Genomic DNA, 72,089 nt, shown 5'->3' with positions numbered 1-72,089 from the left:
AAAGAATTCTTTAAAAAAATATATATATTTTTGGCCCATTGGCCCATTCTCAATAAATTATGTTGCCCTACCCAATAAAAATTTTTGCCCTATTCACTAAATTTTTTTGGCCTTATACCTAATGAATTTTTTTGCCTTACCCAATTAAACCTTAAAAAAGCCCTATGGCCAAATTACAATGTACAGAACCACAAGCAAAAAAAATTAGAGAACAAAATTTCAAAAAAATTGACCTTACTCACAAGTCACGAACTCCTCACCTAGCTACAGGAAAAGTTGGAAATAGAACTTAACCATCATAAGCATAATGGAGTTCAACATTCAAGTTTCCAAGCACTGTCAAATAATTTTGAATTGTGCCAATGGTTGGTTAATACCGGAAAATTAACTATCTATTAACTTGTTTTTTGAGCTATTGTACTTGTGCTTACTTTTCTCGTTTCTACCTTAACTACAGAACAAACATTTTCAACCATAAATATTGTTAAAACTAGGCTTTGCAACAAAATTGAAGATGAGTTTTTGAAGGATTCTCTAATGGTGTACATCGAAAGAGAAGTTGCTGCAACAATTAGCATAGATTCAAACATAGATGATTTTTGGGATTCAAAAAAACGACGGGTTCTATTTTGATAGGTGTTTTAACTGAAATTTCATGTATTATGAAACACTTATTTTGTATATTTTCTTTTGTTTAATTTTTTTTGTTGTCAAAACTAAATTGATGCTAATTTCATTTTTATATATTTATTTCATCTTCAATCTTAATATATTTCTTATTCATGCTTTAACCCCTACCCTTATTTTGATTTATTTGTAATTCACGCCTCGGCAGCTTGGCCCCTGTTCAAAATACTTTCTAGCTCTGTCCCTGACTACAACTATATAATAGTCTTCAACTGTGATTACATAATAGACTTCAACTATAGCTAGGTCACACTTTTCAACTGTGACTAGATAATAATCTCAAACTGTAGTTAGGTTACCATCTTCAATTGTGATAGTCTTTAAGTGTAACTTAGATTCTGAAACTCGTAATATACTCTAACATGTTCCATAGCCAGTGGTAGATTTTCTATCATATGGACTTCCTACCCAATTAGAATCACAAAAGGAATTTAATTGTAAGGAACCTTTAGAATAATACAAACTACCAAAGTGCCCTTGAGGTAGCCCAGCACAGGTTTAGCAGCAGTGAGATGAAGTACCTATTATATAACCAGTGATGGATTTAACCCCCCCAACCCCCCCCCCCCCCCCCCCCCCCCCCCCCCCCCCAAAAAAAAAAAAAAGAGGGAAAACTACAAAAAAAAAAAAAAAAATTCCCCCTAAACTAATAGTCGTTTTTAAAGTTGCCTTATGAACTACCAAATGTAGCACTATGACCCTCCCTCCAAACTATCAAAGAGGGCTAAAAAAAAATTTATTCAAAATATTCGTATAATACCCTTGCCACGTGTCATATATTCAAATTAAAACCATTTAGAAAATTAAAACATTCTAAAAATTAAACTTAAAAATCAAAGAAATATTAAAAAAAAAAATTAAAAAAAAAAAAAAAAAAAAAATTAAAAAATGGCCAATGGGGGTTGTCGGCCACCCCCCATTTTGGCCAAGGGAACCACCTCCTTGGGCCACGAGGGTGGTTCGGCCACCCCCAAACTAGCTGGTCTGGGTTGGTTTCGGCCACCCCCATTTTCGAAACCACCCCCACAAAGCCAAAAAAATTAAAAATTAAAAATTAAATAAAATAAATTAGAGTTTTGCCCTTGGGGTGGCCAAACTACCCACAAGTCCAACGAGGGTGGCCAAGCCACCCCCAAAGCTCTTGGGAGTGGTTTTAGCCACCCCTATTTTGCTCTTTGGGGGTGGCTGAACCACCTTCAAAGGCCATGTGGGTGGTTCACCCACCCCCAAGCTGGCCATGGGGGTGTTCAACCCACCCCCAAAACGGCCATTGGAGTGGCTGAGCCACCCTTCATTTTTTTTTTTTTTTCAATTTTTTTAATCCTTTTTTTTAATATTTTTAATATTTCTTTGATTTTTATATTTTTTAAATTTTATTATTTTTTTAATCTAATATATGGCACATGGCAAGGGTATTATAGGAATATTTTGACAAAATAGGTATTTTTGGCACTCTTTGGTAGTTTGTGGGGTCATAGTGCTACACTTGGTAGTTCAGGTGGCTACTTTAATAATGGTTGATAGTTTGGAGGTTTTTTTATAGTTTTCTTTAAAAAATGAAAAATAGCCTACTCGCCCCTAGCAACAAAATTGTTTTGCCTCTAGCCCTTACCCATAATATTTTCTGGCTCCGTCCTTATATATGACAACAGCAACATGGTCGTCTAAGGGGTCACCAACAAATTTTGATTACTTCCCAGTAGGGGCACACGAGGTTGATGCTGGTTTAGCACCAGCCATTTTGGTGAGATGTAATAGATTAGTGACATATTTTTGCTGATTAAGATGAAGCCCATGCTGATTTCGAAAGGCTTGAATGCCCAAGAAAAATGAAAGAAACAAAAGGTCTTTCATAGCAAACTCCAAAGTGGTGACAATAATATCATCCAGGTGAACAAGAACAAATACAATCACTGATTGCTTATGAAAATAGAACAGGGAAATGTCTATGATTGATCCCAAGAATCCTAACTCTAGTAATGCTTGAGAAAAATGCAGAAACTAAGTCCGTAGAGCTTGTTTCAATCCTTAAATAGATTTATGGAGCTTACAGACATAGTCAAGATGAGTACGTAGTGTTTTCTTTGTGGCTTCTTCCTAGTCTCCAAGTAGCCATGAAGAAACACACTAAAGATATCTAATTGACGTATCTCCCACTTATAGTGATCAGCCAAGGTGAGTACCAACCGAATTGTAGCAGGTTTTATGACTGGGCTAAATGTTTCTATAAAAGTAATGCCATCAACTTGATCAAACCCCTTTGCCAAAAGTTTCGCCTTATATTATCTGTCAATAGCTCCATCAGATTTTTGCTTAAGCCAGAAAACCCATTTATTACAAACAATTATCTTATGAGGAGGTCATGGACATAAGGACCATGTAGCATTAGCCATGAGGGCATCATACTGAGACTGCATTGCATCATGTCAATACTGATTACTTATGGCTTGTTTGTAAGTTGTGGGTTCCACATAAAGAATCACTTGTGCATAATGAAAAATAAATAATTGAGTCTTTTAGTTTTATTTAGGTTATTAGTATTTAATTCTATATTTAAGTTCTTTTATAATTCAATAATGGGCTTGGTCTAAAGTCAGTCAAAGTATGGTTAGGGTTTTTGTCAGTCTATTTAAGTGTTCTTTTGTAACAGTTTAGAAATGAATGAAGAATTATATATATATATATATATATATATATATATATATATATATTAGTAAGATACTCTTGTTAGAAATGAAATTTCTCTGTTTGAGGTGTCATTCCTCTCCCTTTTGGTGGTGAGAGTTTGCCAAGAAATGATTTTTTTTACACCTTCCATACACCCAATGCGTTTTTGGATTTTCTTTTTTTAGAAAAAAGAGAGAGAGAGAGAGAGAGAGAGAGAGAGAGAGAGAATCAAATGGGAGGTGTATGGTAGGTGTGTAAAAGAATCACTCCTCCTCTGCCAAACTCCATTTTTGGCCAATGAAACTTTGTTTAACATGGAATTTATCTTTATTTTTTGTTTTGTGAGAAAACTTTTATTATAATAAAGAAGACAGAGAAGAAAAGGCTTTGGAAGTTCGTTTTTTGTATATTGATATGAACTAATTGACAAAGAACACAGGAATTAGATAGGTTGGCTGTTTCGAATGAGTCATGAACTCCCAAAACATAGTAAACTGTATTTATCAAATAATAATTCAACTTCACTTTACATTATTTGCTTGTTCCTTAAATAAATAAAAGATAATACAGCTTACGTAGAACTGTAATTCTGCAAGTTGCTATAACTAGAGACCTAAAGCTACTTATTAACCGTCTACTCTTAAGATAAGAGATAAGACTTCTTATTTAAATATTGTTCTACTTAGATAATATTCCTCTAAGATAAATATAAGATAAAATAATAAGATAAAGATAAAAGAGAAAGAGATGTAACCCAAACATATTAGGATTACATCATATGCCTATATATATATGGGCTTTATAAGGTGTTTTGATATGAGAAAGTGAAGAAGAATTCCTCCACTCTTGCCTAAGTCAAATTTTGTCTTTTAGTAATAAAAGAGAGATAGAAAGGTGACTAGTTAGTAAACTAGTTTGTCTTTCAAATTGGTATCGGAGCCAATTCCTTTTCTTTCTTTTTTCGCCCCTTCTAGAAATGGGATCCAACAATGTCCAGCAACAAATCCCTAAATTATCAAAAGATAACTATAGGTCGTGGTCTATTCAAATGAAAGCCCTATTTGGGTTTCAAGATCTGTGGGAACTCATAATCGACAGATTTACGGAACCCACTAAGGAGGAAGAAGTTGAATACACAACAGCTAAGAAGAAAGCTTTTATGGAGTAGAGGAAGAAGGATAAAAAGGCATTGTTTCTACTCAATCAAGGGTTGGACGAGTCTACTTTCGAGAAAGTTGTTGAAGCAATGACAAGTAAACAAGCATGGGAGATTCTAGCTTTCATCTTCAAATTATACGAACGGGTGAGACGGGTCCGTCTCCAAACATTACAAGGCGAGTTCAAGGCTTTTCACATGAAGAACGGAGAATCGGTGTCTGATTATTTTTCATGATTGTTGGTAATCGTGATTGGTTTGAAAAGAAACAATGAGAAGCTCGATGACATCCAAGTCGTTGAAAAAGCACTTCAATCCCTTTCCTCTAAATTTGAGCATGTAGTTGTAACTATCGAAGAGTCTAAGGACTTGGAGAAGCTTACAATTGAGGAGTTGTTGGGTTCACTATAAGTACATGAGCAAAGGATGTAGAAGAATGCTAATTCTGTTGTATTGGAACACGCACTAAAGTCAAAACTGACTCTAAATGATCAAAGAAAATCCAGCTCCAATCGTTGTCATGGTAGAGGCCAGGGACGTGGTACTTACCAAAGACCTGGCCAAAGTCAATAGGAGAATCAAAGCTTCAGAGGTCGGGAAGGAGGAGGCAACTGAGGCAGAGGAATATCCACACATGGACGTGGAAACACCAAGAATATCTAATGCTACAACTGCAAGAAGTTTGAACATTATGCCTCGGATTGTTGGCACAAAGACAATGAGCAAGCCAATGTTGTAGAAGCAACAAATGATGTTTGTGGTGAGTCTACCCTACTTCTCGCTCATGATGATTCAGATTCACAATATGAGTCTTGGTACCTTGATTCTGGCGCAAGCAATCATATGTGTGGGAGGAGATCTGTTTGTAGAACTCATAAAGGGAGTTCACGGAAATGTGAACTTGGGAGAACCCTCCAAACTCCCAGTTGAAGGCAAAGGGAAGATAAAAATCTATCAAAAGAATGGTGAGAAAGAGTATATTTATGATGTTTATTATGTGCCTGACATGAAAAGCAACATTCTTAGCATCGGGCAGCTACTCGAGAAGGGGTATAACATATATATGAAGGACTACTCTCTCACTTTGAGAGATACATGTGGAAGGATTCTGGCTAATGTTTCAATGACCAATAATTGCATGTTCTATGGATTCAAGGAAAGTGAGTCCTTGAAGTGGCATCTTCGTTTTGGCTATCTACATTTCAGCAGCCTAAAGCTACTATCTTCATCTAGCATGGTGCATGGGTTACTAATAATCAAGCCATCGAGCAACTTTTGTGAATGATGTATAATTGACAAGCAGGCACGACTTCCTTTTCCCAGTGGCAAATCTTGGAGAGCATCGTCACTATTACAATTGATTCATACTGACATATGTGGACCAATAGAGCCCATGTCCTTAGGAGGTAATAGATACTTTATTACCTTTATTGATGACTTTAGTAGAAAACTTTAGGTTTATTTTCTTAAAGAAAAGTCAACTACCTTTATTTTATTCAAGAACTTTAAAGCTCTTGTTGAAAATCAAAGTGGTCACAAGCTCATAACTCTCCGCTCTGACGAGGTGGTGAATATACCTCAAAAGAATTTGATAAGTATTGTAGGGAACAAGGAATAAAGCATCAGTTTACTACTGCTTACACACCACAGCAAAACGGGATTGCCGAAAGAAAGAATCATACCATTCTTAATATGACCATAATCACGTTCAAGGAGAAAGGACTGCCAAAACAATTCTGGGCAGGAGTTGTGGCATGCTCAACTTATCTACTCAATCGATGTCCTACCAAAAGTGTCAAGAATATGACACCTCAAGAGGCGTGGAGCGGTTACAAGCCAAGTGTTGCACACCTAAGAATCTTTGGGTGTGTTGCATATTCTCAAGTTTTCAAATCCAAGAGGAAGAAGCTTGATAATTATGGTGAGAAATGTATCTTCCTCAAATATAGCAAAGAGTTAAAGGCATACAAGTTCTACAACCCTATTGTTAGTATTTTGGCCTTATTCTGTGTTTGGACAAAATCACTTATGTGTAAATGATGTGGCAAACAGGGATTCCACTTTTCAGAGTGAAGTAAAAAGAATTTCAAAGTTCCATGTCAGTCGTCCGGACGATGTGTCATCCCGTCCGGACGCCTATCTGACTACTGTTTCATCCGTCCGGACGACGTGTCACTCCGTCCGGACATCAGACAGATAAGCATCACCTGTCCGGACGACGTGCTTCTTTCGTCCGAACACCTACATCGTATCGAGAAGCTTCTGTGCAAACTTGCTCCATCCGGATGTTTCAGCAGCACGTCCGGACGCCTGTCAGTTCTCGAACGGATCACTGATTCTTTCCAAAGTTTCAAGAAAGGGAAGATCAATCAACCGTCCAGACGATGTGGTATCCCGTCCAGACGCGTATCTCTGTAAGGCAAGAATCGCAGTTCAAAATGAACCATCCGGACATCTGACAGCTGTGGTCCGGACGCTGGTGCATCATATATGGTAACTGCCGATTCGACTTCAACCATCCGGACGTATCCCCCTCAAGGTCCGGACGCACGCGTATTAGATATGGAAATTGCGTGTTGAAGTTTAGCCTTCCGGACACTCCTGCCCCATGGTCCAGACGCTCAAAGCCTGTTATGGAAATTCTTTCAGCGGATGTGCGTCCGTCCGGACGATTGAGCCATCCCGTCCGGACGATGTTCTTATACAGGAAAGATTTCTCCGCAAAAATTTCAAAAAATCATGTCGCACAGTTGTCCGTCCGGACAGCCATGATCCACCGTCCAGACGGCCATGATCCACCGTCCAGACGGCTCCCAGGCAAATTTTGCCTAATGCCCATTCTGACCCCCAGCCTATAAATAAGGGTCCTTGGGCACTTAGAGCTGCAAGAATTCGGTGTGAATTCCATTAGAACTCAGATACGTGATATCTCCTCTGAAGCCGTTTTTCAAGTGTGCTGTGCTACAAACCGAAGTCTATCTTAGAGATCGGCTCTAAGGTAAGGAGTTCCATTGAAGACCCCTTCAGGTAGGTGAACCTGGTTGGGAAGTGTTCGTGTTGGGTTACACGTCAGAGATCAAGGTACGACCACTGCATCGGTACATGTGAGTGTTACTGTCTTGTATCTAGCTTTGTCTTCTAAATAGTGGAATTCCTGGGTTTGACTGCCCCGGAGTGGTTTTTTCTCTTAACTGAGTTTCCACTTCGTCAACAAAAATATCTGTGTCATTTACTTTCCGCTGTCATTTCAATTTTTCACTTGGTATCAAAGCTTGGTACACTCTAAGAAGATTAAATTCTTGAGTGTTATATTTTCTTTGACTTTTACCATGTCTAAATTGAGTATGGACAAAGTTGCTTCTATTTCTCATGATATGTATGTGCATAGAACCATGTTTACTAAGCCTGTCATATCTCATAATCATACTCATTCTGTCAGTAAGGATAAAGGGGCAAATCAATCTATACCTACGTGTCATCATTGTGGTATTAGTGGTCATATTCGCCCAAATTGTTTCCAAATTAGGTCTCAACAACCTTGGAACAAAAGTCTTATCCCTAGAAAAGAAAAACCAGGTCTTGAAGAGCAAGTCAGCATGTTAAGTAATCAGGTTAGTCTCATTAGTGAGAATTTAGCATACCTCACCCCTAATGAGCAAAAGTCTGTCCTGGTTAGAAAACATAGGAAAACTTCCAAACAAGTCTGGGTCAAAAAGGAAGATAATCTGTGCTTAGTTTCTCATACTGCACTAAAAACTCTTGATACTTGTTTGTGGTATTTGGATAGTGGCTCTTCTAAACACATGACAGGTGATAAGACTCTGCTCAAAGAAGTTCAGATGGGCAAAGGAGGGCGAATCACCTATGGAGATGGGAGCCAATCCAGAGTCATCGGTAAAGGGATCATCGACATCCCAGGCCTCGGAGCATCTCAAGAAGCCTTGTATGTTGAAGGGCTCAAGGCGAATCTCCTCAGCATCAGCCAGTTCTGTGATAATGACTTGGTGGTGCAATTCTCCAAGAAGGAATGTAATATATTTGACAGCAGTGGCAGATGGCTCATGGGAGGAGAGAGAACTGCTGACAATTGCTACGGCCTTGCTAGTTTAACTGAAGACCCTCATATCTTCTGCAACAAAGCAATCATAGATGACAGTGAGCTATGGCACCAGAGGTTAGGGCATCTCAATTTCTCTGATATGTTGAAAATTGCAGGCAAAGATGTTGTTAAAGGCCTGCCCAAAATGGAGAAGACTGAAAAAGGAGTCTGTGGGGCTTGTCAGCTAGGGAAACAGACTCGAGCTGCTCATAAGAAGACCTCAGGTATTCGTACTTCCAAAAATCTAGAATTACTGCACATGGATCTCATGGGTCCCACTAGGACTGCTAGTTTAGGTGGGAAAAGATATATTCTGGTTGTTGTAGATGATTTCTCTCGATTTACTTGGGCCATTCCTATTCGAGAAAAATCTGATGCTTTTGATGTAGCTCAACATTTGTTCAAGAAAATTCAGGTAGAGCAAAATTGCCAGATTATGAGAATCCGCAGTGATCATGGAAGAGAGTTCAAAAATTCCAAGTTTGAAGAATTCTGTCTCTCTTATGGAATCAAGCAGGAATTTCCCTCACCTATTACTCCTCAGCAAAATGGAGTTGTTGAAAGGAAGAACAAGATAATTCAGGAGATGGCTCGTGTGATGATCCACTCAAAGAATCTTGCTCAACACTTCTAGGGAGAAGCTGTAAACACTGCCTGTCATATCATCAACAGGATCTGCCTTAGGCCTGAAACAAACAAGACTCCCTATGAAATTTGGCGAGGTAAGAAACCCACAGTGAAGTATTTTAAAACTTTTGGGAGTAAATGTTATATACTTCGTGACAGGGAAAATCTGGGCAAATTTGATACCAAGAGTGATGAAGGTGTTGTGCAAATATCTACCTAAATAAATAGGCAAATACTTGTACGTTTTACTCGCAAGTATACAAGATCAAAACAATAGTATAGCAGGCAAATACGAGATCATTCCCACGAGGATTGGTATAAATTGTCTTTAAAGAGAAATTCCTAAAAGCGATATGTTGAATAAGACAGGATAAAAGATTGAATTAAAAATACTATGAAGAAAAGGTAGGGCTTTGATATCCACCGCTAATCATACTCAAATAAGATTCGCAATATGCACAATACTACAATCATAACATGATGCTTAATGCTTACCAGCCACAAGGGAATGGTATCTTCTCCTAAAGCTATTGATTTCCCTAAACAACGAGTTAGGCATGGTATCTACTCTAACTCTTTTCTTCCTTGAAGGATTTAGCATGGTATCTACTAAGTTGTTCTTCAAGGAAGCATAAATCTATGGAAATCGGTAAACACACTCAGATTAGAATATGGTATCTATTCTAGTTGTCTTTATGTTGATTAATCCAAGAACCTGTGTCGGGGTTCTTCCGTTACTCTATTATGCCCAGGACTCGGTCATCCAAATTGACATAAATAACAAATCCATACCACATGCATATGATGGCCAAACATAAACATATGAGGAATTCAAGAAACTAGAATTAATCAAGTTAAGCATCAATATATAAATTGTAGCAAAGCAAATTGAAAAACTTAAAGAGACATGATTAGGGCTTCAATCGAGCCCTAACTAAAGTATTAGTTACACATAATTTGGATGGAAATCATCCTCATAAGAAATTAATAAAGGAAAAGAAAGAAAATAAAAACTATAAAAAAACCTCCTTCTTGATGTAGCCTTTGATTCTTCCTCCAAGTTTGTGTGTCTTTCTTCAAAGGCTAGAGGCCTATTTATAGGGATTAGAGAAGCTTTAGAAGCTCTAGAATTCCTATTACAATTCTAAGTAGGTTTTCTAGTCCAAAAAGAATAATTACAAGTCTTCTCCTTTTTCTGAAATTTCTATCCAAGTAGGAAAAGGATTCCAAAATTCGTACAGATTTGCGGTCTTTTATTACGGGGCGATTTTGGCATGGAAAACGTCCGAATTAGGAAAAACCTATTTCTGACATATTTGTTGCATTTATTATTAGCTTTCCAACGCCATAAATTTTGTTGCAATCTGATACTTGAGCAGAAAGTTATGATTAAATTACTGTGACGTGCTCATTCTGGATTCTTTCCAAAGATAACGAATTTTTGCCAACTTCTCTTTCCTTAAATTCAAAATTGATTTGGAGTTTGAATCTATCCAAAAGTGAGTTTTCTGACTTCATTATAATCTTGGAATTTGATTGGTTTTTCTTCTAAAACCTGTAAAATATAAGAAAACACAAAAACAACACAAAACATCAAATTATAACAAAACTAAGAGCATAACATATGTAAATTAAGGGGCTTGAATGTGTAACATTCAGCACTTATCAGCATCTTCTTGGGATATTCCACAAATAGTCGGGCTTACCGGGTCTTCAACAAAAGAACAGAGACTATGATGGAATCAATAAATGTGATTGTTGATGATGGAGTGCAGAGATCTATCAGCGGGGAAGAAAAACAGATTGATTCAGTTGATTCTTCAGCAGCTCCAACTGATATTATTGAGCCCTCTTCAAAAGAATCTCTAGATGAATCTTCTCCTACCACTTTGGGTTCCACTCCCATTACTTCCGAAGATGAGGATATTCCAGCTAATCCTCCTAGGCAATCACGAGTGAGGCATAATCATCCTCCTCAGCAGCTTCTTGGAAATTTAGATGAAGGGCGCAAATTGAGAAGCAGAGTCATTCAGCCTGCCAATGAAGTAGCTAATCAAGTTTCCTACAGCTGCTATCTTACTTAGACAGAACCCAAGAAAGTAGATGAAGCCCTACAAGATGAAGGATGGGTATCTGCAATGCATGATGAGCTCCATCAGTTTACCAGGAATGATGTCTGGACCTTGGTTCCCCGTCCTGCATAACAGAATATCATAGGAACCAAGTGGATCTTCAAAAATAAAACTGATGAGCATGGTACTGTGGTTAGAAATAAAGCCCGTCTTGTTGCACAGGGATATACTCAGATAGAGGGAGTAGATTTTGATGAAATGTTTGCCCCAGTCGCCAGGTTAGAATCCATTCGAATTCTTCTTTCTGTTACCTGTCACCTTGATTTCAAGCTATACCAGATGGATGTAAAGAGTGCATTTCTGAACGGTGTTCTTCAAGAAGAAGTCTATGTAGAACAGTCGAAGGGTTTTCAAGATCCTCATCATCCCCATCATGTGTACAAGCTGAAGAAGGCTCTCTATGGGCTTAAACAAGCGCCTCGAGCATGGTATGAGCATCTCACTACTTATCTCTTAAGCAAAGGTTTTGCAAGAGGGCAAGCTGATCAAACCTTGTTCATCAAAATCAAGGTACTCAAAAACTGATTGCTCAAATATATGTTGATGACATCATTTTTGGAGCTACTTTAGACTCTCTTGCACATGAGTTCTCTGAAGAAATGAAGCAGGAGTTTGAAATGAGCATGATTGGTGAGCTGAACTACTTTCTTGGCCTTCAAGTCAAGCAAACTGCTGAGAGCATCTTCATCTCTCAATCTAAGTATGCCAAGGATCTGGTCAAATGGTTTGGATTGGATGGAAAGAGTCGTGCTCGCACACCCATGAGCACCAGTGTCAAGATTAGCAGTGATCTTGCAGGAAAATCAGTTGACCCATCACTTCACAGAAGCATGATAGGGAGCCTCCTGTATCTTACAGCCAGCCGACCAGACATTGCCTTCAGTGTAGGAGTTTGTGCTCGCTTTCAAGCCAATCCTAAGGAATCTCACCTCACTGCAGTAAAGCGTATCATCAGGTATGTAAATGATACCCTTTCTTATGGCATTTGGTATTCTAGAGAAACAAATCTTGTTGTTGCAGGATACTCTGATGCAGATTGGGCTGGAAATGTTGTTGATCGAAAAAGCACATCAGGAGGATGTTTCTATGTAGGGAACAATCTTGTAGCTTGGATGAGCAAGAAACAAGCCTCCATATCTCTCTCCACTACTGAGGCTAAGTATATTGATGCGGGTAGCTGCTGTACCCAATTATTGTGGATGAAGACATTGCTAGGGGACTACGGATTCTCTCAAGATACTATGATTATCAACTATGATAATACTAGTACTATTAATATTTCTAAGAACCCCGTTCAGCATTCTCGGACCAAGCACATCGACATCAGGCATCACTTCTTATGTGATCTTGTGGAATCCGAGGTAGTATCTCTCTCATTCATCCCCACTGAAAATCAATTGGCTAACATTCTTACCAAACCTCTAGATGGTAGCAAGTTTGAGTCTCTTTGGAAAGCCATTGGTGTTTATGCCATGTCCTAGACATGATGTTTCCATGCTAGGAGGAACTCTTTGTCCTCTGATAGAATGATGTTGTATTAAAAAAAAAAAAAAAAAAAAAAAAAAAAAAAAGGAAAGGGGGGGAGTTTTCGCAGCAGGTTAAGTTTTTCACAAGGTATGTCAGCTATTTCGTGTATTCTCTCTGTTTTACTAGTTTGTTGAGCATTGATATATTATGCTTGCGTGTGGGTGAGACCATTAGTCTGACATGTGCAACAGTTTTTCCTGCTCATTGTTCTATTTGATAGTAGCTTGTCTCATGTGATGACCTCATGCACTATCCTAGACTCCCCGAAGGTGCGTATTTTTCCTTCTCTGACTCGTTGCTCCTCGAATTTTTGATAAGAGAAGAGATTTTTGCTTGGATGGCCAAAATTGACCTCAGGCTAGTTGAACCTAACACCTATAAATTCTGGCACTCCCTACAGTTTGCAGTTCTATAAGATTCGAGCAGTATTTCATAAAAAGTTTTGTGCTTTAAATCTGTTTAATTACTGCTTATGTGCTTAAATTCACCTTGCTTTCTATGAGCAAGTAAAATTTTATCTTGTCCTTTATGGTACAAGTAAAACAAAATATGTGCTGCATCTTAGGGGGATTGTATCAAATGAGGGTGTCTAGGCCCTAGCAAGTTATAAGGTTTGACTTTTGGCTAAATCTGTCTTTGACTTTCTCTCATGTCTCGAAAATCTGGAGGTTTCTTCTCATTTTTGTAAAATGCAAATCTTATGGATACGAGTCTTCACACACACACGCTTTACATGAGTTGAGCAGGCTATCTTCATTTTTTTGGCAGGGTAAATTTTGTCTGTGTTATACTTGTCTATCACCTCCGTGCTCTCATAATACTGACTTGCTCTATGACTAGATTTTCAGATAGAAATACATGTGTGTGCTACTTTCCATGTGAAGGCCCTAACTTTGCTGATTTCTCTCTCTCAAAGAAGGTTTCGTCAACATTTTTGTTCGGTCTTTGTTTTTGATAAACTGTTGAACTTATATTACTCTATTTCCCGGGTCCTTCTGAGACCATTAGGAGGAGTAATTTTTATTTCAGTTGGTTGTTTTATTACTCTGTTTACCCTTTTTCCCTTTGTGACAAAAAGGGGGGAGTAATTTTTATTTTGGACCGGGAATGTATTTCCAAACCGGTCAAGTGATTTTTGTCCCAGAATGGCCAAAGGGGGAGTTTGTTAGTATTTTGGCCTTATTCTGTGTTTGGACAAAATCACTTATGTTTAAATGATGTGGCAAACAGGGATTCCACTTTTCAAAGTGAAGTAAGAAGAATTTCAAAGTTCCCTGTCAGCCGTCCGGACGATGTGTCATCCCGTCCGGACGCCCATCTGTCTACTGTTCCATCCGTCCGGACTACGTGTCACTCCGTCCGGACATCAGACAGATAAGCATCACCTGTCCGGACGACGTGCTTCTTCCGTCCGGACACCTACATCTTATCGAGAAGCTTCTGTGCAAACTTGCTCTGTCCGGACGTTTCACCAGCACGTCCGAACGCCTATCAGTTCTCGAATGGATCATTGATTCTTTCCAAAGTTTCAAGAAAAGGAAGATCAATCAACCGTCTGGACGATGTGGTATCCCGTCCGGAAGCGTATCTCCGTAAGGCAAGAATCGCAGTTCAAAATGAACCATCCGGACATCTGACAGCTGTGGTCCGGATGCTGGTGCATCGTATATGGTAACTGCCGATTCGACTTCAACCGTCCGGACATATCCCCCTCATGGTCCGGACGCACGCACATCAGATATGGAAATTGCGTGTTGAAGTTTAGCCGTCCGGACACTCCTGCCCCATGGTCCGGACGCACGAAGCCTATTATGGAAATTACTTGCAATAGACGTGCGTCTGTCCAGACGATCGAGCCATCCCGTCCGGACGATGTTCTTATACGGGAAAGATTTCTCCGCGAAAATTTCAGAAAATCCTGTCGCACAGTCGTCCGTCCGGACGGCCATGATCCACCATCCAGACGGCTCCCGGGCAAATTTTGCCTGACGCCCATTCTGACCCCCAGCCTATAAATAAGGGTCCTTGGGCACTTAGAGCTGCAAGAATTCGGTGTAAATTCCATTAAAACTCAGAGACGTGATATCTCCTCTGAAGCCGTTTTTCAAGTGTGTTGTGCTGCAAACCAAAGTCTATCTTAGAGGTCGGCTCTAAGGTAAGGAGTTCCATTGAAGACCCCTTCAGGTAGGTGAACCTGGTTGGAAAGCGTTCGTGTTGGGTTACACGTCAGAGATCAAGGTACGACCACTGCATCGATACATGTGAGTGTTACTGTCTTGTATCTAGCTTTGTCTTCTGAATAGTGGAATTCCTGGGTTTGGCTGCCCCGGAGTGGTTTTTTCTCTTAATTGAGTTTCCACTTCGTCAACAAAAATATCTGTGTCATTTACTTTCCACTGTGCTTTAATTTTTGTTGACACTTATCCACACACTTTTCTTTTAGAAGTCATTTCAATTTTTCACCTATAACAAAAAAATTAGTGGTTAGTAGAAACATTATCTTTGATGAAGAAAGTGTGTGGAGTTGGAGCGATGAAGACAAGGCCAACACTAGGTTCCACTTTCTTAGAGACCATGTGAAAAGGAAGACAATAGATCTCTAATATTGCCACACCACTGAACAAGTAGCAGCTATATTTACTAAGCCATTATCAGGTGAAATTTTCACGAGGCTAAGAGACATGCTTGGCAATTGGCATGAGGACAGTTTTGATTTGAGGGGGCGTGTTGGAAGCTCAACAAATCCAAAACGTAAGAAGGTTATTTAATAGAGAAGTTAAAAGTTCTTTTAATAAATAATGACCTTTGGTTTTTTAAATTAATGTCTTTTGGTTTCTTATACTGATGTCTTAACTTAGAGGAGTTATTGGTGTTTATTGTAATAAAGAGGGAGAAGAAAAGGCTTTGGAAGTTTGTTTTTTGTATGCCTATGTATATGGCCTTTGTAACGTGTTTTGATATGAGAAAGTGAAGAAGAATTCCTCCACTCTTCCCTGAGTCATATTTTGTCTTTTAGTAATAAAAGATAGAAAGAGTGAAAGAAAGATAGAAAGGTGACTAGTTAGTAAACTAGTTTGTCTTTCACTTCAAACTCAACTATCTTCCAAAGCAATCAACGATCTATCCGACACAGCAATGCAAAACCTCCATCATAGTTGCTCTTTTTTCCCTAGCCAGCCAAAAAACATGACAACGAGACTTAACCCGCACCACTGGTGGGTTAGACATTGCTTGTGAGTTTTCTTTGGTTTGAAAGTTTTTAGCTAGTGTGACTTTGTCTACAAATGTTGGCATCTTAATAGGATATGAGGGGATTTTAGAATCAATAGAGACACAGCTAGCAGATATTGACGCCTAAATAGGAAAGGATGGGATTTGAGAATCAGTAGACAAATGGCTAACAAATGTTGACACACTGGTAAGAGGAGATAAAATTGGAGAATCAATCACCACGTAAGATATCAGGAATGAAATTAAATGTAGAAAAAGAATTGTTACCTGGAAATAAAAGACTTGGAGTTCTAGTAGAATTCCCTTTGGCAAGTGACGAAGTAGTAGGCTTATCTCCTGCAGGAAAGACATTCTTATAAAATACAACATGCCTAGATATGTATACCTAATGAGATATGATACATTTACAACTCTTGTACAACTCTAACAACATTTTTTAAGATCAACCATTGGATATTTAGGACCCACATGTAGGAAAACAAATCCAATGGTTAGTTTGAAAAAATAAAAAAATAAAAAAATTGTTTGAGTTGTATAAGAGTTGTGTCAAGAGTTATATAACAATCATTTCTCATACCCAATTGGTCTCTGGATCTATACATTTGTAGCCTTTCTGATTAGCACTATGGCCTAAGAAGATACACTTCTTGCTACGAAATGCTAATTTATAAGGTGTATATGGAGGAAAACAAGCACACCCAAAAGTCTTTAAAATGGAGTAATTTGAAGATTAAAAACACAAAAGAAAGGTGATTGAAACTATAGAACTAATGTTGGCATTTGATTGATTAAGTAAACAGTTGTAAAAAAACACATCTACCCAATAAGTGGAAGACATTTTTGACTCAATAAGAAGAGTTAGCCCAGTTTTTGTGATGTGTTTGTGTTTTCGTTCTAAAATTCCATTTTGTTCAGATGTGTGTGGGCAAGTTAATCAATGTAGAATTCCATGTGCTTCTAGAAAATTCTTGAAAGGAGTGAAAATATATTCCCTGCCATTATCAGTTTGAATTTGCTTGATTTTACAAGAAGCAAGTTTTCAACTAATTAAGTTCTTGAATTTAATGAACCACATGAATACATTAGATTTTTGCCAACATCCAAGAAAATCTGGAATAACCATCAATATAAACAACATAAAACTTACATCCACTAATTGAAATAACAAGAAAGGTCCACACATCTGAATGGATCAACTCCAATGGAGTTGTGGACACTCTATTAGAAGCAAAAAAAGGGAAATTTTGACTCTTGGTTAACTGACATGAATCACACAATTTATTTAACTTGATAGAACTCAAGATAGATAACTGAGATTGTTGTAATAATCTCTAAATTACTGACTCAGATGGATGACCTAAATGTGAATGCCAAACACTTAAGGGTGATGTGACTCCAAGAAAAGCAATAAAGGAGGAATGAGTTGCAAAAGAAAAAAATTTCTTGTGTGGTTGAAGTTGCTACAATTAGATGTGATATAAGCCAGCATTACCTGGTCCTTAAAGAAGGATTTCTTTGTTTTGCATGTCCTTCTTAATAACAAAATAAGAGGCAATGAGTTTAAAATATCAATTATTATCTCTACAAAAATTTTGAATTGAAAGGAGCTAGGTTGGAAAAAGCATTAGGGCAGTGCAAGATATCTTTTAAAATAAGATGATTTTCGAGAGTGAGAAGTAAGGAAGAACCAGTATTGGCTATTTGCAAGTAAAATCTATTGCCTACAGTCACACTTTCATTTCCCTAATAATGTTGTTGTAATGATATATTTTCAAGTTTTGAGTGATATGGTTGTTGGCACCATAGTCTAAATACTACGATTGCTCTGTTTCAATGGAAACTTGGGTGTGTGCAGCCATGGTAGCCAATTGTATTGGTGAGTGTCTACCTTGATATGAGAAGTTCATCCAATGATAGCAAATTAGCAATCGAGTGCTTGATGATTCATTTTTCCACAAATCTGACACGGGGTTTTGTTAGTAGTAACAATTGTGAAGTAGAAAATTTTTTACCAACAGTATTTTGTGTCAAATGAGGTGCTCCAAAATTAGTATTATTGAATAGTGGACTAGTATTAAAATGTGGAGATGTTGCATGTTTTGGTGGAAACCTCATCTATTGTGAAAAAATCTTCTTATGATTGAATGATTGTTTCGACTTTTGAGAAGAAAAAAAATGCAACATTCCCTCACTCAAGTTGTACTAACTTGATGTGAGCATCAAGTAATTGTTCGAAATTGATGAGCTCCGTTTGGAAATCATCAAACGAGATTGAGGATTCCATGGTGGTAAAGCTAAATGACATGATAAATGGATGAAAAATGAATTGATCTTTCTTTCGCTAGATAATATAGTCTAGGTTAAGAATTGATGCAGCCTTGCCTTCATTATCAACAAAAAACTTAGAAGGGCAAATTTCTGAGCCATGAACAATGCTTAGAAGTTCATGGCTATACAAATCGGGAACAATCTACGTTGTCCAATTTAAATAATTGTGTCCATCTAGCTTAGTAAAAGTTAGTGGAGAAATATTTGAAAGAACATATTGAGTAGAGGAAGACATGATAAAAACTAAAAAAAGATGAAACATAATAACTAAGAGTTGTGAGCTAGATGTCTCTGATGCAGGTAAAATTTGATATACAAAGGAAAACTTTTATTCGATACTTTTCATTGTAATGCTTGTAGCGTAATATACAACTTGTTAGGTTCTTAGTGTTAGCTAATTCAATGTCAAAATATTTTTTGTTGTAAATCTCAACTGTCAGCTTAGTATGAAGATTCTGCTAAAAGAAGACATATCAACAGTATGAACATTGAGATGATAAAAAGACTCAAGCAGCCAGTTGTGTCTAGACAGCTAGAAGCCGTGTCCGGACTGAACTCCCATAGACTTTCAAAGATTCTTCATGTCTAGACAGCTAGAAGCTGTGTCCGGACAGACCTTCCAGAGACATTCAAAAATACTTCCTGTCCAAACTGCCAGAAGTCGTGTCTGGACAGGACTTCCCGGGAGTTCCTTTTCCTTTGTGTGTCCAGACAGATGGTAATCCTGCCCTGACAGATCTTACAAAAATATCCTCAGCATTATTGCATCTGGACACGTTAGTACCCTGTCCGGACGCTGCCACCTAGGAATCCATTATTGACTTGTATTAAGGTTTCTAAAGCCTATTTAAAGAGGTTTCTAGACAGTAGTTGAAAAGGAATTATACTCTTGAATTCTAAGTGCTAAGAGAGTGTTTTAAACATATATTGTTAATGTTATATCTCTCTTGGATTTTTGTTTCAACCTTCAATCTTGAACAATTAAAGCCAATCAGAGTTCCGGTTAAGGAGATCAAGAACAAGAACTCTCCCAAGGTTTTGGGAGAGAAGCAGACAAGTGAGTCACTTGTTATAATTTAAGAGTGTGACGATTGTAAAGGTTTTGTGAGTATTAACATCTTGTAATTTGCGGATTCTTCGTTATTGGATTGATTTCTTAGGTTAGCTACCCCAGAGTGGTTTTTCTCTTTGAATTCAAAAAGTATCAACTTCTTCATCAAATATTTGTGTCAATTGCTTTATTACTTTTCATATTTTAGTGTTTTTTTTTTGTGGTTGCTTTTTTATATATATTTTAATAACTCTTTTATTTGTATACACCTATTCCTTCATTTTTAGGTGTGTTTGGAGTCTGTTTGTATTTTTCACAACTAGTCCAACGTTAATTTACATAATAAAAGGATTTTACAATAATGAGCTAGCTCAGCACTTTCCCTTAGGAAATAAGTTTCCTATTGGAGTCAAATATTTCCTTACAAGATTGGCGAAGAATCATTCTCTTACTGAATTGGCCAAGACTTTCCTACTATAGTTTAATTATGTAGTTGTCCTATTGCATGATTTTCGTGATCTCCATAATCTGCATGATTTTCGTGATCTCCACAATCTGCATGATTCTCGTGATCTCCACAATCTGTAGTGTTAGTTTTGTATTCTGCAGCTCTAGCCCTGTTTGGAATGCCAACTACAGAATATTGTTTACCATCTGATTGAGGTTGTAGAATAGTAATGTTAGCATCCTTCAGTTTCATATTATGGAAGAACACGATATGTTTAATTTGCTTGACGGTAATAGCAAGGGGTGTAAACGAGCCGATCTTAAGCGAGTACTCCTTGTTCGAGCTAGGTTTGTTTTGAGAGGCAGTGAGATTTGCTTTTTTAGTAATATTATTTAAAAAATAAAAAATAAATAAATAATAATAATAAACTCTCAAATATCTTTCAATGCCACCCATGAAAAAGAGAAAGCATTTGTAGAAATACCGACAGGTGAGATAGCAGCTTTTGAGAGACCACGGTTGTGACGCCCCGCCTTTAATTAACAAAGCCTAAGTGGAAATATTTAATTCTGCACACGATGTTATGACATTGGTGATAATAAATCTTGCAGCATAATTTTTTTTTTTTTTTAAAAGGTAACCTTCACATAAAACTTTAAAGCTATTGAATAGACCTCAATTAAATAAATATAAATATTATGTTCTTACATGTTATATACACACTAGTGCATTAATTAAATATTAGTGCAACATGTGGCACATTAGCAAATATAAGCAAAAGTACTTATGCAACTCAAATAGATAAAGACAAAGCAAACACACACACACACACACACACACACACACATATATATATATATATATATGTATATATTACAAAAGGGAATAGACTAAACTTGGTAGTCTATTACAAAAAAAAAAAAAAAAAAAAAGGCAAACGTTAGACTCAACCAAAATAATTCATAAAGGAATACGGGTCCTGATTCTCTACCTCAACAGCTAGATCAACATCTACGTAATTGTGAGGTTTCCACATTTAAATAGGTGGATAAGTAAGTCCATCGTCCCAATAAATATAAAATCAATAAGTTTATAAAAAGGTATCCTTAACATATGTTTACAGTAACAACTATGTTAGATTTTCGAAAAAGGGATTTATAATATGAAAGCACAATTGATAAGATAAACACTGAAATGATGTTTGATAGCATTTCTTCCATATATATATATATAACTTTCATTTCTATTCATGCAATACATCACTCTAGATGACTCAAACCCCTCGGCTTTTTAGAGGACTCTAACCTCATGTTTACGGCTATTAGGGGACTTCAACCCCACGTTCTCACTTTACTAACAACACTTGGGGACCTTAACCACCAGTCTAGGGACTTTAACCCACATACTATTACCTTTCAGAACTAGGAAATTTAACCACCAGTCTGGAGACTTTAAACCACTTATTATTATCAGTTAGCACTGAGGACTTTAACCACCAATATGGAGACTTTAACCCAAATGAATTAGTATCTTTTATTAACAAAAAGCAAAAATAATCAAAATTTGACATATGCAATATCATGTTTCGTTCTTAAAACATAACAAACTTACTTGTACACATTTTAAGCATTTGCAAAATGACTTTGTAAACATTATATTTACTAATTATTTAAAAGTAGTGTCATTCTCAGTAAGTAATTATACTTACTATAAGGTAATCAAGTTCATATAACACATAAATATGATACTTTTAAAAACTAGTGTCATTCTCAATAAGTAGGTATACTTACAAACTTCGCAATTAAGTAGAAAATGATTTTTCCCACCAATGTTCACTACAATTAAATCATATTTACATGTGGTAATGTATCTATCCATTTTAAAGGTCAATTCTTTGACTCTAGTCGTTTGGGCCCTCAGCATTATATTTTAAAGTGTCACAACATCACTTGAACTTTATGACGACATTAATTTAGTTAAGTCATTTATATATATATATATAAAGCATAGAAATATGAATAGTGACATTAGTATCTTCAATAAGCGACAAGGTATTGTAAGTGGCAGAGTGACCTTGCTACCATGATCCACTGAGATTCAGTCCTATGTCACTTCGATTCGTCCCTCCTCCTCCTCCCATTTCCATCTATCCCCCCCCCCCCCCCCCCCCAACAAACATCTGGAGGTTAGGCAAGGGCCGAAGGGAGGGGAACTATCGCGAGCTTAAAATATAAAACTTAGACTTCTAAGCTTTCTATCAGTTACACCATTGGGACAATACAAGGACCATTGGGATCGTCGGGATGGTCTATATTATTATGGTTTTGTGATGCTATTAGATTAAGATTTCGAATTGTTTCTTTGATTGTTGGAATTTTTTTTTTTTCTTCTAATTTGATAAGTTTGATTTGATTTTTTTTTTTTTTTTTGTTCTTGTTCTTGTTAGTGCTAATATATAAGAATTATACTGAGTAAAAATTTATAACAAAGATCGTATACTTCTAGGTACTTTTCAGGTTAATTATTGATTCATGAATTTTTCTCAAAGCTTGGAAAAAATATGGGCAAACCAAAAACAATTGATTCATTCTTTAAGAAAAAATATGCTAGTAAATGCCATTAACTACAAAATTATTTATTCAAAAGTTGAGAGATAAAGAGTGGGAGCCTTTGCTTGATACTGTTAAATCATTTTGTGAAAAATGTGAAATTGATGTTCCTGATATGAATGCTCATTATACAAAAGCTGCAGGTGGATCCCGTCACCAAGATGAAGAATATTCGATAACAATGAAGCATTATTTTAGAATTGATGTAAGTTGCAATAGACTTCCAATTACAATAACTAAATAATAGATTTTGTGAGCATACAGTAGAACTTATTCTTAGCATTGCTTTAAGCCTAAATGATGCATATAAATCATTTAAGAATTGCCATGAGTCAAGGCTCGCACAATCCTCACATACAAGACATAACGGTATGTATAGGCCTAAGTAAAGAAAGAAGAAAAAGAGTTTTAAGAAAAAAATTATAAGCTATTTTTTTCAAGTGAAATTTTTCGAAAGTGGTTTCTTTTCAAAGCAAAAGAATGTCTACAAAGGAAAATATTTTCCAAAGAGAAAATGTTTTACTTAACTGCTTTTCAAATTTTTTGGGTGTCATTACTTACTATGTTTTTGCTCATCAATTTTTTTTTTTTTTTTTTTCAAGTCACGAAGATACACAATAGGTGGATAAAATAGTAGAGTAGCATAGTTGGAATTAGAATATGTCACCATAACAATATTTTTGAAAAGTCCCATTATTTTCTTTAATAAGTGTATTGTGCACAAAAGAAGAGAAATTACTCTTTTCAGCCTCAATTTATTTTTGTTAAACTTTTTACCTTTCGTTTCCGCACCTTGAATTTCTAATACATGTTTTGATTAATTACTTATGCATATTATCTTATAGTTAGATGTACTATGTACGTTCTAATCTATGACATTTGCACCTCTAAGGCTTCAGTAGTTAACAATTCGACTACCTTATCGACCGCATCACTCTGGTCAACCTATCTTTATTCGAGACTTTTACCAATAGTCTCTGACCACTTGGATACCTTGTGTTAGCTTCCTTAAAATCTTCTTTCACTACCAATATTTTCACACTTTATTTACTGCAAAACAAGGGGCCGACTTTATATATATAATAGTAATTATCAAACCATTTCAAGTACGCAGAAAAAATGCTCATAATTTTTTTCTAATAGCACCAAAATGGGGAAATATGTTCAACTTGGTAAGTCACTTTTTAGAAAATTAAAATATTCAAAAGTATGCTAAATCCACATGTTAGATTGTATTTAGGTAAAGATATACCGAGATCATTATTGTGTATCCTATCCAATGATGGATTTAATAACCTAGCCAAAACCTTTAAAAAAGTAAGATTTTTTGGATTTTCTTAAATCTCAATGTATTTACTAAAAAGGGAAACAATCCAACCGAGTAGATTACATCTTTGGCGTCTTCTTAACTTTTCTCTCTCATCCTGCTAAGAAATCAAACCTAAAGGTAAGTGACAATGTAGTTATCTTCCTACAAGCATCTACCCTTATACTAAAGCACGCCTTCTTAAATGCAGGTTGAGAGAAGTTTTATCTTTCATTGCTTATATAAACAACCCAAGCTGAAGATACAAGCATTGCATAGCATACTATCCTTCTAGAGGTCCCCATCCTAACCAGTAAGTAGTGAAAGTATTTAAATTTGCAAATAATTTTGTATCCTTTTAGTGTTTGTTAAAGATATCATCATATATATTTTATTCTATCATACACACATAATTTCATCGCCCTTCATAAACGATGTGAATCAATTCATATCATTTTTTTCACTATTCACTTTGTTTTCTTAAATGACGTGAATTGGAGATTTTTTTTGTAGTCATGGGTTATTAAATATTAATATTATAAGTTTGAGTTAATTTTAGTTACATTGTACACCACTTTTATTTACATGTGTACTATATAGAGATATGATGGTGTCTGCATAATATTATTGTTTCAGAAAACAACTTAATCGTAGGTTTTGAATTTGTTCCCTATAAGCTCTATATATAGTTACTAAGGAACGAGCTAGCTAGTGTTTGCATGTTTACTGGAGAAAGAAAATTAAGCACCAAAAAATGAGTAACTTGTTTCTTTTATATATGTGTGCACTCTATAACTTCAACTGCTTACTAATATTGCTAAGAGAAATTGATCATACAATTTTATTGCCCACAGAAATACTGAAGCAAGGAAAAATGGCATTCGAAAAGGGAGCATCTAGTTTGAAGAGCGTGAAAATCATTGAAACTGGAAATGGGGATGGAACTAACAATTTGGCTACTGAAAAGAAGTATTATGTGCTTGTTGTGGACGATGATGCTGTCATTAGAAAAATCCATAGCATGATCCTGAGCAAATTTCCAGTGGAAATTCAAGTGGCTAAAAATGGAAAAGAAGCAGTTGATCTTTTTTGCTCTGGGGCTTTCTTTGATCTTGTTCTTATGGATTTCGAAATGCCCATCATGAATGGATTTGAGGTATGTGTTACAAAGTAGAAACTTACACATTCTTAATATATAAGAATATAAGAAATTGAGATAAACAGTTCGAATGCATCCTAGCTCTCCATTTTAAGTGAAATGGAGGAGAATTATTTCATCATCCAAATTAAATATATAAAATTTTAAATAACATAGCACCATGTACATCATTAGACGCAACAAAATAAAATCTTGATCATAAAATGATTCATCTCCATTCACTTGAAATGAAAAAGATCCTATTCAATAATCTTCAAAGTTTTTTTTTTCCAACAATAATCTTTCAAAGTTGTGCATACATATAGGTGTTTTTTTTTTCGGTATATAGATTAATAAAATTAATTCACAACTAGCCATAAGTTGAAGTAATTCATAATCTTCATATATAGTCAGAGTCACAAACGACGCGTATGCAAATCGTATTTTTATTTATTTATTATTATTGTTTGAGTAATGCTAAAAACTACATTTTTATCTCACAATGTTGATGTGGCAGTTTCAACCAACCTTTAGATCAGTCATTGTTAAAAAAAACAATAATTTAAAAAAAAATAAAAAAAATAAATAAAGATTGTAGAATACATACATATATATATATATATATATATATATATATATATATATATATATATATATATATATATATATATATATATATATATATATATATATAAACAATAAAATAAATAAACTCACAATTCACCAAGTATTTGTTCAATAGCCCTGTCAAAAAAACTATACACACATCAAGCAAATTCTCTCTCAAATTATTCTTTAATTAATTGATAACTTGTTATAAGAATTATGAGGACATGTAAAAAAATGCAGTCCATTATGTGAATATATGATCAAATTAATTAATTAATTATTTTGGCAGGCAACAAAGGAGCTTCGAGCTATGGGGGTCAATAGCATGATTGCTGGAGTCACTTCACGTGCTTCAGACTCTGAAAAGAAAGCTTTCATGGAGGCAGGTCTAACTCACTGCTATGCAAAGCCATTAACAGTTGAAATAATCAAAACTCTCCTCCAGGAGCTCAACGAGAACAACTAATATAGTAATGGAGAGCGCTAATGAGGGGTCGACTATCAAGGAGAAGTTATTCTCTATGAGTTGCTTTTATAATCAGTAGAATTACAAACTCTAGAGATTCGAATAATGTTATAGCTGTTGCTACAAATAAAATGGATGCTTTTATTTATTTAATAAGTATGTGAGTATCAGCTTAATTAATTAGTCTTTGCAACAAATATTCAGAATTGATGATAATATATACATATAGTAAATAGAAGGGGAAACATTAAAATCCCTTCTTGGCTGTGGATGGCTCCATGGCTGTCGAAAGATCAGGATCGTCAACAATTATTTGTTCCAATTTTTATATCAAATTCAAATCTCTCCATCTTCCAATATTGCAAACTCTTAGGGCGTCATGATTTTGTTTCGTTTGACCAAAAAAAAACCTATATCAACCAATTTATTGACGCCCGAACACAAATTATTTGGTCAAGTGGGTCTCATAACTGTTCTCTCACAATCATCTGTCTGAATTCTTTACAATTCAGTCAAATAATTATAGAAGATCCTAATCTGCCGTCAAAGGCCCGTGGAACTGTGGAAGTGAGGTTGGACCTCTATGGATCTTTTCATAGTCATCATTGTTATTGATTTTTTATGATCTGTTTTATATTTTCTAAGGGTATAATATATGTTTACAATTTATAATTAAAAAGAAATTAATAAAATATGTGAAGAAAGCTATAGATCTGATAAATTTTTTTAATTAAAATGATCTATTTGAAAAAGTTGAAAACACATCATTAAAATGAGCTCTAGAAAATCGCACCGTAGATATACAATGCTCTATCCAATCCCTCAATTTCTCCCCAAATCGGCATCTTTTTAACAAATAAGGCAAGAATTCCCAACTTACGTGATCATACGTACGCCTTTTTCAAATCTAGCTTGCAAAACACCTTGGATTTTCCTAATCTAATATAATAATCTAAATGTTCACTAGTGATTAGCACTGAATCTAATATTTGTGTACCTCCAATGAAAGCATTATGTGAGTTAAAGATAATCTTTTTCAACACCAACTTTAGCATGTTTGCTAAAACTTTGGGAAGAAATTTATACACCCCACCCACTAAGCTAATTGGTCGCAAATCCTTAACATCCACAGTTCCTACCTTCTTTGGAATAAGAGAAAAAATAGTTGCATTAATACTCTTCTCCAACTTCCGTCGACTATGAAACTCCATAAAAACTATCATGATATCCTCTTTCACTACATCCCAACAGTTCTAGAGAAAAGCCATAATGAACCCATTCGGCCCCGGCACCTTATCACCATTCAAATACCTCACCACCTCCCACACTTCCTACTCCTCAAAATCTCTTTCCAACCAAATACTATGGTCCACATCAATGGATAGGAACGAAAGACCATTCACCCTTGGTCACCAAGAAATCTGCTCAGAATACAATTGCATTATATGCTCTTTTATCTCAGTTGAGTTAGAAGACATGAATTCGTTGATGATTAAAGATTCCATTTGGTTATTTCTTCAATGGGAATTAGCCACCTTGTGAAAAAAAAAAATTGTGTTTTTTATTTTCCTCCCTCAACCACAAGGCCTAAGATTTCAATCTCCAACTCACTTCCTCCAAAAGAATAGTTTTCTCCAATTCTTTAGACATATCTTCCTTCCTTATATATATCCTTTCCTCCTCCGCTAAACCATGACCCTCTGTAATTATATCTGGATCCCGAATACCCTCCAAAAGCTCCCTTTTCTACCCGACGTCACCAAATATCTCTTCATTCCATTTTTTTAGATCTGCCTTCAACATTTTCAACTTACTACCCAATATATAACTTGGTAAACCGTGAAAGTTATAGGATAACTACCAAGTTTTTACCTATTCAACAAATCCCTATGATGTCAACCACATGTTTTCAAACTTGAAATACTCGGTTCCTTTCTTGGCACCCTATAGTCCAACATCAAAGGAAAATGATCTGACAAAAGTCTTAGCAATCACATCTGCGAAACATCAGGAAAATATTCTTCTCATTCCAGAGATAGAAGAAAACTATCAATTTTAGACCACGCCTGCAATATCCAATTATTTGGCCAAGTAAAAATGTAAAATGCCCCCTACAAGTGGGATGTAATACCCCAAATAATTAATAACATTTTTTTATATATATAAGTTTCAAATATGTCAAATTCCCTAATAAGTGAAATGCTTTTCAAAAATAAAAAACAATGTATTTTCAAACCCCGCAAATTATGAACGTTCGAAGTTTCCTTAGAACGATCAATAGAGAATGTTTGAAGTGTCCTTCAAACGATCGCTGGAGAATGTTTTAAGTTTCCTTTGAATGATCGAACACTCGTACGCATGCAGCTTTTTTAAAAGAGAAAGGGAACCATTTTTGGCCTTATAAGCGAATGTTACTCTATAAGAAGGCCTAGGATCAACCCTAGATCATTCTCATTTGTTTTTCAGCCACCTTAGACCTAATGTGTGTGTGTGTGTGAGAGAGAGAGAGAGAGAGAGAGAGAGAGAGAGGCTACTCTTGAAGGTTTTGGTCTCTCTAAGCTTGGAGGATTCCTATAAGAGGGTAACCTAGCCTTCAATCTATTCTCTCTTCACATGCGTTTTACTATTTAAATACATGCCTTACCATGCTTAGTTTTTTGTTTAAATATAACATGTGGTTTTGATAAAAAAAAAAAAATAAATAAAAAAAAAAAAAAAAAAAAAAAAAGACTTTCTTTATTAAGGAACATGAAGGTTTAATACTATAATGTACATTTCCTTAAGAATAGTAGAAATCTCTTCACAATATATTTTTCCTAGACTACCTTTAATGATGTTTTCACAAAATGTGTTAGTTTTAAAATAAAAATAAAAATATAGATATCACCTTTATTTTTTTTTCGACTCACTTGATGTGTGAAATATTTCGTTTACACTATGTTCAAACCTCTATGTTCTGATGAGTTGGATTATTGCATGAATATAGGTGTTTACGTTTATTTTATATTGCTTAACCCAAGTGAATGAACATGAGAAATTCACTAAGATGAAAATGTTGAGCGAATGGCTCGCATTGTCAAGTTTGCGTAGAGTAATGTTTATTTGGAAACTCTGAGTCTATATTGATGATATATGTTGTGGTTTATGAATTTATCATGGTTATCTTAGGTCATTTATTTCTATTGTCTGCATGTTCATACTCTGATAAGTTAACTTCGAGGGTAATATCACCAGTTAGTTACCACTTAATTGGCCTAGAGAATTAACAGTAATACTCTAAGTTAAGTAAATTTAATTATTTTACATAGGATATCCAAAAGGCCCTTCTTAAAGATGAAATCTAAAAAATTCCCCATGGCTGAAAAGTGTCTAGAGTCACCTAATTTTTACTCAAGAACCGGAACCACATCAGAACCCCCCCCCCCCCCCCCCCCCCCCCCCCAATACACTACAACAACTTCTACCAACACATCAAACCAACCAATTCGTCTCACATATACCTCTTTTCACCATCATCATTTTGGCCATAGACCCCCCTAAATGCCCAAAAAAAAATTACCATCTACATTTCTAAATGAGCATGCAATTGTATGACTCCTCACACAATCCTCAAACTTCTCCACCACCCCTTATCCCACATTAACAAAACTCCACCTAAAGCCCTTCTTGATCCCATAAAGCACCACTCCACATGTTGATAACATAAACTCTGAACCACCTTCCTAGAAGTATTCTCCAGATTTGTCTCTAATAAACATACAACGTCTGTCTTCCAATATTTGAGAAGCCCTCTAATCCTCAGTCTTTTATCAATCACATTTAGCCATCTGACATTTCATGATACTATTTTAGGTTTCATAATGCATAATTTGAGCCCTCTCTTTTCCCTTCCCTCTATTAGATTGTCATCCCTTCTTATCATAATTAATCGAGCAATCCAACCTCTTTATTAGTTTAAATCTCATCAAAGAAATCCAACATTTTATCCTAAAAACCATCATAAGACAAAAATCCTTCACCCTTTCAACCACCCAATTGGGAGACATCATATTTGGAACATCCTTTTCTACGTCCACTACCAGTGGATGGATTGACAGTGGTTCACTCCCCTCCAACTCCTCCGCAACAACATTCACCACTGCCAATGAGTGTTTATTCATATCCCCCACATAATTGTATCAATTTGTTGTTCAAATCAAATCCATTCAACTCATGATTCTGTATCTCCTGAAAAAGCTAACCCCCTATGCTTCGTTACCCTTTCTCATTCTCCACGGCTACCGAAGCATCTCCAGAATCCTCTCTTAACAAAGGCCTTTTGTCCCCTTCTCCACCCTAGCTACTCCTTTGTAACACCACACCACCCTCAACCCCCTTGGCATCATCTCCCTTGCCCCATTGATACAGGGACCTCAAGGCAGATGAATTCTCAACTAAACCACTCCCTACACCACTTCTATTGGGCTTTTTGGCGTTCTCTACCTTGGACCTAATAATTTCCGCACCGAAAACCATCGATGAGCTCGTAACCATTAGCGAAACATTCGATTCCATGACATCAATAGGACCTTCTGTACACCTATGGGCTACATCAGCGTCCTATGTCTTAGTCATTGATGTGTGTTTTAATGAGTACTCGCAAGCGCATGAATCGTTTGCAATATAGTACGTGCAAGTGCGAGGTCGAATCCACAGGGAAATGGTCAAATATTAGTGTCTTGTTTAATCAACCTCATTTTAACCTAGTTCCAAAGGTTGGAGGATTGATTCAAGAGTAAAAGACTAAACAAAAGAGATGAAATGAAATATGCAAATTAAAAGGAACTAAGGCTAAGGAATCCACCAAACCAAATCCAACAACTCACACTTCTTGGTTTCTACTTGAACACCCAAAAAACATTAAGCTTAGGGTGTCATTCAAGTTTCTCAACCACATACTCTAGAACCATTAAATGAATCCAACTCAAAGATAAATCACAAAGAGTACGCATTTGAAATCAAATCATCCAATGTATCCATTCAATGAACAAATCACAATGGATTCAAACCGATAAAACAATATATCCATCGGTTGAAACACATTAAATGTCCTAGATCTACCAACAACCACATTCATTACAAAAGATAAAGCATTTAAATGAATGGAACTTGAATAACAAATATGATATATCATCAAATGTGCAAGTATTATAACAAGAGTGTGAGTGTCATCAATGGAAAGGTTTCATCATCAACCTTAGTTGAGGTTATTAGCCTTCCATGACTAAGAACACCACAAGAAAATGAAGAACAACCATGGAAATAAAATGAAAGCTTTACAAAAAGAAAGTGTCTAAGAACAAAAGCTACTGGAATACACTACAAAATGCACGAAATTAAAACCTATCTACTGTTCTCTGAACTCTCTCAGCAAGGAGGTATGGCTATGGCTTTTATAGAAGGAAATTAGGGCTAGAAACTCATGTAAAATGACTCCTCTAACCCCCTATAGGGTTCCTCTCTTGCTAGAGACAACCAAGGTTATGCAACCAGCGTGTTCTGCTACGAAAATCAGAAGGAGAACTGCTTTTTGTCATGGAGAAGCTCCTGATTGGGTGTTCTGGCGCGCTTCTGCAAAAGTAAGTTCTGAAAAATTTCGATCGATCGACTTCGGGCGAAATTCGATCGATCGAGTTCTTCAGAACTTCCGAATTTTCCAAGTAGTTCCTCATGAATTTTGCCATTCCTCACTTATTGACCTACAAAACATAAAAACACAAAAACTAACCAAAGCATCAGAAAATAACAAGGCTAAAGGTCTAAATAATGTAAATCAAGGGGTCCAAATACACAATATTTGGCACTCATCAGTCATCTCCATCTCCATGCTTCGGTAGGTGTCCATCGTCGAACCAATCACCCACACCTTTGATCGCCACTTGGCCTTGGGTTTAGTGGGTCTTCGACAACAGTAAACGGTGAAGTTAGTTGACTTAGGATCAAGACTTAACCTTTTCTTCTTGGATTTTGTTTTGCTTCATTCCTATTACTTCTCTCGAGCCCACTTCCATTGTCTTAATAAGCCCATTCTCCTTTCAACCCAATGCTAAATTGTCTTCACCTTCAACTAAAACCACGACTTTACCTTTCAATTTCTTTAAAAATCTTCTCCTAAACCTTCTATCATCCTAGCACCTTTCACCTCAAAGCTCGTCTCCAATAAGTCCATCCATCTCTCCATTTCAGTTTTAAGTGATATCGATATATTCTTCAACGGCTGTATGTTTAAAGGTCCTTCGAAAACAAGCTTTGTCAACCCATCATTTCCAGCGTGCTTTCCGGCCGGCAAATATGTTTCCTTCCTTCCAAGACCTCCCATATTTGTTTCCGTCTAATAACCAAAAATGTCTGGAATGCCTCTGCTCGAAGACTTCCTCTCTAGGTATTGCCATTTTCCTTCCAACATCGCCACATACAACTACCTTCCCTAGACCACCCGCAGCACCACGGGTATAACCCCAGACTTCTCCCTATTTTTATTCATGCCTTCTCTCTTCTTCTCATAATGATTCTTCAACCACTTCATCTGAACAAGGCAGTCACCATCCCCTTCCGTCTTTACCCTCCAGTAAAATTACAAAATGCCACCGCCATGCACCTCCATATTCTGACAATTCAATGAACCTGCCATGATTATTTTCCCATCACTGCATCATATGTACTGTGTTCCCCGTTGAAAGGTTCTCCAAAACTAATGAAGCGTGTTGTAGTGGGTTTGCGAAGACAAACAACAAATAATTCACAACTCTTTTCAAAACCAAGATTCTAGCAAGTATTCAAGGTAGGATAAAAAGAAAAGCACTTCCAAAGTTTTTTTTTTTTCATTCAGAATCAATCAAATATCATCAAAGCTTCGTTACTATGTCACCGATAACATGTATTGATAGTAAACTAAATCCTAAACCTAATAGAATATTGAAATAAGTTGATTTACAAAAATTGTTGCAATCATTTTGAACTGAGATACTTAACAGTTCGAATTGTTAAAAATATTTCAGCTTGTTCCAAGTTCAGTTCAAACTGAACTTGGGATGGCAGCTGTTGTCCAACTTTTCAGTCTCTTCTTTGCACCCAGTTTTGACCTAGTAAACATTGGAATTAGAAGACTTTCTTGAAGCATGACTTTGTATACCTTTGAATTAAATTTCCGACGCCACTAAGATTGATTCCATCCGATGTCAAAAACTCTACATATGACATTTTTATTAAAGCATTTCTGATTAAGAACCACCCTGCATCATTCTCTCTCGGTTGGAGAGAATTCGTCATCGAATTCTGATAATCCTTGACCCGATTCTTCGGATAACAAACCGATCCCTTCCATCCCTTTCTCTTCAGGGGCAAAACAATGTAAAATTACAAGAAAAATAATACTCCCCTAATCACCACAAGACTGTGATAATTAACTTGAAAACTCTGCTCACAATATTGAGATAATTCAATTTTCACATGCCTTTAATTTACCTTTTCCCCTTCATGCACCATGAAAATCTCCCAAAAAGGATCAACAATCTCTTCCTGTTTAAACATAGAATTCTCCTCCACCACATCAATTTTTATCAACATCATTATTATCAGGAGAATTTAACAAAATATTGTATACCCCAAGGAAATCCACAAAACTGATTTATTCAACCTCCAATCAAACTCTTCAATTTTAAGGCTTTCATCAAACTCATAAAGATCTTCATATGAAAAACTTCTAATAAGATCTTCATATCAACATCGGTGTTATAGGTTGGTGGAGAATCTCAATCCACGAATCCTTGTGAAGGATCTTCAACATCTTCATGAACATCTCCATGTTTGAACTCCTCATCAACGAACTCATCTTCTTGAAACTCATCATCAACAAATTAATCTTCCTTCTCCATCTAAGATGGATTTGAGGCTCACAAACAATGGTCAAGGTGGCACTCCGCACATCAAACTGTACCTTCCTCCGTTGAGATCGCACCTCACTAAAGGCAACCACATCATCATCATCCAAAAAATACGGATAAGGTTGATGATGATGACAGTTCGACCCCTCCATGGCGGCAAATTGCCCGATGAGAGTGTAGCGACCCAAATTTTAGGTTAGAGTAATTTCTTGACCTAGCCAAAGTATATGAGCTCATAGATGTGTAGTCCCATTAGTGTTATTGGGTTCTCTTAGTTGAATGGATCAAAACACTCTTAATGCTTAAAGTAAAGGAATGAAGGTGTTATACTTGCTAAATAGATTGGTTGATTGAAGAGCATTCCCAAATTGATTTATAGATAATTACTCTTTATATTGAGTCCCCGAAGGAGAGATAGAAAATATGGGTGAGTGGTTGGGCTATCTTGCGCTTGTGAAGCCAATCTTTTTAGTTGGCAGCAGCAGGATACTAGGAATGTATTCCCATGGACCCTAAAGCAATCATGAGCTATTATACCTAGATGAAATTAACCAATGGTGTTACTTATGTCACTACACCATACCCACGAACTTTCGCCCAAATGCATATAGTTGATTCCATAGGTACCACAAGCATGCTACGAATGCCCATTGGCCTTTACAAAATTATTGCCTTACCTAAGCAATGGCTTTCGCACAGTTCAATCTCTTGCTTGTTCTAACCCTCATCAATAATACCACGTGGAAGTCTCTCTCTCGCCCATCCTCAACAACCGCCTGATAGAATTCCAAACACATAGAAGAGTTCAAATTGTTACCTAGCTTGAATTCTGAAGCAGATCGAAGGTGCCCTTAACAGCTCCTGCATAACTGGGCTTGGAACTAACATGGGCAGCAACACTAATAGCAGGTAAATCAGCTGGCTTCGCACTTTGCCTGTCTCCACCAACTCCAAGTTATAATTTTAAAGTTGTATATTGAATGGTGTTATTGGTTTAATGGCTTAATTAACAAATCAGGTACTAAAAGGGCATAGGATCAAATCCCTATAAAAGCAAAACTTTTATTTTGAGCTAAGTTAGTTATTTTATTTAAAAATATATATATATATAAAATTTCAAACAAAACCCTAATCCTAAAAGTCATAGCCACCCATGCATATTAAAGCTTCAAAGTTTAAATTCTGAAATTTTAATTTTAAGAAATCTATTAAATTCCATCAACCAACTTTAATTTCGTTGTCTTGAACGTACTTGAACTTAGCTTACGTTACATCCTAATTCACATGAAACAACATTGGATAGCATTAATGCATGCCATCGGTTTTGGAAAACTACATGAAATAATTTAAGACAAAATCATTCACCCTTTAGTAATTCTTGCAATATTTTTCAAATACATCATATTTAATAATATTAGACATCAATTTTGTAAAAATAGACACATGGATACAATCATAGAAAGTTTAAGACATTTCCATGTTCATGCTCTTTGCTACACATACCTAAATCCATGGTCACAATTTATTTCATTAAGGACAGATTGTCCTCCAACCTAGTCTATAAAAATGTCTTATGTCTTTTTTGTGTGAGAAACACATGCTTTTTAAATAAAATGTGAGAAGCACATTTTTTTTTTAATAAATTTTGTTCCAACTTTGTCCTTGTTATTAAAAAAAAGTATGTACATTTCACATGCAAAGGGACACATGGCATTTTTATAGACTGGATTGAAGGAAGTTCCTTCAACCTAGTTGGAGGAAATCTTTGTCCTTTCATTAGAAAAACCAACCTAGAATCACGCCACACATGTAGGAAAGTTAAATCAAAATTCATCAAGTTTTGTATTATTTCTTACAAGACTTTTCATAAGCATTATCTCCATTAAAAAAAAATGTCTTCAAAATGATAATAAGGTTAGGATGGAACTTCATTTAGAAAAATATTTTAAAAAAACTTGGCTTATAGGTCTCACGTCTATTACAGATAATGAGCTTAAGCACCAAAATCTTCCAAAATTCAAACCTAACCTAATTGCATCAAAACCCTAGCATCCTAAAACCACACAGCCGTCTCTTTCCCTCCCTCTTATTCTATCATTTTTTTTTTCAAGAACACTAAAACCTAGCAATACCCATTATTCTTCAAGAAAATTCACATCTTACTCTCTCTCTCTCTCTCTCTCTCTCTCTCTCTCTCTCTCCACGTCTACAAAACATCAAGAACAATTTTCTCTCATCTCCAATTTCCACTTTCACGTGAGTACGTATTCCTTTCATTCTTTTTGAACTCCTTTATATCTCATGAACATATACATGCATATTTTCATTATAGTCAGTTCTTGGATGAAGAGTTATTTTCATAATTTCATCTAGTTATGTGTTTTCTTTGCATATTCTCTTAATTTCATGGGTGCATTAGAAAATATCAGAACATGTATTCATATTAAAACTTGAATTTCATATAGAGTAATAACACTTCTAAATAAAGGTATCGTATTTTCGTAGATTATGATTATGGGTTATTGTCTTCAAAATCACGATTTCATGTAAGCATGTGTACGTTCTTTGATGATGTGAGTTCATTTATTTTTATGATAGAACATTAGAATACAAAATCATGATATAAATATGTTTCATTCATGAAAAGTTTTAATCACACGATTGGATTATTATACATGAAAACATAAAACCCTATTAGAATTCTAATGTTTTCCATTGTGATATTCGGATCCCATACTTTACATTATTATGTTTACGTGAAAATGTATATGGATAGGTCAAGGGTAGATCATTCTCTAACTGAACCATATTTTGATTACCTATGTAACGTACGTAGTACATGTTTCAATTGTTAATCTTACTATAGATGCTATAAATTATATTTTTATGAAAAAGTATTTTAAAAATTTGATTAAGAACATGGGAAATTAAGCTAGGTTGGAATCTTATAGGGCTTAATTTTCCATGAAAACAATTTGTTTATAAGTTATAAATACCATATATTATATCAACTATGTGAATTTCCATTAAACTAGTTTCAAGTTGCATTGTTTTCACATAACTATTAAAAAATTTAATGGTTGTTAAAGTTTGGGAATATTTGTAAAAACACGCTTAGAAAGTGAATTCGATCCATTTAATCTAAGTTTTTAGGCTCAGAAAGTGTTATTGGTAATTAAGCTCAATGTCGTTAGAAGTGCTTTACACGTTTGGTTCGTTTAGAGTCTTGCTTAGCAAATACCATTTTTGCCATTTTAACTAAGATAGAATTAGTAAGTTATTAAAATGTTTGTACATTTGTTCAAGTAGCTAGCGAGCTGACAAAGGGCAAGTTTTAGCTGCAGACAAGAGGTAAGTAGATTCCCATGGCCCTTCTAAAGTTATTTCATGTCATGTTATTTCATATATTGCTTCTAGCGCCATATATACGTATATGTGAATAATTGTTTTGTTTATTACTAACTTACTTTACCTGCATGAATGGTTTCTAATTAGCTTTTGAAATGAAATGTTTATGGAAAGTTATATCCTTGAGAATATATATTTGTTTTAGAAAGTTCCTCGCCATGAAATACTTTCTAAATATAGTAAATTACTATTCTTGGAAATTTAGCAAATTAGGAAAGCACTACTTTTAGAAAGTGAAGAATATGAGAAGTATAAAGAGGTAAAACCCTCATACACATTGCCCTAAGATGCATCAAGAAAAATAACTAGAATGAGAAAAGTTTTATAAGATGAGGGAATGTGTGTGGAGAAGCTAATATTGGCCCCCAAGAAGTTTAAGAAGATTGAGCTCGATACCATCGCTCTGATCTAGCCCTAGCAGACTGAGGATCTTACAGAGTGCCCTGATTTGGGCCTGGATCTTTGCCTCAGATCACTCAAATCGCTCCTCCAAGTGCTGCTCAAAACTTGTCACAAGTTGTTCATCACGTGATGTCTCTTCGTGCTCATGCACAACACCAAGGCTTGCATATCTATTTCCTTCATCGCGTCTTCTTCGCGCCATGGTAGGATAGTTGTTGGGCTCTAATACAAGCTGATTCAGAGTGATGTAATGGTTTCACAAAGACAAACAACAAATAATTCACAATTCTTCTCAAAACCAAGATTCTATAAAGGATTCAAGGTGAGATAGAAAGAAAACCACTCCCAAAGTATTTCTTATTGATAATAATAATAAAAATATATCAAAGCTTCGTTCCTAAGTCAAAACCCTAAACATAATAAAATACTGAAATAAATCGATTTACAAAAACTGTCACAGTCAATTCGAATTGAGATACTTACTAGTTCAAACTGGTAAAAATATTTCAGCTCATTCCAAGTTCAGTTCGAACTAAACTTGGGACAACAGCTTTTGGAAGTCTTTATTCAACCCATTCCAAATTTAGTTCGAACTAAACTTAGGACGGCAACTTTTGTCCAGCTTTTCGGTCTCCTCTTTGCATCCCATTTTGACCCAGTAAACATTGGAATTAGCAAAGAAATATGACTTTATAGACCTTTGAATTAGCTTTCCAATGCGACAAAGCTTGTCTTCATCTGATGTAAGAAAATCTAGACATGACATTTTTATTAAAGCATGTTTTAATGGGAACCACCCTGCATCAAAAACTCTCTTAATTCGTCTCATTTGATCAACACCTTTAACAATTTCATCAACCAAAACACGCTCGGCCAGCCCAGGAACATTGCTCGGAAAACTCCTCTACTCCTCTCTGCTAAATGGACACCATCCCTAATCTCAGACCGCAACTTAAATGATTTTGCTTCCACATAGAAAAAGCCCAAATATCCCATCTCTCAAATCCAATGAGCACTTAGACAAACAAAATTATGTTGACACATCTTCGAAACAACCCTCACACACCGACACTTACCTCACGCCCTACCCATGAGAGAGACCCTCAATGACAAACTTTAATATTTCATTATTGCTAGCAACTTCACGTTTGAATGATGTATTTTTCCATGTGTTGCTAAAACTTCACATTTAAAATGGTGCAATGTCGGTATCTAGTTTGAAAAAAACAATGGCTTGGTGGCACATGGGTTTATAATCCATGAGTGGAAACTAGCCCATTGGTTATGAACCTGGTCTTGAGATTGTTCTTTGTACTACTAAATGCGTGTTAAGCTTCCAAGGCAAAATAATAAAGAGCCCTAAGCATATAGGTTTAAGTCCAAAGGGTGTATCAATTGAGTCAATTGACTACCAATTTTATAAGATTAGATATATAAGAACTTTTCCATATTGCCATTATAATTGCATTCATGATCCAACAACAACTAAATTTCTTTTTGTAATATCAATCTTCACCAAAATATACGTCCAGCAAGCAAGCTCCCTTTATCTCCCAGTTCAATTTTCATTTTTTCGGATTCACTTATGAAATTATCCAAATGTACTACAAACTCCATTAATATTCGACATTTTCCCAGTTCAACGGCGAAAAGCCATTACATTCACTAAGAAAACGAGGATTTCAAAGGATAAATTAAAAATTAGGTGATTTATTCAAAATATAATACCAATTTATTAGAGTATCTCTCATAGAGTAGAAGATAGTAATCTGCTAGTTGAATGCCTTACAGGCTTATGCAGTATACCTGGCAATTGTTGGTAGTTTTACTGCTATAAGCAATGTCCTTTTTGGTAATTTGCACACGAAACCGCTCTTTTATACTCATGTAATCAAAACACTCTATTGATAGGAAAAAAAAAATAACACTTTTTAACAAATATTACCGGGGTAATTATATTTTTCTCCATGAACTACCAGTCATTATCAATATGCCCCCATGAACTGACACCCTCACCAGAATAGAGCATTGAACTATCATTTACATACCAAAACTCCCCTTCTGTTAGTCAACTTCGTTAAAAGACTCAAATACCCTAATTTAAAATCAAAATTTACATATAATACCATCAAAATTAAACAAATAAAATAAAAGAAAAAAAGGGGGTGGCTGCCACCACCACCTCGGAACCTGGGGGTGGCCCTCTAGCCACCCCTAAAGGTGGCTCCGACCACCTTTGGGGTGGCTCGCAACCACCTCCGAACCTAGGGATGGCTGCGCGGCCACTCCTAGGTTCCTCTGGGGTGGCCCATGAACCACCTGAATGAAACCTGGGTGTGGCCGCGAGCAACCTCTAGGGGTGGCTCGAAGGCCTCTCCTGGCCTATGGGGTGGTTGGGCGACCAACCCTAGGTTCGAAGGTGGCCGCGAGCCACCTCTAGGGGTGGCTCGAAGGCCACCCCGAGCTTGCTCTGGGTTGGCCCAAATGCAACCCAGAGGTGGCACGTGGCCACCCCTAGGCTCCGGGTGACTCGCAAGCCACCTCCTTCCCCCTAAGGCAGCCATCTCCTTTCTTCCCTTTTTTTTTGTCTTTTTGAAAATATATATATTAGGTTTTATATTTTTTATTAAATTATTGTTTCATGGTATTTTTGTCTTTAAAGGAAATTTAACGTATAGAAATAGAATATTCTATCTGTTTTAACAAGATTCCCTAACAGAATGGGGCGTTTTGGTATGTAAATGGTAGTTCAATGCTCTCTTCTAATAAAGGTGTTAGTTCACGGGGGCATATTGACAATGGCTGGTAGTTCATGAGGGAAAAAGTAAATATCCCAATATTACCAAACATTAAATGCGATTTTAAAAATTGTGTTTTTTTATAAATTGCTTTTTAAAATTGCACATTTTGAAACCGTAATCTCAAACGGACTCTTCGTCCATTTGTATCTAAATGGACCTTTTGTAACATCCCGACTATTTTATACAAAGTCGGTCAATAGAATACTCGCATATTCCAAGTAATGTGACTTCTTTATCTTAACAATGTAGCAGAAAGTAACTTATCTTATCTTTTCCTTTTTTCCAATTATTTTTTAAACCAAAATCTCACATTTTACATAAGTGTAAATTTAAACACTATAACACCTTATATAAATATCATAGTCATTACATAATCTTAATTAAAACTTTGTTTGCAATATTTACAGAAGTGCCACATAAGGGAACCACAACCAGATACTACAAAAATTTTAGATTTTAGTAACCTTGCTTTAGTAACATGCAAAGCCCATTTCCACATTACTAAAGTGTAGTAACCTTACTTTAGTAATGTGATTTTCAGGTTACTAAACTCATAGTTACTAAAATAATTTTAGTAATGTGAAAATTGTCACCACGTTACTATTTAGTAATGTGGAAAAATTTGCACGTTAATAAAATTTTGCATGTTACTAAAATTTTAGTAACGCGCAAAAGTGTTGCACGTCATTAAATAGTAACGTGCTACATTTGCGCATTACTAAATTTTAGTAATGTGCAAAAGTGTTGCACATCACTAATTTTAGTAATGTGCAACACGCTCGCAAGTCCACCGGAGGCAAGGTTCTGAGGAAGCAATTGGCCACAAAGACTACCCGAAAGTCCACTCTGTCCACTGGCAGAGTGAAGAAGCCCCACAGCTCCATCCTTGACCCACTGGGGAAGAACGGGACGGAGAGGGTGGCAGCCATATACTAGGTCTGATCGGAGTCGATCTTTCCGGCGGGGATAAACATAAAGCCGACTTGGGAGCCGAAGTTGCACAAAACAAAATATATATCAAAAAAAAAAAAAACGAAGAAGATGAAGTATAAGAATTAAAAAATGACCCACCAGGATTGCACAGCTGATAAAACTTCTAGATATTTGCAAATTCAACCCCAAAGAAACGAATTAACAAAATTTGCAAAAAAAAAAAAAAAAAAAAAAAGAACAGAAAGAAACGGAAACCCTCAAAGACAAAGAAGAAAAAAGGGGAGAAGAGTAAGGTACCTTTTCCTTCTTGTTTCTCTTTAAAATTGTAGCAGATTTCAATAATTGCAATAAATAAACCAAAATCTGAAACAAGGACGAGAGGGACGGAGCTAAGATATGTCACAAAATTTGCAAAATAAAACAAGAAACAGAAAAGAAAAGAAAAGAAAAGAAACGGAAACCACAAAGACGAAGAAGAAGAAAAGGGAGAAGAGTAAGGTACCTTTTTCTTCTTGTTTCTCTTTAAAATTGTAGCAAATTTTAATAAATCAATATCTGAAACAAAGATGAGAGAGAGAGAGAGAGAGAGAGAGAGAGAGAGAGAGAGAGAGAGAGAGAGAGAGAGACGAGAGACGAGAGTTGTGAGAAATGACTAAGTTGAGAGAGGGAGAGAGTAAAGAGAGTACACAGCTATTTAGAAAGAAAGAAGAAAAAAAAACAAAAAAAATATTTAAATTTTGGGTGAGGCGTGTGCGGGACACGAAATTTTCGTGTCCCGCAGGCACCCCCCTTCCCCCAAAAGGCTCAATCATGAGCTTTTTTGTTTTTTAATTAAATTTTTTTTTTTTTTTGTGTGTGTCTATATATATATATATATATTGGTTTTTTTTCTTAATTTTCATTTATATTTTTTTGTATTTTTTTTAAAGAAAAATTATTTTTTTTTTCATTTTTAAATTTTTTTTTCGTTTTTCTTTAATTTTTTTAATTTTTTTTTTTAAATAACTTTTTTTAATTTATTTTTTTCCAAAAAATTGGCTTTTATTTTTATTTTTTAAAAATTTTAAGTTAATTTGAGTTTTTTTTTTTTAAAAAAAAAAATCGTTCTTTTTCCTTTTTTATTTTATTTTTTTTAATTTCGTTTTTTCTTTAATTTTAATTTTATTAATTTGTTTTTTAAAAAAGTTATTTTTTATTTTATTTTTTTCAAATTTATAGACATTTTTGTCTCATTAAAAAAATACATTTTTGCCTTATATAGTATCTTAAACTAATATATTAGATCATCCAATCAATCATGGTGAATCATCCGATCAAGATAGATCAATAGGATCGATAGATCATTTCATCGATCATTAAACTATCGATAGATCATCCGATCAATCATGGTAGATCATCTAATCGATCATGATAAATCAATAGGATCGATAGATCATCCGATCGATCATGGTAGATCATCTAATCGATCATGATAGATCAATATGATCGATAGATCATCCGATCGATCATGATAGATCAATTGAATCGATAGATCATCTGATCCATCATGATAGATCAATAGGATCGGTAGATCATCCGATCGATCATGATAGATCAATAGGATCGGTAGATTATCCGATCGATTATGGTAGATCATCCAATCGATCATGATTGATTAATAGGATCGATAGATCATCCAATTGATTATGATAGATCAATATGATCGATAGATCAATATAATCGATAGATCATCCGATCCATCTTGATAGATCAATAGATCATCCGATCAATCATGATAGATCAATAGGATTGATAGATTATCTGATCGATCATGATAAATCAATAGGATTGATAGATCATTCGATCAATCATGGTAGATCATCCGATCGATCATGATAGATTAATATGATCGATAGATCATCCGATCCATCATGATAGATCAATAGGATCAATAGATTATCCGATTGATCATGATGAATCAATAGGATCGATAGATCATCCGATCAATCATGGTAGATCATCCGATCGATCATGATAGATCAATAGGATCAATAGATCATCCGATCAATCATGGTAGATCATCCGATCGATCATGATAGATCAATTTGATCGATTATGATAGATCAATAAGATCAATAGATCATTCAATCGATCATGAAGATCAATCGGATCGATAAATCATCCGATCAATCATGATAGATCAATAGGATCGATAGATCATGATAGATCACTCATGGTAGATAATCCGATCAATCATGATAGATCAATAGGATCGATAGATCATCCGATCAATCATGGTAGATCATTCAATTGATTATGATAGATCAATTGGATCGATAGATCATCCGATCGATCATGATTGATCAATAGGATCGATAGATCATCCAATTAATCATGGTAGATCATTTGATCGATCATAATAAATCATCTGATCAATCATGAAAGATCATCCGATCGATCATGATAAATCATCCAATTGATCATGATAGATCAATAGGATCGATAGATCTTCCGATCAATCATGGTAGATCATGATAGATCATTATTATTTAGTGAGGTGTTAAATTTAACATGTCATTAATAATTTAAAATTATTTTTTTAAAAAAAAATCATACCAACTTAGTAACGTGCAAGAATTTTGCATGTTACTATTTTTGTAATGTGTAAGAATTTGCACGTTACTAATTCAATAACGTGCAAACAATTTGCGCGTTATTACATTTAGTAATGTGCAAAATTAGTCAGGTTACTAATTATTTAAAATTTTATTATTTTTAAAAAAATTATATTGACATAATATTTAGTAACATGCAAATTTTAGCACGTTACTAAATAGTAATGCGCTAAATTTTGCACGTTACTAATGTAGTAACGTGTAAAATTTTAGGGTTACTACTTTAGTAACGCACCAAATTTAATAACATGCAAATTTTCGCACGTTACTATATAGTAACGTGTTAAAATTAGCATGTTACTAAAGTTTTTAGTAACGTGCGAATTGTTAACACCTTACTAATGTTAGTAACCCACAAAAATTTGCACGTTACTATATCCTCAATTTTTTGTAGTGATAATTTTTAACAAATATTACCAAATGCTAACTGAGGTTTTATAAATTGCATTTTTATAAGCTGCTTTTTAAAATCGCACTTTCTGAAATCACAATCACAAACGGACTCTTCATCTATTTTTACCTGAATGGGCCTTTTGTAACGCTCCAACCATTTTATATAGGGTCGGTCCACATAATACTTGCATATTTCACGTGGTGAAATTACTTTATCTTAACAACGCAACATAAAGTAGCTTATCTTCTTTATTTTATTTTTTTAAACCACAAAGTCACATTTTACAAAAGTGTAAAGTTAAACACTAGAGCTCTAATCTGAAATAGACATCTTATATAAATATCATATTCATTACATAATCTTAACTAAAACTTTGTTTGCAACATTTGCAAAAGTACCACATAGGGCAACCCCAGCTATGGCTGGCTTTCACAAAAACTTAGCCTACATCAAAAGCTAAGGATAGTAGTTTATGTGCTCATACCACTATATTTAAAATTCAACAAATTTTGCAAGTGAAAATGATGAGTCCACACCTATAATTTGCAAGTGTTTATTTGCAAGTAAATAAACACAATTCCAACTAATCATGTTTGTTACAAGAGCCTTTATTTAAAAATTCTCCCTCTTTGTTTACTTCAAAGCTGGTTTTCAAAAAAAAAAAAAAAAAAAAAAAATTGCATAAAATATGCTTTAGTGAAAACGTCAGTGTAAAATCATTTTAACTCTAAGATACTTTTCTTTCATAATAGATTTCAAACTCCTAATTTTCTTTAACATTTTCTTTTCCAGTACTATGTCAGTTAATCAATGTACATATTTAAGTTAACACAGTTGCTATCAGATAATAATGGAAAACATAGTTCAACATCAAAACTTGCAGCATATACTCATAATCACATATGCATAATTGTAATCATTATCATTCCAGTTTCTTTTTTGTTGGTCGTTTCTCCCTTCAGCACTAGGTTCATTACAACATTAGCAATTAATACATACCCTAAAGCCTATTTCATTCCTTAAATATAAGAAAAATCTTTTTAAAAAAAACCTATAAAAACGCACATGTACCAAATGCCCTATAGGTTCCTAAACCATTGGGTTGCACTATAGCTACTCAATGGATTATTATAATTCTAAAAAAAACATTCTTTCTCTTCTTTATCCTCTCATGTCTCCCAATTCCTTCTTCTTCTTTTTCGGGTGCATTTGGGATTGTGATTTCGTAGACAATAAGTGTTATTTTAAATCAAATCGCAGAACATAAATCGTTTGGGAACTGAATTTTTTAAAAATTGCGTGATTTAAAAACGCAGAAAGCTAAGATTTTACCAAACATTTAACTGCGTTTTTAAAAATCACTTTTTTCAAATCACACATTTTAAAATTGTTATTTTAAATTGCATTTTTTAAAATCACAATTCCAAACGGATCCTTCCTCTCGCAGCAACCTCAACTCCCTCTCTCCCTCTTGCCTCTCTCTCTCTCTCTGTCTCTCTCATTCTTATTCAAGAACCAAGGATTGAACAAACAAAAAAGCAAAGAACAAAATCCTTAAAATGCATAAACCACAAAATCCATAAAATCGTCAACCTAAAAACACTGAATATTCCACCACCACCTCAACAATCATCAAAAAGCATATTCCACCACCACCCACCGATCAAATTAACCCCAAAACTCCACAACTCAAAAAAACCCCCAAAATTCCACTCGAAAATCAACAAAAAGAAAAAGAAAAAAAAGAAGAGAAAAATCACAGTCAACTCCATCGCGAATCAATCCAGCCGAGCAGCACGATTCCACTAAGAAGATGGAGACGAGAGAGAGAGAGAGAGAGAGAGAGAGAGGGAGGAGAAGAAGAAGAAAAGAAAGGTCTTTCTGGAATACCGAAAAGAAAAAAAAAAAAGTAAAAGTAAAAAATATTATTTTAATAATATAAGAAAAGATTAAGAGGACCTACTGTGGTTTGTATTTGAATAGAAAAACAAAAACTAATTTGGTTCCTTAAATTTAAGAAAAATTATTGGGTGTTTGCTACTAATGCTCTTAAGCGTATTTCCCTACTTAACACGTGTGGAATTGTTAGTCGTACTCTCTCTCCTAGCACTAGGAATTGTTAAGCGTACTTCTTTGCTTAACACTGGGTGGCTAGTTATACTCCTAAAACGTGTAAAACAAAACTACAAACAAAATGATAGTTTAGATGGAAAGTGTAAATTATCATTAATGGTAAGGAGCTAAATTTTTTTAAACATTCCTGAAATTCAAAATTTGTTTTTGAAAAATAATTTGCTAAGATGCATAATGAGTGAGTGAATTAATAAAGTTCCCAATCAAGTATTTATTCATGAAAAAAGTATTAATAAAGTTCATCTTAACTCGAACTCTATATATGTTCCCCCGTACCATGTATTGCTAAAAAAAAAAAAAAGAACTCTAACTATATATATACCAATACACTCTACAAGCATAGCAAAAAAAAATGAAAATATATAAGCTACGTTTGTTTCGGCATAAAATATTTTTGACATTTTATAGTGTTTGGTGGGAGTGAAAATAATAGTCAACTTGAAAATGATTTTCGTTTGACAAAAAATGCTTAATAATTTTCAAAAATGATTTACGCTTTTTAAAAACGTAAATCATTTTTTCCAAACGGCAAATGCATTCAACTCTTTTTAAAACGACGCAGTCGACTTTCACGCTCAAGCAGTCAAAAACATCATGTAGCCGGTGCCGGAATCTAGCACTGTCTGCTAGAATCTAGCAACGTCCGACCACCATTGCCGGATTCCGGCGACCAGATTCTGCCCACCTTCACCAGAATTCGGCCAAACCAGATTTTGACAAAATTGATTGGAATCTGGCCAAAACTGCCGGATTTCGACCACCTTTTGTGGAAACGGCCCAGAACGGTCAGAATTTGACAACCGGTGGCAAATGGCCCCTTCGCTGAAATCTAGCCAAATTCCGGCAAACGGTGCCCGAATCCTACCCAATTGGCCGGATTCTGGCGAAGGTCGTGAGAATCTGGCTAACCTAGATTTTTCGTCATTGATATTTTTTTCGTACGAATCAGATGCCGAAAAATATTTTTAAGAAAATCTTTTCTTTTTTCAGAAAAATGATTTTGTTGAAAATATTTTACGACAGAAAACATTTTACGTCGAAACAAACGTCGCAAGTATTTTTTTTTTTTTGTCTTTCTACTGTCTTCTTTTTTTAAAAAAATAAAAAATAAAAAAAATTAATCATTGAATTTCCACACGGTAGTCCAATTGTTGACAAAATACCAAAATGACATTTCTAAAAAAAAAAAAACAACTTTTTTTTTTAAAAAAAAAAAACCATTGCAATTGATAAACCCGCAAAATTCAAAAACCCCACCCCGCAACCTCACTTCTTAAACCCCCTCTTTCCCGTCTACTCTTATCCACCCCCTCATCAATGTCAACCCATTTCTTGACCCAAACCTCCCTCCCCTTCAAACCTCTTCATCTTTCCCTCCCACGACCAGTCGTCGTTGTTCGCTCCTCCGCAGTCTCGTCTCCAGCGAAGCGAACCAAAACCAGAAGGAGGAAGCAGCAGTCCAAGGACGATGACTCCTCATCCCCCGCCGTATCGGCGGCAGAGAAGAGCCTTCGGTTCAGCTTCATGGAGGAGCTCATGGAGCGCGCCAGGAACCGGGACTCGCTCGGTGTCTCCCATGTCATCTACGACATGGTTGGCGCTGGCCTCACCCCTGGCCCCCGCTCCTTCCACGGCTTGATTGTCTCCTACGCCCTCAATGCAGACCTCCAAGGCGCCGTACGCCACCATTGTTTGTTTTCCTTATTACTACTGCTATTATGGTTATTGTCATTAAGAAATTGCTTTTGACTATTTGAGACTGTACTTGGTTACAAATTGACTACAATTTGATGGGGCTGGTAAGCTGTATCACAAATGCGGATTTGGCAGAGCGCGTATAAAAACTTCCGTAATACTCCTAAGTCCTAATATTGATTACAGCTCTGTTTGATACGCGTGTTATGAGTGGCGTCGTCAATTTCTAGCCAAGTATTGAAGATTTGTATATTACCTATAGCAATTTTTTATTTGTGATTATTTGTTTTCTTAATTGATTTTGTTAATGATGTCATGATTGTTATTTGGGACACATATCACAGCTGGCACCACCAAGATCATGTAGCAAAATCGTAATAAACATTGTAGCGCAAACTGAATTGTTGTTGTTCCATGGTTGCAGATGGAATCACTGAGGAGGGAGTTGAGTGCAGGTATTCGCCCACTGCACGAAACATTTCTAGCGTTGGTTCGATTGTTCGGTTCTAAAGGTCATGCCAGTAGAGGCTTAGAAATCCTCGCAGCGATGGAGAAGTTAAACTATGATATTCGCCAGGCTTGGCTTGTTTTTGTTGGTACAAATTACAATGTTGTTCTGCTTATTCATCTGTATTTAGTTGAATTTGAGTGATTATCTAAGTTGGTGAAGTGCTTCTTGTGACCAGAGGAACTTGTTAGGAACAATCATTTGGAAGATGCAAACAAAGTGTTTTTGAAAGGAGCCAAAGGTGGGCTGAGGGCTACCGATGAAATTTATGACCTTATGATTGAGGAAGATTGTAAAGTCGGGGATCATTCTAATGCCTTAGAAATCTCCTATGAAATGGAGGCTGCTGGGCGGATGGCAACCACTTTTCATTTCAATTGTCTGCTTAGTGTGCAGGTGACCCTTTCTGAAATGTTGCTTATGCATTATGCATTGCCACTTTTTGCATGGTCATGTTTAATTTCCTTTTTCTCTTTTATCCCTTTTTAAGCATATATAGAATTTATGGCATACCGGGCTTTTCTTGTAAATAAACTTTAATGAGTTTGTTTATAAATTCTTTTGGCTATTGTGGATTAGCCTCTCATGTGTTGGTATTGAATTTAGTTTGGATGAGGCACGCATTTTTTATCGTGCTCATGCATATAAATTGGTAAGAACTTTATGATACAGCTTCTTGTAAATCGTTAGTATAGGATTTTTCTTGGATTGATGTTATTTTTCACATAGTAACACTACCCACTAATGTATCAATAAGAAAAGGAAGGTTGACATGAGCAGTAGAGTGAAGAAAGCTCTAACTTCTTAATTCTTCTTATAGAGTTCCTTAGAAGGTTTAATTTTTTTATCAGAGTTGATCCTGCATTCCGAAAACACTTCCTCCTTTTTTTTTTTTCTTTTTCTCTTTTTATTTATTTATTTATTTATTTATTTATTTGTTCTTGTTTCAATTTAGTTAGCAAAATTTTAGGTTAAGTGTTGAATTTTACACCCAAAAGAAAAAACTGAATATGCTACGGAATTTGCCATGACAGCCATGAGATAAAAGTATGAAATAAAAAATATTTCGTGAGATACATGATTTACCAAAATTCCAACTGAAGAAGCTTTACAAACTGTCTAAACTTATACGAAAAAAAAAGGGATTCATGAAATGTTTAAGCAATTTAATATAATATGATATGAAATAGCTTTGGTGAACGTTGAAGCAAATTAAAAATCATAACAATCAGAAGTAGTTGAGTACAAGCTTTGCTTGCATTATATCATGGCTTGTGTCCATTCCAGTTGATTATTTCTTTAATCCTATCTATGAGGACAACTAATATATTTTTCTTGAATACTTTATTATGATTGTAGGTATCATAAGTATCCTGGAATTCCATCTCAACATCCTCATTGAAACAACTATGACAATAGTTGTTGTTTTGTGCTTCGAAATATCTTTGCAGAGACAACTGGTCTTATCATCATTTGTCTTGGAATATAAGGCCCATGCTGTGGATATGCTTTGAACACTTGCCAAACATGTCCCTACTTTTAAACTACTCTTTCCTTTTTTTCGCATTTGCATACATGATTGAAATGCAGCTGATAGAAATATGCATTGGACAGGCATCAGGCCATGACTCCTTCGACATTGTTTCCTATATCTTCAGCCAAAACATCCAAAAACCAATCTCCAGCCATTAATTCGTGGTTTATTTATGACTTCGTTTTCTCAAAAGCTCTTGTTTGTGAAATACTTGAATATGGTGGTTAGAATAGCAGTAGAAGTATCAGCTGATATTCTAATTCTGTAGTGAATTATTAGAGCATGTTTAAATTTTCCCTAGTTGTTTTCAGTTACAGAAACTGCACAAGACTGATTTCTGTTTCTATTTTGTAGGCTTCATGTGGCATACCTGAAATTGCTTTTGCAACATTTGAGAATATGGAATATGGAGAAGGTTCACATTCTCTTTCCCTTTCTTCATGCTTGTATGTTAAGATATTTCTTGCAAGTCATTATGCATTCACAACTAGTTTCAGAGCAATTATTTTTTTCATGAATCCTGGAGCAGTTTAGCCTTTTTCAGTCTTAAGTGCAGTGTGTACTGTCAATAACGGTATGCCTAGTTGCTAGCTTTTTTTGATAAGATTTTGGGCCTTGGGACACTGTAACCACTTTAGGGTACATGATGCAGCAAAGACGAACCTTGGTTATTTCACAATATATTTGAAGCAGCAATTTTTTAGTTGTACTTTTCCTTCTTTTTTTCTTTTCTTTCTTTTTTTGTTTTTTTTTTTCCCTTTTTGATATGGAACAAAAATTTTGATGGAAAGGAAGAGGGGTACAGACATATGAGGCAATTCCTCAACAATACAATGGAAATGGAAAAAGTGAAAAGGGAGACAATGACTATAATAAGGCAGGCCAATGTCAGTAATTGGGTGACAATTTAAATATTCCCTCCCAATACCTCATCCATTTGCAAGGAGGTTGATCCTATGCGTTAACCTAGTGAGGGATTTAATGGAAACTCTTGTTTTTTAAGTACTTGCTCCTATGCTTTGACCTAGTGAGGGATTTAATGGAGACTCTTGTTTTGAAAGTATCACCATGTTTTGAGAGTTTCAGTATTATATCGCATCAATCCTACTGTTGTCTCAATTGTTTGGTATGTACTGTTACATACTCTAGGGATACATGAGAAAAAAATATTGTCCAGAGGAACCACTCAATTCGAACTGTTTGGCACATAGTTGACACTTGTTAACTGAAGATGCCACTTAACTTCTACTCTTCTTCCTCCCACCTCCCCCCCTTTTCGGTTTGCATAAGCTCTCTTTGTCTCTCTTTATTGACTTTTTTTCTTTTTGTTTTTCTTTCCTGCGGTGCTTCATAGAATTTATTTCTATCTATTTTCTTTCTCTTGGACGGTGTTAACGACCTTGAAACTTTACCTATCAATAATTGGAACAGCTTCACAAAATAATATTTAATCCCTTATTGACCTCTGTAACATTAACCTTAATTGATTCAAATGTTTGAAATAAACTCCATGATTGCTTCCTTATTAACCTTCAGATTATACGTTTCTTACAGTTGAATGAACTCTCAAGCCTTTGTTTTCAATTGTTCAAGGTTTATTTTTTTACTTAACTATCCTTTTTCCCCAGTGCTAAATACTTACAATTATCTTTGCATAACAGATTATATGAAGCCTGATACTGAGACTTATAATTGGGTGATCCAAGCATTTACAAGAGCTGAATCTTATGACAGGTAATCTTGGCACATCAGTAATGAGTGGTTTGACTGCCCTAGTTGTTTGTTTAAACCATGAAATGATGACTTTATAGTTTGGATGTCCCAGTCTATAAGAGAGTTAATATTTCTCTGGAAGATTTTGAGATTTTGGGTTTAATTTTTGGTGAAAGTGTGATGGAGGCCCTTACTAAGTTGTTCTCTATTACTGTTCAAAGGGGCTTCCTCTCTGGCTTCTCTGTGGGCTCTGGCAGCAATGGAGAGATTAACATTTCTCATCTGTTATTCGCAGACGATACTTTAGTGTTTTGCGGGGCTAATCCTGATCAGGTTTGAAGATTAATTTTTGGATAAGTCAGTATTGGTTCCTGTGGGTCATGTGGATAATATGGATGATTTGGCTGGCATCTTGGGCTGTGGAGTTTCTTCTCTTCCTTTAAAGTACCTTGGACTTCCGTTGGGGGCCCCTTTTAAGGCTAAGTCCAGCTGGGATGAGGTAGTTGATAAGATTGAGAGGCGTCTGGCTAGCTGGAAGCGGTTGTATCTGTCGAAGGGTGGTAGAGTTACTCTTATAAAAAGCACTCTCTCTAATCTTCCTACGTACTTTCTTTCTCTGTTCCCTATTCCCTCCAGTGTTTCTAGTCGCATAGAGAAGTTGCATCAAGATTTCTTGTGGGGTGGCATAGGTGAAGAATTTAAATTTCATCTAGTTAATTAGTCCAAGGTTTGTTCTCCTATTTCAAATGGCGGTTTGGGCATCCGGAATCTAAGGATTTTCAACAAGGCTCTTTTAGGGAAGTGGCTGTGGCGTTATGCCCATAAGAGAGGAGCTTGGTGGAAATCTGTTATGGATGCAAAGTACGGTTTTACTTGGGCTGGTTGGTGTTCTTTAAATCCCCCTGGGTCACACGGCGTGGGGCTTTGGAAGAATATTAGGAAGGGGTGGAGTTTGCTTTGCAGCCATACTAGACTTTTTCTGGGAAATGGATCTAGGATTCGCTTTTGGGACGATGTGTGGTTTGGTGAGGTGCCCCTTAAGGAAGCTTTCCCAGTTTTGTATGACAGCGCGTGGCAAGGATGCTCATGTTGCAGACCATTTGGTTGTGGTGAGTGGGTCCTATCAGTGGGATGTTAGCTTCTTTCGAGCGGCACACGACTAGGAGGTGGATGTTTTGGCCTCCTTTTTCTCTTTGTTGTACTCTACCAGAGTGGATTGTGATGGGGAAGACTAGCTCTGGTGGTCTCCTTCCCACAAAGGGAAATTTGATGTTAGATCTTTCTATAAGGCTCTTGTTTGCAAAGAGGCTATTCATTTTCCCTGGAAAAGTATTTGGCGGACCAAGGTTCCTTTGAAAGTGGCTTTCTTTGCTTGGACGGCAGCGCAAGGGAAGATCCTCACCTTGGACAATCTTAGAAAGAAGCGTGTCATTGTGATTGATAGACGTTGCATGTGCAAATTGAATGGGGAGTCGGTGAATAGAGCGCGAGGTTGCATGCGCTCTATGGAACGCTATCTTTAGTCGCTTCAGTTTGTCTTGGGTTATGCCTCTTCGGGTGGTAGATTTATTCGCTTGCTGGTGGACGGGTGATCACTCTCGGAGTGCGGTCGTGTGGAAGATGGTCCCTGGTTGCTTTTTGTGGTGTTTGTGGAGGGAATGCAATGATAGACAGTTTGAGGACAAAGAAAGAACTATTGAGGAACTCATTTCCTCTTTCTTTCATTCTTTGACTCTTGGTCGGCTGCGTTCCTCGCACCTTTAGTGTTTAGTTTTAATGATTTCCTTGTTTTGTTTTCTTCTTCCTCTTGATGCCTTTCTTGTATACTTCATGTGTACTTGATTGCGCTTTGCGCTTTTTAATGATATTTCTCTTACTTATCAAAAAAAATTTGGTGAAAGAAATTTGGAAAGACATGGAGGAGAACAGGAGGACATCGAGTTTAATATTTCTCTGGAAGGTTTAGGACTATAATTTCTTTTGGATAAGTAGGATTGTATGTTTAAGTGCCTTACAATATCACATATTTATATTAGGGTAAATATAACATGATTTCAAGAATACCCTTATACCCTAGTGACATGATTACAAGAATACCTTTAAGAATAACAAGCTAATATAAAAATATAGAATATAAAATATAACAACTCTAACAATGGTGAGTAATATCTCATACCTTTCATGAATAAGATGATATAACTATTGAAAATAACTTGTGCACTTTTCATGAAGCAACATAAATCATTCCTCGAGAAAATATCTTTTTGAGAGAATATAAAACATTTCATGAGAAAGCATCTTTCATGAGAGAATATGAACAGTTCAGCATGATCATGAAACCATCTTTCCATATTACATGACGAGTCTTCCTATTATCATAAAAATGTAGCTGTTCATGTAAAAAAAATTTGGTTACTTTTTTTTTTTTTTTTTTTTTGTTTAGTCTATAAATGTTGAACCATGGAGGTTTGGCATCCACCACAAGGGCAAGTACAACATTCGTCTCTCACTAGCTGGCCAAACATCATTTTGCTTGGAAAGCCAGCAATTTCACCCTTACAGACCAAGTTTAGAACATGCATAGGATTTGAGCATAAAAATTCATCATCCTTTCTCAAATCTATACTTTTCCAGAACATTTTGGATGTAGCATAGCATAACTACCGTATACTTAAAATATCTTGTTCATGAAACATGTAGCATTTCTGTCATAGCTAACAATCATTTTGGATTTCAAAGCTTGTGAAATCCATCTTATTTGAAAATATAATTGCATGTGATATTTCTCATAATATAATTGGAATGCACAATAACGTTAAAAATAACATGACATGCCAAAAGCTCATATCACAAATCCCTTATCTGGAATTGGAAGAAATGAGAGCCTAGACTTGAAGGAACTCAAACCACGGTGCCAGCAACACCTAGTCCAAGAATTACTACTTATTACTAACAACTCCAAAGTTACCGAAAATTCTAACATAGCTAAATATTCATTTCGGATTTCAAAGCTCATGAAGATTTGTCTATTTGAAATTACAAGGCCTTTGGAGTGCTATTCTGATTGCCAGTTCTGAATGAGAACCAAAATTCTAATAGTAGATGAAAGCAATCTTTGTATTGCTGAAAAAGGAAAATACTTAAAACAGAATGTCCAAAAACAAATTACGTTAAAAAAACAAGAGAACTCTCCACAAATTGCATAATTTTGTATTATTATCTAATTTACAATTGATGACTGCTATGCTATAGACATGAATGCAAAGGGCAAGGATTTGTCTCTTGAAAATTGCTTGAGGTTCTAGTTACTTTTTTTGAAATAACCATATGGAAGTTGAATAATTTTATAAGTTTTTTTTTTTTTTTTTTAATTATTATTTGTAATTCAAGTTATTATGTTGTGTCACTTTCTTTATCTTGGAGTGTTAATATGACATGTAGGGTGCAAGATGTTGCTGAGTTACTAGGCATGATGGTTGAAGCCCACAAGCGTTTGCAGCCTAATGTGAAGACCTACGCGTAAGCTAATATCTTTCCTAGTGAAGCTTAATTAGAAGAAAAGCTTTCTCAATAAATGGAATTTATGGTCATAAATTGATTTGAGTAACATTATTCTCATTTGGTATAGTTTTTTTTTTTTTTTCCTATCTTACATATGTGTTCAGTTGTTGAATTCACCTAGTTAAACATAACGATAGAAGATCACTATAAATTCCTGTATCACAATAAATCAAATTTCTTTCCTTTAGGTTTTGGGCATAATATCATTCTTCCATGTTCAGGCTGTTAGTGGAGTGCTTTACCAAGTATTGTGTCATAGGAGAAGCTATTCGGCATTTTCGTGCCCTTAGAAACTTCGAAGGGGGAACAAAAGTTTTACATAATGAAGGAAACTTTGGTGATCCACTATCTTTGTATCTTCGGGCCTTATGTCGAGAAGGTATGCGTATTTTCTATTCCTTGAGTAATATTCACATTTTCTAATCCTTTAATTTGTTCCTCTCATTTCATTACATATTTGCTACAGAATTTGAATCATGCAACCTAATATTTATTGATAAAAGTTGTAGCCTAACATTTATGCAATTGTGGTAGTTAGAAGTTAAGCCAACCTATAGTTATATGTACAAGCCAGGTAACAAGGAAACCAAACTATTATAAACAATACTTCTTCAAAGACTTTATGCTATTATGCTGTAGTGAGACCAAGAATCTGATGCCTAAACTTAGAAGGCCAAAACAATGTCCATTGGAGCTTCCTTAAAATCCCCAAAGCCGAGTTTTACCTAGTAACTAAGCAATGTGGGACTTAGCATTCATAACTATCTTTATAAACTATCCACTCTATATGGACTACTCCTTATCTTTTTAATGTTGGATATGGGTGTTACAAACTCCCCCTCTTAAACCACTGACGTCATCGTCAATGCCACGTCATGCAGTGTTCTAGTACCATATGGTCTGGTGTGACTAAATAGTCCTGATACCATTTATAACGACCGAAGGAAAAGCGCTAACCACATCTGTACTATTACCCTAAAAAAAAACTAGCCAATTTGGAGCTTCTCTAGAATACCTTATAAAGCCTAGTTTCACCTAGTAACTAAGTAATGTAGGACTTAGCACTCATGGCTATCTTTATAAACCACCCACTCTATGTGGGCTACTCCTCATCTTCTCAATGTGGGATAGGGGTGTTACACAAACCTCATACCATTCGCCAACTCAAGACTAGGTAAGTCAATCTCATTAAATTCCACAAACCTTTTGCCAACCTCTATAGTATTGCCATTTTCTTCCTCCCCACTACCAGGGGGTACAACAACACATCACTTCTTGCACAGGTTGGTAATTTGTTATTTATACTTTCTCCGGAATCTTTCACAGTGGTGGATAAAAAGGGTGACATAAGTTCGACGGGTTTGGTGTATGCCTAGAAGTTGTCAATTGGTATTGGTTCGTCTTCAGCGTTGGATGTGAGGGGTAAGGAGGCGATTATAGGGATAGGGATGATGGGGATTTTACGTCTCCTCTAGATTTTGTTCCCTCTATCACTCCTCTGGATTGGGCTTTGTTTTGTGTTAAGGACATTTGTTCTGTGGTGGGGGTCTCGTGTGAGGGACTTGAGGATCAAACTGTGGCTCTCCTAACAGCCATTGGAGGATCATTCTTTGAAGGAAAAATGTTGTTACCGTGCACAATAATGATGAATAATATGAAATCGAAAAGAAAGAGAGCAAGAAAAAACCAAGACACAGATTTACGTGGTTTGACACATATGATGAATAATATGGAATCGAAAAGAGAGAGCAAGAGAAAATCAAGACACAGATTTACGTGGTTCGGCAATGTGCCTACGTCCACAGGAGTGCGCTTATATTTCAATATATGATTTAGGGTTACTGCATAACATATTTATAATAAACCCTACTGTATAGACAGATATGAAAAACCCCAAAATACCATGTTGCGATGCTCTGCCAACTAACCACTATACTAGTATTTTAGTATTACTCTATGCGTGAGAGAATATGAGCCACTTGTTTCAACAAAAATGAATCATATTCTAAGTCTAGAGGCAGAAGGGAACTTTTGAACTTAGAGTGCTCCATAAATTATGGTACTTCAGGCGCGTCCTCTAGGTGCAGGAAAGGCAAGGCTCTTGTTTGTTAGCGGCTAGCGTTTTATGGGTTTCGGGTTTTAGGGTTGTCTGTGTTGGGTTGTTTGGGTCTTTATTTTGCTCGTTCTAGTTAGGTGTTTATGTTGTATACTGCCTGTGTACGTGGGGGCGCCTTACGCTTTTTTATAAAACTTTCTATTACTTATCAAAAAAAAAAAAAAACAACTAATACTAGGCTATACTACCCTTGCATTGTGGTTACTTAAGCAAAATGACAGTCACGACAAAACATTACAGAAATTTCAGAAATGCCCAGCATCAAAAAGTCAGTACATCCATCTAGTCTAGGTTTTTAGTGTTTAAATAGTTCCTTGCTCTAGTATTTTTGGCTCATTTCATTTGTAGAATTACTATCTCTCGAGTCTTCTGATAGGTTCAAACAATATCTTTTGTGTTCTTCAGCGATGTTTTGGATTTTTCTTCCTTGGACGTAAATTTAGAAATGTTTCTGAGCTAGTATTCCTATGTAAATTCAGGCAGGATCGTTGACTTGCTAGAAGCTTTAGAAGCTATGGCGAAAGATAACCAACCAATTCCTCCACGGGCCATGATCTTGAGCAGAAAGTACCGCACTTTTGTGAGCTCATGGATTGAACCTCTACAAGAAGAAGCGGAACTTGGATATGAGATTGATTACATTGCTAGGTTTGCTTTATAATCAATCCACTACAGTTGCTGAAAGTGCATTTTTTTCTATATTTAGTTCTTTAATTATTTCATTTCGGATAATGGCAAGAGTAGAATGCAAGATGTTTTGATGCTCGCGAGAAGTTGATGGAAGAGCTTAAAACATCTTGGTCAAATCGCTTTTTACTTGGATTGGGGCGTATAATATCTCTCATGTTTCTAACTTTTCTGAATTTGTGGCTTTTTGTTCTTATAGTATATGATGGAGATTCTCTTTGTTTATATCATGTGTACTAGGGTTGTGCCCCTCTGCACTTTTCAATGATATGAATTATTTATAAAAAAAAATTAAAAGCATATGTTCCTGTGTACCAGGGCTATTCCCTTCCCATTTCCTTATGCTTTGCCTCCTTACTGTGCACAAAAACATTGTTTTTAATCTTTATATGTATTTATGTTAATAATTTTTCTTTTAGCAATATTGATTTCATTAGGGATGTAAATAAGCCAGTCCGTTCGACAGCCCGCTCGATACCCGCTCGGTTTAGCCCGATCCGAACTCGAGCTCGATACTATAGAAACTCGATCGTTACTGTTGAAACCCGCTCGATTAGTAAGTGATACATACCCGACTCGCTCGACAAAACTCGATAGGAGCTCGCGAGCTCAACTCGTTTAAAGCTCGACCAGATCGCTCGCCCGACTCGTTAGTTCGACTCGTTAGCTCGTTCATATCTTACATATATATTAGTAAATAGTAAACATAGTATAATATATATAGTATTACATATTAATTATAATACTTTGATAACAATATTGAGTATGTTAAATTAACATATTAAGTTTTTAATAGTTAGTATATAACAATATAACAATATTACTTGAAGAGGAAAGCAAAACAAACTACCATTCTATAGTTCAACAACTCTCAAAATTCCAAGAAGCCACCCACTAGACTAATAGGATGAAAATCCTTAGACCTTAATATCCAAAGCCTCTGCTTTCTTAGGAATAAGGGATGAATTTGTGTGTAGAGTCCCGTCGGTGGGCAGTAGAGTCCAAGGAGTTCGCTGTGGCGATAGTGGGTGGTTTCACAGGCATTAGGATTCATGAACGTAGAAAAGGAGTGTCGAGGTCCATTCTTATAGACAAAGATGAGGCTGCATGGTTGCTTAAGTCGTATCATGATCTGGTTACGGCTCAGGACTGTAGAGTGTTCTGGAATCAATCCGTCTCGGGTTTTCCGCGGCTTCTTGCGCAACAACGTGCAAATAGGCATGGTTACTTTATCACCTTAGAAGAATATGAGGGAAGAAGAAGGAAAGGATCTGTCTTGGTGCCAAAAGGAAGATTTGGAGAAGGGTGGAAGCGCTTTGGGGAGGAGATTCGGTTAGCCCTTAATTGTCTGCTCGCTGGCAGTTTCCCGAAGCATGCCAAAGGTAAGGAAGAGCCACAGTATCATGCTGAGAGGAGGAGGAGCTACGCTGATGTGCTTAGAGCTTCCATGCCGAAAGATAAGACTTCTTTATATGCTACGAAGGAAGATTCCCGGCTCAGGGCTACGGTTCCGGTGAAGGGTGGTCGTGATCAGGAGGTTTTAACGGCTAAGTTGGATTCGGTGAATCAGGCTGGGATGAAGATGGATAAGTTGGAGAAGGAACTTCCGGCGGAACCTGCTGGGCCGAAGATAGTTGAGATGAAGAAGGTTTTTCCGGCGGTTCCCGCCGGGATGAAGATTCAAAATTCACTGTCCACTTCGTCGAGCAGTGAGACTGCGTCAGACCTAGAGGGTAGGGGGGCGGGCTCTAGTCCCTCTATGTTGGCCACTGCAGCACGCAATTCTCACGTCGAAGAGTGCCTCGAGCTGCGCAGTATCAGGAAGACGTTAGAGATGGTGTACGTGGAAGTCGGGCAGTGCCTGGATCGTATGCATTTGTGGGAAGAAGAGTTGTTGGGTCGGTCCATTTCTTTGGGTTCTAGCTTCTCTCGGCCCAATTTCTCCATACCCGATAGACCCTCCTCGACCCATGGTCCTTCAAAGCCTGCCCAACATTCTAAAGGGACAGCACCTATGCAGTTTCCAATCAAAAGGCCCAAACTTTTGTTTAAGCCCAAGGCAGGGTCGGTTCTGCGCCCCATCCCAGCTCGTAAGTTCTCGTTGGACGCCGGTGCTTCCACTTCTGCGGTGCAGTCGAAGTCGTTGGGTTTGGGGATGGCGGTCTCGCGGTCTGCGTGCAGACCTCGTTTCTCTGGCCGGGTCTATCAGCGTCGGAAGCGACCGATCCAGCGTCCTTCGGCAGTCTGGAGAGTTAAGACAGGGCAGCCCATCCAGGATGCAGGAACTTATAAGGACAGGGAGAAGGAGGCGATTTCTTCGAAGCTTGGGGAGCAGGAAGAGTCCCAGGCGTCCGAGATGGTGCTGGGTGGTGGGGCGGGAGTGACGACAGCCTTGCAGCTAGCAGCTAGTCAGTCGGAGGAGGCTGTCGTTTCTTTACCTGGGCTGGTTACAGACGGCTCTCGGCAGTCTGGGTTCGACCCAACGGCAGTGTCAGAGAATTCCGATCCAGAAGAGGAGGGTACTGTCGTTGGCAATGATTTCAGCTTGGCTGTGTCGGCAGTAGGTGGAGGTTTGCTGGTGACTCCTCAGGTGAGAACTTCACAGCCGAGTGCTGGAATAGGTTTCTCTGGGTTTGGTGTGGACCCAGTGTCTCAGAGGCAGGGAGTAGGTGGTCTTGAGTTGGTGATGCTTTCCGAAGTAGAAGGAGAAGAGGGTATCGTTTCAGAAGCTTCTTTAGGGGGTCCTTCGATGGATATTGACCTCTGGAAAGGATTAGGAGACATTATGGAGAGTGGGGTTTCTGTTGAATGTGTGGAGGATGAGAAGTGTGCTCAATTTGATTGTTCTTCGATGTTGCTTGAGCATTTTCATGAAGGGCTGCTGATGCAAGAAAAAATCAGAGTCGATGAGGGTGAATTACAGAGCTTTGAGCCCTTAGTTATTGCTCCACTGGCAGTGGAAGATGCAGACAGACAGAGAGTATCACCTAGGTGGGTGTTGGAAAGAATTAAGAGTTACTATCCAACCATTGGGCTTTCTTGTGGTCACTTTGAGGACAGATTGTTGGCTTTGTTTGAGGAAATTGAAGTGGATAGAGACCTCTTTTTGGCAGATTCCAAGTCGAAGTGTACGCCTACTAAAGGGGTGAAAGGGAAGAGAGAATTAAATAGGCTGACTTGGTCTGTTAATTATGAGAAGAAAGGGGCTCAGTCTGAGAGAGGTAGACAGAAGGGTAGGGGCACATCTCGTTATTATGATGCCTAAAATTTTGTCGTGGAATGTTAGAGGGCTTAATGCGATCGAGAAAAGATTGGAGATTAGAGGGCTTCTTAAGGTTTGGAAGGCGGATATTGTTTGCTTGGTGGAGACGAAGATGGCAGTTATTTCTAGAGAGGTGGTGCAAAGTCTTTGGGGCTGTATTCACGTTGATTGGTGTTATTTAGGTGCCAGCGGAGCATCGGGTGGGATTTTGCTAATGTGGGATAGAAGGGTGGTGGAGAAAGTGGAGGAGTGTATAGGTAGATACTCTGTTGCTTGTTCCTTGCGCAACACTGGTGATAATGTACTTTGGGCGTTTGGGGGTGTTTATGGTCCGAATGATGACAGGGAGAGGAGGGTGTTGTGGGATGAGTTAGCTGGATTGATGAGTTGGTGGGAGATGCCTTGGTGTATTGGGGGGGATTTTAATGTGGTTCGCTTTCCCAGTGAGAGATCTAATGGTGCTAGCTTCTCGGCAGCTATGGAAGAGTTCTCAGACTTCATTTTCTTACATAGTCTGGTGGACTTACCCCTGGAGGATGGCCAGTTTACTTGGTCTAATGGTCAGGAAGATCAGATTTGGTCTAGAATTGATAGATTTTTAATTTCTTCGGAGTGGGAGGAACGATTTCCTGATGTGTCTCAGAAGAGATTGACAAGGCTTTTCTCTGATCACTTTCCCTTGTTATTGGAGTGTGGGACAAATAGAGGAGGGAACAGGTATTTTAAGTTTGAAAACATGTGGCTGAAATACGAGGGTTTTGTTGAGCAGGTTCAAAAATGGTGGATGTCCTATGATTTTTCTGGTTTGCCAAGCTTCGTTTTGGCCAATAAATTGAAGGCTTTGAAAGCTGACTTGAGGAAATGGAATGAAGAAGTGTTTGGTGATCTAGGGAAAAAGAAGAAAGAATTATTGGAGGGAATTCGAGAGCTAGATTTAATCGAAGAATGTCGCTGTCTTGAGGAGGACGAAAAAATTCGTAGGGTGGATATGGCGAGAGAGATGGAGAAGACCCTTCTTTTTGAGGAAATGAGCTGGAGGCAAAAGTCTAGAGCTTTGTGGTTAAAGGAGGGGGATAAGAATACAAAATTTTTTCACAGGGTGGCCAACTCACATCGTAAATTCAATCATATGGATTCCTTGAATATTAACGGTATAATTTCAAGAAATCCTACGGAGATTAAGGAGCATTTAGTTAACTTCTACAGTAAGCTGTACTCAGAGAACTGTTCCTGGCGGCCTAGGGTGGAGGGCCTTTCTTTTTTATCCATTGATGAGGAGGAGAGTACCTGGCTAGAAAGAGCTTTTGAGGAGAAGGAGGTGTGGGATGTTATCAGGGACTTGAATGGAGATAAGGCGCCGGGCCCTGACGGATTCACTGCGGCTTTCTTTCAAAAGTGTTGGGGATTTTTAAAAACTGACATTATGAATGTTTTTGCAGAATTTCATGATCGAGGCAAGTTTGAAAAGAGTCTGAATGCTACCTTTGTCACTTTGATTCCCAAGAAGACTGCTGCCATGGATGTGAGAGATTTTCGCCCTATTAGCTTGGTTGGGGGGATCTACAAGATTATTTCAAAGGTTCTTGCAAACAGATTTAAGTCCGTTGTGGCCAAGATTATCTCCAACACTCAGAATGCTTTTATTGGTGGTAGGCAAATATTAGACTCTGTGCTTATTGCAAATGAATGTGTGGATAGTCATATTCGTTCGGGGGAACCTGGACTTCTGTGTAAGCTGGATTTGGAGAAGGCTTATGACCATGTGAACTGGGATTTCTTGCTTTATTTGTTGCAGAGATGTGGTTTGGGGGAAAGATGGAGGAAGTGGATACGTTTTTGTATATCTTCGGTGAGATTTTCTATTCTTGTAAATGGAACCCCAGCCGGTTTTTTTAGTAGCTCTCGTGGGTTGCGACAAGGAGATCCTCTTTCTCCTTTGTTGTTTGTGGTGGTTATGGAGGCTTTGAGTCGGATGTTGACTGCCGCTTTGGATCAGGGTAATTTGACTGGGTTCTCAGTGGGCTCCAGGGATTCTGAGGCCGTAGTTGTGAATCACCTGCTGTTTGCGGATGACACTTTGATCTTTTGTGACGCTCAAGAAGAACAGATTCGACATCTGAGATGTATTTTCTTATGTTTTGAGGCAGTTTCTGGTTTGAGAATTAATTTAGAGAAATCAGAAATCGTCCCTATTGGTGGAGTAGAGGATGTCGAAAGGCTGGCTAATCTTCTTGGTTGTCGGGTTGCTTCTCTGCCTATGACTTATTTGGGTTTGCCGTTGGGTGCTCCTTACAAGTCCACCTCTATTTGGAATGGTGTTATTGAAAAAATGGAAAGGAGGTTGGCGGGGTGGAAGCGGATGTACTTGTCAAAGGGTGCTCGGTTGACTCTTATTAATAGTACGCTCTCCAACATCCCCATTTATTATTTATCATTGTTTCCTATCCCAGTGAGGGTGGCTAATCGTCTTGATAAAATTCGTAAGGATTTTCTGTGGGGTGGCATTGGTGACGAGACCAAATTTCATCTAGTTAATTGGAACAAGATTTGCACACCTTTGCCTACAGGTGGGTTGGGAGTTCACAATTTCATCCAGTTCAATCGAGCTCTCTTGGGTAAGTGGTTGTGGAGATATGGTAGGGAGAGAGAGGCTTTATGGCGATTGGTGATTGATGCCAAGTTTGAGAGTTTAAAGGGGGGGTGGTGTTCGAAAGAGGCTTCGGGTTCATTTGGAGTAGGTGTATGGAAGCATATAAGGAGGGGGTGGGAGGAATTTCGTAACTTTGTTCGGTTCGAACTGGGGAATGGATCAAATATTAACTTTTGGCAAGATAGGTGGTGTGGGGATAGATCCTTGGAGCAATGCTTTCCAGCTCTTTTTAGTATAGCAAGGAATAAAGATGCGACGGTAGAAGATATTTTGGTGGTTCATAATGGGGCTATTCAGTGGAATGTTCTCTTCACGAGACATATTCAGGATTGGGAGGTGGATATGGTCATTTCTTTTTTCGATCGTCTATACTCCAGTTCGGCTCGGCATGGGGAGGGTGACAGGATAGTGTGGAATCCCTCTAGAAAAGGTCTATTTGAGGTGAGATCCTTCTACAAAGAGCTTATTAGGAAAGGTGGCCCTGTTGTCCCGTGTTTCCCTTGGAAGAATATTTGGCGTGTTAAGGCTCCAACTAGGGTGGCCTTCTTCGTTTGGTCAGCTGCTTTGGGCAAAATTTTGACGCATGATAACTTGCGTAAGAGGAAGGTGATAGTAATTGAGTGGTGTTGTTTATGTAAAAAGAGTGGGGAGTCTATTGATCATTTGTTGCTTCACTGTGAGGTACAATAGTTATATATTATACTTATATTATAGTTACTTAGTTATATAGAATATATTAGACTTACTATTTGTTCACATTATACATATACCATTGTTTATACTCTGTAGTTATATATAATAACATATTATTAATTTGTTACTTATAAACTATAGTTATGTAATATATTTTATAATATGCTTTATATACTTACATATTATATATTTATGTTATTAATAAATGCATAGAGGTTGTTCATAAATTTGGGCTTGAATTCTGTTTTGATCACTCATTAAAAAATTTAATAGTTTACATCGAGCTCTAGTTGAGCCGAGCTTGTCCAGTAACCCGGCTCGGCTCGAATGTCATTTTCAACGAACTCGAGCTTGAGCTCGAGCTCGCCCGAGTTTTAAACGAGCCGAGCTTGAACATGTAATTTATAGCTCGGCTCGAATTCGAGCTCGACTATTTAGGCTCGACTCATAAACGAGCCAGTCTTGAAATCTTTGAACTCGACTCGGCTCGGCTCGATTACATCCCTAGATTTCATGATAGAGAAATTTGAGGATATAATAGAGATTGTAATCTTCTCCAATAGTAGACCACTCAACAAAAATAGACTTTGCTGTCAGCCACTCACTTCTTGTTGTAACTTGTAATCTTCTATTGTTTGTATTATGTAGATTATGAGTTTCTTTTTCTTTCTTTTTTTGATAAGTAATCGAGATATATTGAAAGCAAAAGGCACTCTCAGGTACACATGAAGTATACAAGAGAAAACACCTAGTTAGAAAGAGAAAAAAGAACAAGAAAATCATGAAAACTAAGCACCTAATGAGATACAAATGCAGCTGTCCAAAAATAAACAGTACTGAAGAAAAAAAGATTTAAGCTCCTCCAATGTCCTCTTGCAGTCTTCAAAACTTCTATAATTGCTTTCCCTCACCACAAAAGCAAGAAGATACCATCTCCCCACAGCAGCACTCCGAGTGATTGCAGCAGTCCACCAAGAAGCAAACAAGTCAATTATTCGTCTAGAAGCACTCCAAGTGATTCCAGCAGTCCTCCAATTCTTCTGCATGCTTTCTATATTTTTCCAATCACAAAACCCTTCTTATTACCTCAACTCTCCGTGAACTGTCTTCTTAAATATGCCATAATTTCTGCATGTTTTCTATATTTTTCCAATCACAAAACCTCTCTGTGAACTGTCTTCTTAAATATGCCATAATTTCTGCATGCTTTCTATATTTTTCCAACCACAAAACCCTTCTTCTTACCTCAACTCTCTGCGAACTGTCTTCTTAGATGTGACTAATACCTCCTTGGGTCATGACAATCCAATTTAAAATCTTAATCTAGTAGGTGGAAAGACCCAACCAATGTGGGATTACTTCACGACAGCCCAAAGTCCTTAAGTTTGCTCTTCTCACAAAATCCTGTAAAACCGGCAGCGGTATAGGTAGGGAGCTATTGCAGGGTCAACACCGCCTCATAGTTCATTACCTACAATTATTCCTCTGTTTGGATCATTGGCTAAAGCAAAATTTTGTAATGCATTAGGGCATCCCATCTTTCTCAATTTATTACAACTTTTTGCTCATCAAAACTTCATCTAATCACTCTGTGATGGATCCATTAGGCCTAATAACCCTCCCTCTCTTCAAGTCCTTGACTCATAATCTTCTCTAACCCTACCTCCATGTAAGCAATGAAAGGGGAGTTTCCAAAATTGTCTTGGTTCAAATACACTAGATGTATCTTTAGGAAATAGACAACTCCAGATTATTTACTAGTTTGGATCAATGTTTAAATTTATTGTAAGCCACTTTTTTCATTTATGTTTCCATGATAGATATACACAAACATACCACATATGTTTATCTTTGCCTAATTGGCTAATTGCTTGAGGAAGATTTTGCTTTCATGGGGAAGAAATTGTGAAGAAACATGCTGATAAAAACTTTAAGAAAGATAATCAAACAACTTAAACGCTAGATTTGGGTGATAGAAAGTAAAGGATCAAAACTTTAGAAATGTGCAATTCTTAAAACGCTTTGGTGGAAATAATAAATTCTCTATAAAAGGATCATTCTCAAATCTTGAACAACAATAAGATGGTCATGATACATTTTAGTTTTGTGTTAAATTTTATATTGTTAATTTATTTCTTTTAATTTTGTTCAGGCATGTTTTAGCATTGGTCTAGTGCATATTGTGACAGTAATTTTATTGTTAAGGTATTGATTTTCTTTGCACGTGAATCAGGTATATTGCAGAGGGTGGGCTTACTGGTGAGCGCAAACGCTGGGTGCCTCGAAGGGGAAAAACTCCTCTAGATCCAGATGCTGAAGGATTTATATACTCAAACCCCATGGAAACCTCATTCAAGCAAAGATGTCTTGAGGATTCGAAGACGTATCATCGAAAACTTTTGAAAACCTTACAGAATGAGGGACTGGCAGCTTTAGGGGATGCATCAGAATCTGATTATATTCGAGTGGAGGAGCGGTTAAAGAAAATTATAAAGGGTCCTGAGCAGAACATTTTAAAGCCCAAGGCTGCGAGTAAGATGATAGTATCTGAACTGAAGGAAGAGCTAGAAGCACAAGATCTGCCAACAGATGGAACTAGAAATGTTCTTTATCAGCGTGTGCAAAAGGCAAGGAGAATAAACCGCTCTCGTGGTCGGCCCCTTTGGGTTCCACCTATTGAGGAGGAAGAAGAAGAGGTTAATCTTACTTACTATTCTTCTCCTGCTATGAATACTGATATTCTCTTTTGTTTAGATCAGATTCATGTTTTTTTAGTATGCATATCACAATTCATATTTGTTCAGCATGGTCTTTCTCTTCAAAATTACATTGATACTCCAATTTAAGTATGATCCATCTGTCAGGTTGATGAAGAGCTGGATGAACTAATTTCTCGAATCAAGCTGGAAGAAGGAAATACAGAGTTCTGGAAACGCCGCTTCCTTGGAGAAGGCTTTAATGGCGATCATGGGAAGCCTCTGGACATGAGCAAATTAGAATCTCCAGATGTGTTGGATGATGTTGATGTAGAAGACGTTGCAAAAGAGGTTGAAGATGATGAGGCTGATGAAGAGGAGGTAGAGCAGACTGAGAGCCAAGATGGAGACACGGTGAAGGACAAGGAAGTTGAAGCCAAGAAGCCTCTTCAAATGATTGGAGTCCAATTGTTGAAAGATTCTGACCAAACAACTACCTCATCCAAAAAGACGAGGAGAAGAGCCTCTCGAATATCTGTGGAGGTATGAAAGTCATAATGGTTTAATTGCTTACTATTTCTCATTTTTGTTTTTATTGTTTAGATCAGGTTAAATTATTTGAACGTTTTCTTAATTAGTAATATTTGTAGGTCGATTACCTGATTTTGATTGTTCTTTGTTATGCCATGTATTAGGTTTTTGTGTCGGTTTGAATTTGATCATGATAATTATGGTCTTAGGTTCCACTTGGTATCAGGTGTTCAGTTAAGTTTTTGGTTTTCAAGTCCACCCTAAGGTTAAATGGTGTGGGATATGTATGTCGTTCAATATTCATTACAGTGTATACTCGTTTTTGGTTTTTGTTTCCACTAGGTTTGGATTGAGATCATTTCTTTCGGATCTAAGGTCTTATTTTCTGTTTATGGACGTAGGATGATGATGATGATGACTGGTTTCCTGAGGATATATTTGAGGCATTCAAGGAACTGAGAAAAAGGAAGGTGTTTGATGTGTCAGACATGTATACAATAGCTGATGCTTGGGGTTGGACATGGGCTAGAGAACTAAAGAACATACCTCCACGAAGATGGTCACCGGAATGGGAAGTTGAGTTGGCAATTAAAGTTATGCTGAAGGCAAGTTCCTATATCTTTCTCTTAGTTTCTTCATATGTGACACTAGTAATCCTGATTTTCATTGAGCTTACTTATTTCATATCGTACATCCATTTTTCTTTCTTTCTTTCGTTATATCGTTCTTTTTCTTCCTTTTTTTATTTTTTATTCCCCTTGTTTGGGTGCCTCTCTTCCTTCATTGAAACCACTTTTTTTTTGGTTATATATCTTTGAATGCCCAAGTACTTGTGGTTTGCTTGGTTACAGTAAATTAAAAATAAAATAAAATAAAATAAAAAATAAAAATTGTGGCAACTACTGAGGCTACAAATGAACCAGTGGAGTTGACCCTAAGCTACTCGAAAAAAGTCAAGCTTGATCAAGAAACTATGGTGCTTGGCTTCAAGCTTTGCCAACTGAACTTGAGGTCAGCTTTGAATTGTTACTTGAAAAGGGTAAGTTATATTTTGCCATGTGTGGTAGCATAGCCTATATTAGTTGTTAAAGAGTATAAATAATAGACTACCAGCCTTTTGTACTCTCTTTTTTGACAACTGCAATAGAAATTTCAATGCCAATAACAGAACCTAGATTCGACTCTCTTTATTTTCCAGATCAGTAGTTCTTTAAACCCTAGATCCCTCTTTTCTTTTTTAATCCAAAAGTTTAAAGCATTATCTATTAACACTAAATGTATCAAAAGAAGCGTGTCATGAACTTTCTGTACTTGACGGGAACTGTATGTATTAATATTCTTTATTAGTCTTGTTTGCTTATAAATTTCTCTTTTGGACATCCCCGAAATTTCATGAGGATTTTCATGAATCCAAACATCTTCATCTATATCAGCAACGTTTATCCATATCTCTGTATTTTGAGACTTGATGAGCCTTTGTAAAACTCCTTATTTCATGACATGCTAATAACTTACCGGCCTAAACATATATTGCCATTTCATGCTCTGCATATCAGATGGGATTCCTTAAGAATACAGTAAAACTAAGCCTAAAGTGGAAACTTTACTGCTACCATATAATTATCTGCTTTAACTATATGTTCTTCTTGAATGAATGAAATAATGGACTTTCAGGTAATAGAATTGGGTGGAACACCAACCATTGGCGATTGTGCAATGATCTTGCGTGCTGCTATAAAGGCTCCATTGCCATTGGCTTTCTTGAAGATCTTGCAGACAACACACAGTCTTGGCTATACATTTGGGAGGTAAGATCATGTACTTGATTTGAGGGGGAAGAAAAGATAGAAGACGAGTTAGATGTTGGATTTTCTTGATCTAATCTTGCCGTGTTCTGTGTTCTGTGCTTTGGATATCTGTATGTTGGTTGTTATTTCTGTTGAAAGTTTTGCTGTTTGCACATTAATAGAATTTTCAAATCTTGCATGGATAGTTTAGTTCTCATAGAGACCAATATTTACTTAAAGAATGTAATTTGTGAACTACATGATTGGTGGGACAGAGTGGATGGACTTTTTCTAGATTTTTATGCATCAGATTGATGCAAAAGCAGGAGTCTTTTCTATTGTTTCTAATAGTTTTCTTGCCTTTGGCTACATAGCATGCTATATATCTCTTAGAAGATACAAAGTAAGGAATTTCAACGTGGATATATCATTCAAAAAAACTCTTAACTCAAGAAAGCCTTAAATTGCATATCTTTGTTGGCACTTCCAAACCACTCCCACAAAACTTTTATCTTATCTAGTTTTCTTCTATTGCAGTGACCTTTATGATGAAATCATCTTGCTATGTCTCGAGCTTGGAGAGCTAGATGCAGCCATTGCAATTGTTGCAGATTTGGAGACATCTGGAATCACAGTTCCAGACGAAACTTTGGACAAAGTGATTGCTGCTAGACAGATAATTGACATAGCTGTCAATGATGAAACATCATAACTGCGGCTTATACTTCTATCTCCCTTCTTTAGAGCTTGATTTCGGAATAGCAAACAGCATGTGTCATGGTGGCTTGGCAGACAAGGAGCACTTTTCCAGTGCTGCAAATCAGTCCAGAAGGCAAGTGTAGTGTAGGTCTCAATTGTTTGATAATAGCAATAGTTACTAATTAAAGTTGATCATGTGCTTACAACTTCAAAGAGAAGCCTGTGGTCATTTACCCCTTGGTCTAGTGCATTTTGTCAGTTATCAATTAAGTGGCCTCAAATGAACCAAATCAGACAAATCCTTTACAGACATGCATTCGTGTATCTACTTTTTTCTGTTAGAGTTGCTCTATTCATGTGCTACTGTAAATACTTTCAAACCATTAATACCAGTTTATGCAATCGAAATCCTGCACAAATTAAAGAAAAAGATAAATATAAAATGTATATATGTATGTCGTACGTGTGCATGCATGTGTTTGTATGTTTTAGGTGTATCAATCTGATTGCGATCTGAAATTTGGAAAAACAAAAAAAAAAAATTATAAATAATTTAGGGCTTCTTTAGTGTCGCTTTTACTTTTAGAGGAAACTATTAATGATTTTATTTAACCCATATGCAAATCTAGAAAATTGTCCAATTTCTTCTCATGTTTAGCTGCATCAAGAATTAAAGTCCCATTTGATATGGAGCTGTTGCATCTGTTTTTTTAGACAATAATTTGTTTGATCTTATTTCTTGTACTGTTGTTATTTGTTTAGTTGATGGCAAGTAAGGCAGATGATATAAGAATGGAGAATCTATTGTATTTCGGACAGTTTTCCTCCTAGTTGGGTTGGAGGAACTTTCTCCAATCCAATTTATAAAAATAACATGCGTCCATTTGCATGTGAGATGCACGTGCATTTTTAAATAACACGTGAAAAAGCACATGTTTTTGTAATAAATTTTCTTTCAATTTTGTCCTTACCATTAAAAATGCATATGCATCTCACATGGCATTTTTATAAACTGGGTTGGAGTTTGGAGGAAATCTTTGTAGACAATAGATTCTTCATTCTTATATCATAGAGTCCAATCTAATGGTGCCACAGGAGCAGAGTCCAGTCTAACCACATAAAAACCACAACGTATCAGTTACTTTTCAGGTGGCATTCTTTCATACGGACTGCATGTTTTTCTTTGAAATATGGCTGGATCACTAGCAGACCTTGAAATAACAGAGGCA

General features: G+C 36.5%; 2 protein-coding genes across 2 annotated transcripts; both read left to right on the top strand.

The window, feature by feature from the left end:
* The first annotated feature begins 24,742 nt into the window (after window positions 1-24,742).
* LOC133852582 (two-component response regulator 24-like) lies at window positions 24,743-26,081 on the top strand. The gene is made up of 2 exons (XM_062289354.1): window positions 24,743-25,024; window positions 25,905-26,081. The coding sequence occupies exons 1-2, from the start codon at window positions 24,743-24,745 to the stop codon at window positions 26,079-26,081; spliced, it is 459 nt and encodes a 152-aa protein (XP_062145338.1).
* A 21,911-nt stretch (window positions 26,082-47,992) lies between these two features.
* LOC133852265 (uncharacterized) lies at window positions 47,993-71,268 on the top strand. The gene is made up of 13 exons (XM_062288992.1): window positions 47,993-48,405; window positions 48,848-49,019; window positions 49,110-49,327; window positions 50,820-50,880; window positions 52,127-52,199; window positions 55,620-55,697; window positions 55,961-56,118; window positions 58,335-58,503; window positions 67,381-67,843; window positions 68,012-68,386; window positions 68,776-68,983; window positions 70,056-70,182; window positions 70,699-71,268. The coding sequence occupies exons 1-13, from the start codon at window positions 48,046-48,048 to the stop codon at window positions 70,871-70,873; spliced, it is 2,637 nt and encodes an 878-aa protein (XP_062144976.1). The 5' UTR covers window positions 47,993-48,045; the 3' UTR covers window positions 70,874-71,268.
* Window positions 71,269-72,089: the final 821 nt, after the last annotated feature.

Source organism: Alnus glutinosa, chromosome 12 (genome assembly GCF_958979055.1).
Source record: "Alnus glutinosa chromosome 12, dhAlnGlut1.1, whole genome shotgun sequence".
In the NCBI taxonomy this organism is placed as follows: domain Eukaryota; kingdom Viridiplantae; phylum Streptophyta; class Magnoliopsida; order Fagales; family Betulaceae; genus Alnus; species Alnus glutinosa.
Note: the sequence above shows the minus strand (reverse complement) of the source record. Positions and strands in the feature narration are given on the sequence as shown.

Excerpts from the sequence above, each read along its gene's own strand:
- LOC133852582 (XM_062289354.1), top strand. The coding sequence starts at position 24,743 with ATGGCATTCGAAAAGGGAGCATCTAGTTTGAAGAGCGTGAAAATCATT. Across the intron at positions 25,025-25,904 it reads CCATCATGAATGGATTTGAG|GCAACAAAGGAGCTTCGAGC; the intron begins GTATGTGTTACA and ends TTATTTTGGCAG.
- LOC133852265 (XM_062288992.1), top strand. The coding sequence starts at position 48,046 with ATGTCAACCCATTTCTTGACCCAAACCTCCCTCCCCTTCAAACCTCTT. Across the intron at positions 49,328-50,819 it reads ATTGTCTGCTTAGTGTGCAG|GCTTCATGTGGCATACCTGA; the intron begins GTGACCCTTTCT and ends TCTATTTTGTAG. Across the intron at positions 56,119-58,334 it reads TCGGGCCTTATGTCGAGAAG|GCAGGATCGTTGACTTGCTA; the intron begins GTATGCGTATTT and ends ATGTAAATTCAG.